At 42.1% G+C, this 71,044-nt stretch overlaps 3 protein-coding genes and 2 non-coding genes across 7 annotated transcripts in view; 3 read left to right on the forward strand and 2 right to left on the reverse strand.

Moving 5' to 3' along the window:
- The window catches only part of CREG1 (cellular repressor of E1A stimulated genes 1), a 9,185-nt gene extending 1,299 nt beyond the window's left edge, over positions 1-7,886 (reverse strand). The window contains exons 1-4 of the mRNA XM_035116253.2: positions 7,476-7,886; positions 2,726-2,845; positions 1,430-1,617; positions 1-773 (exon numbers count right to left, since the gene is read on the reverse strand). The exon at positions 1-773 is cut by the window's left edge and continues 1,299 nt beyond it. Of these exons, the coding sequence (XP_034972144.1) occupies position 773; positions 1,430-1,617; positions 2,726-2,845; positions 7,476-7,748 (582 nt within the window). The 5' untranslated portion in view covers positions 7,749-7,886 and the 3' untranslated portion in view covers positions 1-772. The remainder of the gene's footprint in view (positions 774-1,429; positions 1,618-2,725; positions 2,846-7,475) is intronic.
- A 12,597-nt stretch (positions 7,887-20,483) lies between these two features.
- On the forward strand, positions 20,484-50,233 carry RCSD1 (RCSD domain containing 1). Of its 3 annotated transcripts, none has more exons than XM_035115441.2 (6): positions 20,484-20,706; positions 40,895-40,999; positions 43,830-43,919; positions 45,361-45,423; positions 47,164-47,361; positions 49,237-50,233. In XM_035115441.2, exons 1-6 carry the CDS (start codon positions 20,656-20,658, stop codon positions 49,849-49,851), a joined length of 1,122 nt encoding a protein of 373 aa, XP_034971332.2. In that variant the 5' UTR covers positions 20,484-20,655; the 3' UTR covers positions 49,852-50,233. The 3 variants fall into 3 exon arrangements, with proteins under 3 accessions (XP_034971332.2, XP_034971333.2, XP_060129638.1); XM_035115442.2 differs by lacking the exon at positions 20,484-20,706 and adding an exon at positions 20,732-24,218; XM_060273655.1 differs by lacking the exons at positions 20,484-20,706; positions 40,895-40,999 and having other exon boundaries at positions 43,827-43,919; positions 45,305-45,423.
- Positions 50,234-58,662: 8,429 nt separating this feature from the next.
- TRNAP-CGG (transfer RNA proline (anticodon CGG)) lies at positions 58,663-58,734 on the forward strand. Its single transcript has one exon. It is a non-coding gene; the product is annotated as a tRNA-Pro (tRNA).
- A 754-nt stretch (positions 58,735-59,488) lies between these two features.
- Positions 59,489-59,560, reverse strand: TRNAP-AGG (transfer RNA proline (anticodon AGG)). Its single transcript has one exon. It is a non-coding gene; the product is annotated as a tRNA-Pro (tRNA).
- Positions 59,561-62,313: 2,753 nt separating this feature from the next.
- Positions 62,314-66,544, forward strand: LOC132592002 (myelin protein zero-like protein 1). The gene is made up of 3 exons (XM_060273664.1): positions 62,314-62,568; positions 64,268-64,464; positions 66,160-66,544. The coding sequence occupies exons 1-3, from the start codon at positions 62,460-62,462 to the stop codon at positions 66,535-66,537; spliced, it is 684 nt and encodes a 227-aa protein (XP_060129647.1). The 5' UTR covers positions 62,314-62,459; the 3' UTR covers positions 66,538-66,544.
- The last annotated feature ends 4,500 nt before the right edge of the window (positions 66,545-71,044 follow it).

Below are 71,044 nucleotides of genomic sequence, written 5' to 3' on the forward strand. Positions count from 1 at the left end.
TGTACCCTAGTTGCTTTTCCTCTCAGTTAACCCCGAATACTACAAGCAAACTCTGCTAAGCTACAAACACTCAGAGAGAGATGCTGCAGGGAGTTAAGCTGTGGACAGAAAGATGCTTTAGTGCCCACATTCATGTGCTCTGCTCTACTGCTAAAATCACTGACACCCCCATTCTACATAACTGGTGCAGTTTCACTGCACTACTACAGACACATCAAGTTTGGCACTTCACTTGCCAATATATATTGCCTTGTAGGCACACATATGCATAAACTGACCCTAGCTGAATTAGGGCTGCAGGCATACCCCTTATCAATATGGTCAGCTGACAGCATAAATCACCCAGCAAACAATGCTACGCATGAATCTGTGGATCAAGTCCAGAATATAGCTGAACATTTCAGGATGTTTCTTCAACAACAAATTTTCTCCACTGCACTTTTCTCTTTTCTCTATTTCAGAGATGTACCCCCAATTGTATTTTTCTCTAAATAAGCTTGTTGAAAAATAGCTTCTTTAAAAATCAAAGTCCCAAAAGCAGAATCAATGATGCACAGTATGCAGATTTGCATACTCTAAATATTTTTGTGCACAGAATTTAAGATTTCCTTTGCAAGGAATCCATACTTTAAAAGCCTTTTTGTACTCATATGGCGTAAGCAATCCCTTAGAATTCCAAAGGAATGTGCAGTTTTGAGATTATGGATGGTTTGCTGTTACAAAAGTGACCAGTGAAAAAGGGAGACAATGTTTCATTCAAGCATCTTCCTTGCCTACAGAGAAGAAAAAATAGAAATAAATTAAAATGGTATGTAGTCAGTCTTAATGTCTTGGTACTTTCTTTTTTGCAAGGCCCTGCTGTCCAGAGGATATTCCATAGTTCAGTGGTAGAACACACGCTTTATATGGACAGTCTTAAGTTTCACTTCTTGCATCTCAAATTAAAAGGGACCACTCTCTGAAAGACTAGAAGAGATGTTTGCCTGAGACCCTACAGAGCTGCTGCCCATCAGAAGAGACACTACCGGACTAGATGAAAACCAACATAACTTTTGGATAGCATTTTAAAATGACCAAGGTTCAGCTTTTGAAGTCCCATTTATTTCCGTGAGAGATATATAGCTGTGCTCTTCTTTGATGCCCTTGATACCCTAGTTCTCTCTGGTTCTGTCCTTTGATGTCTCTTTTACAACCTAAGAGTTACTTCAGCATTTCCATAGGAGCTCTTCTGCTGCTTTCCTTCAAATTGTTGGGGTTCTTAAAGATCTGCTCTTAGCCCTCTGCTTCCTTGGTCTCTCTCAAATATATATAAAAATAAGTGACCACTTCAAATCCTATGGCTTTCAGGATCACTTAAGGAGTATTGTGGAATAAAGAAATCAGATGCTGAAAAACAAGATTCCCCAAGCAATGTAACTTGAATACTTACTATGGTGTAGCTTTAAAATATTCTTGAGGAGTCACAGTTTTGATTCCACCAAAGTAGTCCAGGACCCAGATGTTGGTGATGTTGAGTTTAGCAAAAAACCAGTTATGACCAGATGGCCACGTAGCCATTTCAGGATGTCTACTGAAGAGAGCCTTCTTTGCAAAGTCTGCTTCTGTATCATTCTGAACCTAACAAACAGGTTACCAAATATGTAATTTCACAGACATATTAGTTAACCACAGTATCTTGTACTTTCTTTCAAACTATCTCAAAATGCAAGAAAAAGAGAGAAGAGTGCACATATAAACATTATTCAAGTAATACTCAGGGATGGAGTCAGAGGAAGTTGGTCATATTTCAGTTCCTCTTAAATCAATGAGATAAAAGTATGACTAACTTCCTCTGGATCCAAACCAAGATGTTTTCAAGACTACTTGACCCATTTGTGTGAAGTTAGTCAGGTATTATAAAGCTCATACAATACTTCCTATTTTTTCAACACACCCAAAGTATATGGAACAAGAAAACACATGGGTTTAATTTCACTGCACACAGGTGGTGTAGTGACAATAAAGGTTTATTTGAAATTGAAATACTTTATTGTCACTTGTACAACTTGTATACAGTGAGATTACACGGGCACCCCCACTCAACTCTCTTAGTCTTAATTCCCCTCATTATTTATTTTTTTATTATTATTGTTTGTTTGTTTGTTTCTTCAAGAAAGTTACAGCTCTTTGATTTTGCCTGACAATGCAATCCTATGCATGTCTACTCAACCTAAGTCCCACTGAGTTCAACAAGATTAATGACATGTAAGTACACATAGGGCAGTATCCAACAAAGTATTTTTGTTAGCTCAAAGACTTCAGGCTGTGAAATGGAACTTGCATTCTGTCTCATCTCCTTGTCCACCCCAAATCTTTTGTGAAGGGATATGGAAACCACCCAGAACAGTTTTAGATGAATGTGTGCTGACCACTTCATGTGATTTGGAGCCCTACACAATTGGTGTTCCTGGCTGCATGGAGAAACATACATAAGCATTTGGTTCCCGCTTCACACCTGGGAATGTGCTACAATTTAGGGATAGAACATGCTAAAACAGGGATTTTTGCCACACGTCCAGCACACACAGCTCTGCTCCCCCTTTCATAAATTATTTGAATGCATGGAAGGTAACTTTTAAATAAGTATATTTAAGAGGCATATATCATCAGTGTTATGAAACTTGCTTTCTAGTTCTCAGCCAGTGAGCATTATATTCTTCTGGTATGCCCAAATATCATAGGGTACCTTTTCAACTATTCCAGAGAAGATCACATGGGCACACAGTGGATTCTGAGGATCATAACCTTCCTTTTTGCAGTAAGGTGTCTGTGCCAAGGACATTGTTAGGGAGGCATTGGCATTTACCTGCAATGCAAGTGGCAAAAAAATACATAAATGTTACAGATTTACTGAATAGGTTAGCACATTTTAAACAAGCTGATCTGGATACTTGATCAGCATTTCTATGCTGGAAAGATGAGTTTCATTTTCTTTGCAATTCAAGGGTCATGGTCATATAACAAAATTATAAAAGTCACACAATGTTGAAATCTGCTTCTCTTCTTTTTACAGGCACAAAGCTGTCAGTGACCTCTTGGGAAATTCCACCAGTTTCATTTTTCAGCCCAAAAAAGTGAAGTTTCAGCAGCACATGATTTTAAGCATAAAAACCACACATTTGGCACTTATTTGCACAATATAAACCAATGGCAGTGACAGGAGAAAAACAGTCAAGAAACAGCTGAATCATGGTTACATTTGGAGCGTTATCTGTAAGCAGATGTCTCCATATGACTGAAGGCAGTCCAAACAGCTGTACTGTATGTTACAAGAGATAAGAGATGGCAGCACTTGTTGAGATATTCCTTCCACTTTCTGAAGAGAAATAAGCTATTGAGTAAGCTTAACAGAATTGTCCTTTAAACCATATAAAGATTTTGGGAAGCAATGCTAAGTCGGAGAGCTTTGTGACATTGCAGTTGACTATTTTCACAGCATACAAGTGAAATCCACTCTGAAATATCAGAATCAACATGCAATATTCATGAATTATAGGTAGGCCAGTTACTTTTATTGGGACCAAGCAAAATCAAGTTCTCCAAACTCTTCGTCATACTGGATGTTAGGCAAAATGGGAAATTGGGGTGGGTGGGAGAAAAGAGACAAAATTGGCATGTTATAGCCAACCACTACCACAACAGATAGTTCAACAGAGAAGTCTAACAAGATAAATAATAATCAAAGCTTAGAAGACCTGATGACGTTCACTTGGGGTTTCTAAAGGAGGTAGTGAAAACTCATTGAACCATATAAGCTAGATCATTATGTGTTTCAAGGGATCTGCAAGGCCACAATAAAATGTGTAGGAACAGCAAACACTCTGCTTATTTCCAAAAAAAACAGAAGAGAAGCCGCCCAAGAATTGAGTATTCAGGTATCTGTGAAAACATATGTTAAGGCAAATAATTTGCAGCCTCCTTCAGAAGGAATGGACTTCCCTACTCAGCTTTCCATGGCAGTTTGTATTCATCTTATTTGGCTACATATCCATTACAGTGGTACCTCTACTTACGAATAACTCTACTTACGAATGTTTCTACTTACGAATGGAGCTCCGTCCGCCATCTTGGATGCGGTTTAGATAGGATTTTTTCTACTTACAAATTTTTAGATAGGGTTGCTTCAACTTACAATTTTTTTCTCCCAATGCATTCCTATGGGATTTGACTTACAATTTTTTTTCGACTTACAAATGTGCATTCGGAACACATTAAATTCGTAAGTAGAGGTACCACTGTAGTTGGTTTGATCAATTGAATGCAAGTTTCGCAACTTACAGATTAAGGCTGTGCTAAACTTCCTGCATTCTTTAGAAGGGCAGGCAAAGAGGTTAATAATCCTTCCATCCAAAACAATGCTCACCAAGCTTCAATTAGATCAGTAATTGCCTATGTCATCAATTGCATACATGTATTAGGAAACTATACAAATAACCTTACTGCAAAATTGAAACAACTGTGAAGATTAAGCATATGCAGACCTAGTTCTTCACCACATCTAATTAAAACAAAGCATGATTAAGTGTAACATTTTATTAACTAAAGCTGGGGGACTGGGGGTCCAATATTGGGACTGGATGTCAGGAGTATGGGCAGGAGTCAGGCTCTGGGGCCTGTAGTGCTTTGCAGGACTGGGGCATGCCTCAACTTGTGCTGGAGAAGCAAGGCGTGGCCACACAGGTGAAGTCCTCAGCTTGTGCTGGAGAGGCAAGGAGTAATCACCCAGGTGAGGCCACTTGAGATCTCACTGCACCTGGTGGCAGGAGCTGGGAGGGATAAAAGCCCAGCATTTCCCTTCAGCTCTTTGCCACAGCAACGCTATCCCTGCCTGGTTGCATCTGGCCTCCTGTTCCTTGGACCCTTGCCTTGTTGCTGCCGTGCTTCTTGGACCCCTGCCTCGCCTTCACCTTGCTCCTGCCCCGTGGACCTTTGCCTTGCTTCTCGTTCCTGGATCCTTCGCCTTGCTCCTTGCTCCTTGGACCCTTGCTTCGCCTTCGCCTTGCTCTTGCCCCGTGGACCTTCGCCTTGCTTCTTGTTCCTGGACCCTCGCTTTGCCTTCGCCCTGCTTCGTTCCCCGTGGACCTTCGCCTCTGCCTTCGACCCTGCTTCTTCACCACCATCTTGCCTCTGGTCCTGACGCCCGCCGACCGGACCGTGACACTGGGGGTCCAATGCAGCCCTCCAGCCCCACAGGATTCTCCCCAAGCCACACGCCTTCACACCTTCATTGAGTGTTTCCCCCTGGCTAGAATATGCCCTTGAACTCTGATAATACCTCCTTGTCTGGATGGAGGATGAGAGAGGAATGTGTGGGTGTACCGTGGATGTGTCCATAAGACGCACCTGACCATAGGACACACCTAGTTTTTAGAGGAGGAAAACAAGGAAAAAATTTTTTGCTTTCTTGAATTATCCTAGGCATAGCAGCCAACTCCTAGAGGCCTAGGTGCCTTTGCCCCCCCCCCACTAAATATTTGAGGAAGCTTCTTTTGCAAAGGGGGAAAGCTCCATTTTTGAGGATCAGCTCAAAGTTGTTGAGCTTACCTTGCAAAGGGGAAAAAATCCTGTTTTTATGGGGTTCAACTCAGTTCTGCAGCTTCTTTAGGAAAGGAAAGAGAGCCATTTCTACAGTTTCCAGACAGATAATCTAATCAGCCAGTCACATGTCGCTGAGGAAACAAACAGCCTCCATCTGCAGACAACAATGGAGGCCTGGGCAAGGGGGCTGGGCAGGGTGGGAAGGGAGCTAGCGTCCCTTATCTCCCTCCCCGATCTCTTGCAATCAGCTGCTGAGCGGGTTCCTTTCAACACTCTCCTTCCCTCTTGTTAGCATTTGGCTCTTTCTTAGAAGAAGAAGAAGAAGAAGAAGAAGAAGAAGAAGAAGAAGAAGAAGAAGAAGAAGAAGCACGGTCTGCCTTTCGCCCCTGGGCAATTCGGCTCCCGGGACTACACATTCAGTCCATAAGACGCACAGACATTTCCTCTTACTGTTTTATCAATCTTTCAAATAAAATTTTTAAAAAAATTTAAAAAAAAAAAAAGACGCACAGACATTTCCTCTTACTTTTTAGGAGGAAAAAAGTGCATCTAATGGAGCGAAAAATATGGTATGTGTAGAAACTAAACTACTGTACAAACGTAACATTTATATTCATTGCTTCCACCCAGTTGTCTCTTGCCCTACCACTGACATGTATGCCCCGGAATGATACCCAGAACTAAATGTGGCCCTCAGAATGTAAAAGGTTTCCTGCTCCTGACCTACAGGTTTAGATCTTTTAAGCCAGGCATCCCCAAGCTTCGGCCCTCCAAATGTTTTGGGCTACAATTCCCATCTTCCCCAACCACTGGTCCTGTTAGCTAGGGATCATGGGAGCTGTAGGCCAAAACACCTGGAGGGCCACAGTTTGGGGATGCCTGTTTTATAGCTCAGGACTGGCCACAAGTTGGGATGTTGAAACCAAGGTGAGTTTGTTAAACCATGCTTGCCCCACCCATCTGTCAAATTTGGCCCACAAAGCAGATCCTGACAAGGTTGTTTAGAAAGATATAGAACATGTTAACTATAAATGAAAACAAATTTGTATGTTGACATTTTCACAGAATTAACTGGACAGGGTGGGTAGTGTTTTAGATTGGGTAAGCACCATTTTTTATTTTTTGCCTAAAATTGTCTCCAAGAGCTGTTGTTATTACGCAGGTCAAACATACTGGCACCCATATGATAAGCAATAACTGTATGTTTTGTCCTGAAAGACAAAAGGCAGCTGTGGAAGAAGGTATTCATGTGGTTTTATTAGGAAGATAGTTCAGGAGAAAGAACTAAAAACCTCCCCCAACACCAAGATTTTCATTTATCCCACCCTTTTGAACTTTTATTAATGTAAGAGACACTTTTCATGTTACACTTTATTTGGCCCTGAAGACTCACATTCAGATCCCTGCGCAGTCATATGGCTTGCTGGGAGATACCGCGACAGTCATAAAACTTGGCCTAACTTACCTCACAAGGTTGTTGCAATAACTGAGATGAGAAAACGAGGAATGCTCATCAGAATGAATGGGATAAAACACAGCAATAATTTATGTTGTTATATACTGAAATAATTTAAATTTTATGGATTTTTTAAAAAAATCAAATGCCCTCTTAAGGCACTTTATATATGCATAACACAATTGTACATGCATATTGTAATTAATAATGATGATGTACACACAAGACTTAACTTGATTTGGAACTCACCAGGCCTCAGCTTCGGAACCTTGTTTCAGTAACGAAGCTCAGCCCTGCGACAGTGCCTCTGAACACGTGCAGAGTACATTCCACTGCACTGAATAACTACAGCCGACCTCAGACAGTTGCTGCTGCTGTGTCGCGAGGTCTTCCCTCATCTCAGAATAACTGAAATGCCGGTCGCCGGTCCCCGCCCCCTCACCTGCAAATCTTGCACGGAGACCTCAAGCGGCGTCAAGTACATGTAAGGCACCCCGCTGCCTTGCTGCGACCCCAGTGGCCCGTCGCTGACGGAGAAGACGTTGGAGAAAGGCTGGCCCCGCATCGGCGGGTCTTGCGCGGAAAGTGTGGCGAGCGCGCCCCAATCGCACGAGTGCGCCACGAAGCGCGCGACCCGAGCCACGTCCTCGTGCGGAGGGATCTGACCCACCCCGGAGACCCCCACCAACGGCAGCAGCAGCAGCAACGACCACATTGCTCGCTCTCTCGCGCGCGCGAATCTCACACCTCCTGCCTCAGACACCTGAGCGAAGCTTTGCCTACCTAGGTAGTGTTTGCGGGCGAGGGCGGCGGGGCTCAGGCATCTACCAAGTCGTGCGAGCCCGCTCCGCCCCCGCGCGCCGCAGCCAATAGAAATCCTTCGCTTTGCCCGCTTCTGTAGAGCGGAAGTAAACAGAGTGTAAGAAGCCATCGAGGGGGGGGCAGGCCTTGTTATTTTTAGCCAATAGCTGCACTCCATTCTCTCGTTTTTGCCAATGAGAACTGCGCTAAGGGCGGAAGAGATGAGGAGACGGCTTACATATTTGGGGTGGGGATTGTGCAGCTCTCTGCCCATGATGCACAGCGCCTTGAAATTTGCCAATGAGATTTGCCGGAGGATGGTGCCGCGGGACAAAAACACTCACCTTATACGGGTGAAGGGAGGGGAGGAGAGAGACGCGAGTCTTTAGCTGGGTTTGCAAGGTCGAAGGTTTAGAACAGTGAAATAAGTAAATATCATTATGTAGTTGGCGACCGTGAAGCGTGGTGGGAAGTCCTCTAGCCTTAGTCAAGTGCCGGCTTTAAGTAATGAAAAAGCAACCCTGTGCACGCTCACCTCATTTACTGGAGGTTTTAAAGCAGAGGTTGTATGACCATCTTTCTTGGATGCTTTAGTTGATATTCCTGTATTGCAGTAGGTTGTACTACTAGATGACCCTCAGCATCCCTTCCAATTCTATGAAGTCCCATTGAACACAGTGGGGTTTAGCCTGTATTTCAACACTAAATTTATCTGGCAGCCAGTTTTAACACCTATTAGACCCAGGAATTTAGGGGAACCTGGCACCCACAAACTCTGGCACCCACAATATGGTATTCCTGGAAATGCCACCATATAGAGATTCCTGCAGTCAAGGACACATATAGCCAATGAACTCGCCATGACTAGGGCTTACCCCCAACACACACACATGTAAAACACATAAAATGATGCCCTAATGCCCCAGTTCCCATCAACCCCAGTGGTACAGCTAGCATTTGACCCCATAATTGGCAGCCCCCCCACACCCCTAAGTTTCATTTCCTTTATATTCCTCAGAAACATTTTTGAAGCACCAATACATATTCAAAAAGAGAACAGAGGAAGAAACATACAATAAAGCGTCAACAGAGGTCCCTGGTTAGGATACTTGGAGGCACACAGCCCTCCTTGGACAAGAGTTCAAAACTCACACAGAGATAAAAATACTTATTTGACAAGCAGCCAAGTGGATGGACCAGGACGTACAGCAATGGCAACTGCATACATGCACTGTCAGCAACAGTCTTCCTTGGCTCACTGTATAAGATGTGAGGTTGGGAAGCAGGAGGTGGGCATTTGAGACCCATGGGGGAAAGGGTGAATTTGACCCCTAGCTGCTGTTTGGATTCCAGGAGGGAAATGCCACTGGCAAAAGAGCAATTTCACAACCACTCAACAGAATGGCCAAGCAGATTATTATTATTATTATTATTATTATTATTATTATTATTATTATTATTTTATATCTCACCCTTCCTCCCAAAGGAACCCAGGGTGGCAAACACAACAGAAATAAAATATTTAAAACAAACATAAAAACAGTTAAAACCATAAAAACAGTGGTCTCAGGGTTTCCAGGAACAGTGTCATCAAATGCCTGGGTAAAGAGGAATGTTTTTAGATTTCTCTTTAAAATGAATAAGAAAGAAAACATTAGGAAGGGCATTCTACAGAAAAGGCCTTGTCAACACCAACTAGGCACACCCCAGTGGCTGCACCACCAACAAAGCCTCACCTGCTGATCATGAGTCTGAGGTGTTATAGAAGACATAATTTTAGGTACTTGGGTCCCAAGCCAGTTAGGGCCCTTGAAGTGAGTCCAGTAGCTCACTGTCAGCCAGTGCAATACTTTCTGAACCAGTGGCTTGTATTCCTATCCATATGTCCAACTTGCCATCCTAGCAGCCACGTTTTGTGCTGCAGCCTCCAGACAGCCCCACATACAGTGCATTACAGTAGTCCAGATGGGAGGTCACCAGAGCATGAACAACTAAAGCCAAGCTATGCCAGTCCAGGAACAGCTGTAGCTGATGAATCAGCTTAAGCTGGTCCTGGGCACAAGCACTCCTAGCCACAGAAGCCACCTGAGACCTGAGTAATAAGTTGAAATCCAACAATACTCCCAGACTACAAACATCTTCGTTCCAAGGGAGCACAACTCCTCCCAAATCAGGTAATACACATTCCCAGGCACAGAAGCCACCCCCACAGCACTTCCTTCTTAACAGGATTAGCCTCAGTTTAATGGTGCATCTGGTGGAACAGGTTATGTTTTACATGCTGCAGGTCCCGGGTTCAAATCTAAGGTACAACTCCACACTACAAAGAGGAGAGCCTCCACACACATTCAGCATGCACCTGAGCCCATCAGGAAGAATACTGCATGGACTAATAATCAGCCATCCCTCCTCCACACACACACACACACACACACCCCTTTCATCCCCTCTCCTCTGCTGACTGCATCATATACCCAGCAGTAACACCCAAATCACCTGTGCACCCCGAGAGGCCTATCAGCTCACAGTCCAAGGTTCCACTCTTTGGGCTCATCCACACTGCCATTTGTCCCGTGATTTCTAGGCCCAGGTTTGAGAAGTATTGTTGGACCTATGCCTGGAAATCAAGGTACAAACAGAAGAAATCACAGGATAAAGGGAAGTGTGGATGAGTTCTGTGTCTCCTACCCAATGGCTTCTCTCAAGTCCTGCCGGCATAGCAGGGCTTCTGCCAGATCCTAGAGCCTCTCATCTCATGGATTTTGTGTGTTGGGCAGCCTTTAATAAATCAGATTTTTCAATTACAATAATTTAATTGGCTTAAAAGGTGCTACCATTTATTAGTCAGCAGATTTGTAAATATAAAATAAAATACTATATTGGCAACCTGGTTTTCAGATAATTAATGTTTCCTAAAGTGGCTCATATCAGTAAGAGAGAGCAAGAGTCCCTGCCATCAGACTTAGAAATCAATAGATCAGAACTTGTTTGTTTTTATTTACAACTTCTGCAAATGAGAAGCACCATTTAAAAAAATGTAATTATTGTACGTATTCAAAATATTTCTTTAAAACATTAAAACTGCTTACTGATTAATCAGGAGCACCATTTTAAGTGTTTTAATCAAATAATTTACCCAATTAAATTAGATCTTACACCTAGCTTTAATGCTTAGTGAAAATATAACTTAATTTGCTAAATATTTTGTGATTATGACTGTGTCTTCCTGGAGCTATAATCCTTACATAGTTGAGAATTTTGGGTCCGTCCATCAGGCTTCTGTTAAACAAAATACCAGTACTGTATTGTATTGTATTGTACTGTACTGTACTGTACTCTGTGTCAGTGCGTGTCAAAAGATTGCAGCCACAAGACGGTGCTGTTCTCACAATTTGGTTTGCAAGAAAGGATTCTTCCATCAAGACAGAAGAGTGGATTCAAAAGTTGCTGGAGTGATGGAAATAGCTGCACCTGGCAAGTTTCACAGAGTTTTCACATCAAGAAATACATTCTGGATGTGCTGGAGTAGCTGGAGTAGCAGGCAGAGCTTGTGCAGTACTCTGTGGATTCAAGGGAGGGCAGGGAGGGCAGAGACAAGAGCAGACTGAAATGCTAACAGATCCAGGACTGGAAAGGTCCCAGTTACACTGCTTTGCATGAGAGAGATGAGTAATGAATAGGCACCCAGAAACCAGTTCCTATGTTCCCTGCACTTTTCTCCATGCAGATGTGGGACCCACAGAGAAACTGAAGGAAGTGTTCATGTTTCAGAGACATATCACAGAATCGTAAAATTGGAAGGGACCATGGGGGTCATCTAGTCCAACCCCCTGCAATGCAGGAATCTTTTCCCCAATGTGGGGCTCGAACTCATGGCCCTGAGATTAAGAGCCTCATGCTCTACCAACTGAGCTAGGAAATAGGGGCTGGATATATTTGTAGTATTATAGTTTATTTATCATCCTGCTGCTATGTTTGTGTACTGTATTATAATTTTTCTGGTTTTGTGTTGCATTGAATTGCTTTCATCCTGCTTTTCCATTTTTATGTTTTATCAGTCATTGTAGCCATTCTAAGCACTTTTTTAAAGCAGAAGGGCAAAGTAAAAAATGTTTTAAATAAAGTAACAATCCTCCTTTCTTATCATATGGAAGTACGGTATGTTTCTACTGTTTCACAAGAGAGATGCTGTTTCAAAGCCTTTGCACAATGTGCTGCAGCATTGCCTAATGCAGTTTTTGCTTGCTCTTTTCAGCTATTAGAACAAATATCCTCTGAGCTGGGCCAGCCCAGCATCCTGAAATCGTTCTTGCTCTGGACAAAGCCATCTGTATCCGGATAACCTCCTCCTTCTCTCCAGATAACAGTCCCTTAATGGGAAGGACCAGCCCACTCTCTGGACAGCCTGTTTCCTTTGTGAGTTGAGCCAGTCCAGCCCTGTGTCCAGATAACTGTATTCCATCATAGGCAGGCTCTGCCTTCTTTCAGGATAACATTGTTATTGCCCTGGCCTTAATTCTGCATTACACAATGCCACTGCATCTGTCTGATAGCCATCAAAGCAAGTTATTTGCCCGCCACCCCCATCTTTTGGGGGGGCTTGGCCAGCCTCCTCTGCTAACACAACCCATCTCTCCCTCAGTTCTAATAAAATGTGTCTAGTTTTTCTCTGGAATAAGTTTGAGCTTTTTTAAAAGAGAGAGAGAAAGAGAGAGAGAGAGAGAGAGAGAGAGAGAGAGAGAGAGAGAGAGAGAGAGAGAGAGAGAGAGAGAGAGCACTGCTTCATATGCTGGGCCAACTTCCTGTCTGGATAGCATTAATCAGTTCATGAATATGAGCCTCTCTTTGCCTATATAATCCCCATGCAGTCTTTGATAGTGTTCAGTCTATGAGCAGGGCCAACTCTGTCTATACAAATGACATCCATTAAGATTAAACCCTTTTTCTTTTTTATTTGTTGCAGTACATGACAGATGAATCTGACTGGTAATATAGCAGTGTCTGAAAGTTAGGTTCTTTAAGTGCTGTATTTTCCTGTACCACTTGAGAGCCCATATGCTGATACACTCAATATCTGTAACAACAGGCATTTCCTGTTCTGTCACAATTAGATAGTTGCATAAACATTACTCTAAATACTGTGGTACTGAAATTCTTTGCAAACGTTGCAGCTGGCTTTTTGTCTGAAACTCCAGTCAAAGTACAAAGAATATAAACTCATTTTCACTGTTTTTCAAAGGATTTTTAACCATAAATCTGGCAAAATGAGCCATAGTGATAATCCTGAAATCTAAAGTTATCTTTAGTCTAAAAACTGCCAGTTGGCATACAGATTACATTAGAAATGCAAACAGGGGACCCTTCTCTGTCACACCTGAGTGCATAGGTGCCAGGTCCTTGGGGCCTTGGGTGTCCAAGCACCCACAAAATTCCCCATGAAGGGGCTGGACACCCACAAATTTTGGTGCCAGGGCCATGCACCCTGTGTGGCACCCCAGCCCCAGGCACCCAAGGAGGCCAAGTTGGCACTCCTGAGTCCTAACTGAGTGATCCTGGGAGTAAGAATTGTTTAGAAGGCATCCTGAGTCCAGGGTTTTTCTGCAAGATGGTGTTTTCAACATAGTATGTCCTTGGTTTTTGTGGGGTCGGTTAGAAACTAAATTGGGTAAAAACATTTAGCCTAATGGTGCATCCCAATTGTCACTATTTGTGGGTGGGATTCACCTAGTTACCACCAAATCCAAGTTGTACAATTAAAGTAGATTTGGTTTTCTTGTACAAAGCTGCTTTTTAAGGGGGGTTTGGACTTCTTGCAGTTAGGAAAGTGACAGGAGGGAAATGCACTGAAAAGTGTAGGATAACAGTTTTTTGACACAGCTGTCATATGACCTTCCCCCAAGCTTTACGCAAACAAATGATGATAAATTATCAACAAACAGATTATCTAGAAGTGACCGGAATCTACTCTAAATATTTTAATTTGGTCTGAGTACTACATTTCGGTTCAAAGTAACCTGCTGTCCTTTGAAAAGTGGCGGGTATCTGCAATGCTACGTTCTCTGTAGTGCTATATATGCTTAAGTGCAGCTGCAGAATGTCATTTAAAAATAGCAATAGTACAAACATTTCCAACTAATACAATTTCTTGCAACTACATCCCCAGAGATTTGCAGTGCTAATTTGGCTAGTAAATGGGAAAGATATTTAAAGATAGCGGTTGGCCAGTCTTTGAGTTAAAAAACAAAACTCCCATATTAAAAACTTGCTCATATTGATTTCCTGTGGGTGTTATCAGAGAAGGGTTAAAGACTTGTACTCTCTGGAACAAAAACAGGATGTTAGCTTGTGAGTTCATTAAGCTACAAAATACAAATCCCCTTCTGTTGCTCCACTCTCCTTTCTTTAGTAACAGAAGATTTAGGTAGGAACAGTGAGTGGTCAAATGCCAGCTTCTTGCCCTGTTCGACATCTAGATGGAAACCTGATCACTGCTGCTTAGTAATGTTGCTGCTGGCAAGTGCTGTGCAAACTAGCGGCCAAATAATACACCAACGCACGCGCACACAGCCTTCACTAATTCAGAGCAAATTCCAGCTCCAATGACAATTCAAGCCCCAAACAAATAACTTTAGATATAGACCAGACATTTTATCAAGTTCTTGCATGCTTTGATATCCAAATTAAATAACAGTTGGGAATGGTTTTGCTTGCTTTTGTTGCAGTAAATACTATAATAGCGTTAGGAAGAATTATTTTGGTCTGTCATATAAAAGCATAATGGAAGGGCAGATTCCGTCTACCCATTTAAGGAATGGTTTATGCTGCCCTTCCTATTGGGTGTTACTCCAAGCGTCAGTGCCCAGCTTAGGGTAAAAGCTGCTGACTGACGTGTTAAAACAGGCTCACATTGTTGTGACTTTCATATTTTCTTCTGGAGGGGTTGTTGTGAGGAGAAAAGGTTTCCTTATCCTCTTTTTCTCACTGTTGTATGGGAGCAGAGGAAGTCATAATCTGACGTTGAGTTTTGGGGCTGACCTCAGAACAGAAGATTTCTCCATTCTCTCAATGGAAAACTGCAAAGTTTAGACTGTAAGGAGAGATTAAAATGTGTTTTCAGTATTTTAGTGACATTAGTCCCTATAATAGTGACCTCAGGTGGTGAGTACAGCAGAACTAAGCCAAAATGGGGATTACTGAAAAATAGGTGCCAGAACTGACCGTGAAGTTGTTACAGTAAGTTGCTGGGTGACTCGGGGCAGCCATTAACAGATGCCAGTTTGATAACAACCATTTTTCACTGCCTGCAGAGGTACTAAAATGACAGCAAGCTGTCTCCCTAGCCGGTTTGGGGGTCACACCTGGTTCTGTGTCAGGTCAAATAAGTGTGCCCACACCACCCTTGTTCCCTTTGATTCAGGAAGATGCCTAGGGCAGCTGGAAAGGGCACTTTACACAAATGCACATACATGCAATGGTAGAGGCCTGGCTAGAAAGCTTAAAGCCTACCACCATTACACAGGAGATGGAATGAAGAAAAGGAAATATGAATTGGCCCCACCTGTAGCCTGACCAATCGCAGCTAGTAGTGGCTAGGAGCTAGGTGGAGTCATAGATCAGAAAAAAGGTGTAGGTTCGCATATACTGGCCAGCTTCTGTTTTGACTTGAAATGATTGCCTGAGACTTCTCAGAAGTACGTAAAGGCAAGAAGGGGGTGTGTCAGCCTGCAACGGCACCCATATCAGAGGTGCCGAAAATGTGCTCCAGCGCACTCTGGCTGAAAAAAGCACTTGGTATAATTATGTTATGGGAAATGTCAGGGTTAATAGGAGTACGCCCCTCAAAAAATCTTTTAAAAACTTTAAATGAGCAAAACAAAAACAAAAAACCACCAAAATTGCAATAAGGAATGAGCATGCACAGTAGCCACAAAATGTAGAATATTTGAAAATGGAAGTGGGAAAAAGTGCAGTGCCCTGCTTGTAGGGCATGTCTGCAACCCGTTAGCTGGAATATTTTGCACTGCAACATTTTGTTTGAGGTCCAGACTTGTTCTTAAGTACTGTAGATCTGCTCCTACACTATCTCTGGAGTCCAGATTTAGAAGGCTGACATGAAGTCTCTCTAAAAATACTCAGCTTTGATTCTCTGTAGTTTCTTAGAAACACTGCAAGGCATTTTGTTCTGAATGCAAAGTATGTGTTGGTTTGGGATAAAAACTGGTAGGCAATGCCATCTATGTTTCTTTTTCATGGCTCAGCCAGAAAATTCATGCAGCACTGCAAGATCAATTTTAACCTGCAATTAAAGATGCAGTTGGAGGAAGAGTAGTAGAGGACAGAGGGTGAAAAAAAGAGCTGTGAGTAGGGGGAGGGGCTTTTCCCATCCTCTGGACCCCCTGGGAAACTCAGCAAACCTGTTGCATCTGGAACTACAGTAGGTGTAGAGCATGGGTAGGCAAACTAAGGCCCGGGGGCCGGATCTGGCCCAATCTCCTTCTAAATCCTGCCCGTGGACGGTCAGGGAATTAGCGTGTTTTTACATGAGTAGAATGTTTGCTTTTATTTAAAATGCATCTCTGGGTTATTTGTGTGGCATAGGAATTCGTTCATTTATTTTAAAAAAATATAGTCCGGCCCCCACAAGATCTGAGGGACAGTGGACCGGCCCCCTGCTGAAAAAGTTTGCTGGCCCCTGGTATAGAGTACAGTTGAATGGGACACAGCTGCAGGCAGCCTGAGGAAGTACTGCCCATAAAAAGCAAGTCTAGAGTAAGAGACTAGGGCGATGTCCGCTGTTTCCAGGAACTCTTCTCATTCCGATAATTTTGTGGGTGAGCTGGGATTTTGTTCAGACTCTGGACAATAACCTGAAGACTGAGAGGGACGGTGCGCCAGAAGGAAAATGAATTGAGATAGATAGATATGTAACTTTGTATTAATCTAACATTTTTATATGTAACTGTATTTTTGTGATATTTTGTTGTCACTTCAGCTGTTTGTACACTGCTTACAGATCTTGGTTGGCATCCCTCTGTCTCGGGATACAATGGAGGAGTGCAGCTTTGAGGCTGAAGTCAAGCTTTCGGAAGTTTACAGCACCTGCTGTGGCTGTAGTGACCGATATGGGAGAGACATGTTTTGTTGCAGCAGAGGCAGAGGCAGATTAAGGCGTCTGGTTGTGTGCACCGCTTACAGATATTTTTTTACTATATTAGACTAAGGTTACCAGACGTCCCCGTTCCCCAGGGGCAGTCCCCGGATTTACAAATCAGTCCCCATACAAAATCCATTGAAGTTGAAAAGTGTCCTCGGATTCATTGAAAAAATTCTGGTAACTTTATATTAAACAGTTAGATAATCAAAATCAAATTAGTTGATCAAATCAATTAAAGACTGCAGTCCTAGTGTTTCGACCTCCCAAAACTGGTAATGGTTGGTCACAAGCTCAGACAATGAGGTTATGTATCTCAGTACAGCAAAGATGAACTACTAAGAGTTTCATTCCACTGCTGCTCTGCTTCAGCTTCTTTGTCGTATGCTTCTTACGTCAAGAAGAGGAAGCTGCCTGCTGAGATCTAACAAAAGGAACTGCTAGAAAAAGATAACATACCCTTAACCCAGAGTCCTATATTCAGCCCTGTTGCAGTTGCCATGCAACTTGCCTTGTTTTGAAAGGGTAAAAAAGTTGTTCTTATCCCCTTGCAAGGATTAGTGTCTGTGGAATGAGGACATACCATCTGAGGAAAGCACCTAAGGCCCAAGCAAAACATACAGTAGCTTGTGTCTTTCCCCCCAATACTTTTGCATTTAAAAAAGCTAGCATTCAGAGGCTATGCTTGGAAGTGAAAAAGCAGCTGAGGAAGGGGATGATTAACCCTTGCCCCTTTGGCCATTATTTATGCAATTTATTACCCACTCTTCACCATAAGCACCAAGCAAAAACATCCCTCTTCACCTAGGGTCTTTGGCTAGTTAAACAATTTATGGCCTTTTAAACTGGGGGGAGTATTGTTTTCTTTGTTGCTGTGTTGTGTATTTTTGTGTTTTTATAGTGTAAACCCAGGTAAAGGATGATATGGAAATTTAATAAATAATAATGTCTCAGGAGGTTACAACCATTTAAAACACAAAATTAAAATCAGTTCTAAACAAACTGCAGACACAAGAATATGGTGAATCTATCTATCTATCTATCTATCTATCTATCTATCTATCTATCTATCTATCTATCTATCTAACGTCAGGTGTCAAATGTCAGGGTAAAGAAGTCCTTGTTGGCTTGTGATGTGCTTGGTGATAGTTTGTGTGAACCTATCTCTTCCCTTTATCTGCATGCTCCTCCTACTATCACCTGCTCTAAAATGTCATTATTTTGCTATGGAGTTCCTGGAACTGAAACTGTAGTCTCAGAGTGTTTTGAGTTAAAGAGCAGAAAGTATTGGGAGAAAACTTAGATACAACAGTGCTGATGGAGGCTTCCTCCTGAGCTAAATAGCAATGGAATGTGTGTATGTGTTGTGGGATCACAGTAAGTGGTTAAACTCTCCCCCCCCTTCCCCTTGCAGTCCCGCTGTTGCTTACCTCCCCTACTTCTGCTATTTGCACTTTTTCAAGCATGCACATTCATTGCATTCCTGCAATTAATAGCATGCCAAATTTGACCCTGGGAAACAAAGGATCGAATCTGTTGCTTCAGGTGAAAATTATCATCAAAATCCCTTATTATGAATATACTTTCCCTGCTTGGGGCTTGACCTACTTTCTCATATTCCCCACCTTGTGGACTATCTCCTCTTCCACCATGCCCATCAGTGTAGACAGTGTGGGGTTGAATGAACCAGTGATTGCTAGGGTTGCCAGACTCAACAGAGGACAGGACTTCTGTGCCTTTAATTGCTCTGCTCTCTTTTGAGTCTGGAAACCTTAAAGAGAAACAAGCAGACCCTTTGCTTGGAAATTAAACAAAGGGTCTGCTGGTTTCTCTTTAAGGTTTCCAGACTCAAAAGAGAGCAGGGCAACTAAAGGCACAGAAGTCCTGTCCTCTATTGAGTCTGGCAACCCTAGTGGTTGGACTGGGTGCAAGGCAACTCCTCACTAAGACACAAAGGGCTACTTCACTCCAAATTATTTTATGCAATTTGGCACACCTGTGTGGTGAAAGGCTAATCTGAATTAGGCCATTTTTGTGATTACTGCTATACTGTTTCCAAAATGTGTGATCACAGAGGTGGTTGCTGTTTTCATGAGCATACCTCATTAACCTGCTCCAGGTAGCTGTATATTTGATCACGTTCTTTATAATACATTTAAAGCATTCTTATACCATCTTAAGAGTCATGACTCCCCACAACAAATGCTGAGAACTGTAGTGTCTTAAGGCTGCTGAGAATTGTGACTGTGAGGGGTCTGCCAGCAACAACACTCACATAATAGTTCCCAGGATTCCATTGGGGGAAGCCATGACATATAAGGGTGCTTTAAATGTATGGTGTAAATTTGCACAAAGAATTTGATAGTGTGTGAGAAACTGCTGCAAAACAGTTCCTACAATAGGGTGGTGTTATATCATCCTGAAAATTGAGGAGGGAAGAAATAGCAAGACTGGCTCAAAAAATCCAGTGACTTTGACGGCCATCCAGAATTTATGGTGGTAGAAAGAAATTCTGTTCCAGTTATTGTTGCAGTCATGCCAAATGTGTGAGAAAAAAAATTACATTATTTTAGGCCCCTAGCATTTGCAACAAGAAAAACCATGCTGCAATTTAACAAAATAATCAGAATACAATTATAGCTGTAATGCCTTCTAGTTAACCCTAATCTACTTGTCTTTAGGAAGCTTTCCTTGCCACAGCTAAATAGGGTCTCAACAATGCAGTGGAAAGGGAAGTAATGCCTTTCAGAAAATACTTTTAAAACTACTTTTTCTCTCTCTTCTAGCCCAGAACTAGAATATGGGAGAATTCAAGTGGGGCATTATTGCTACAAAAGTTGCTTTCTAACTTGTTCTTGAGTTCTCCTCACTGTCACCTCAGTGAGTGACATTTGGCAGAGGAGCTGTCGGAATGAACAAAAGTTTGGCACATGTGCATGTGTGTATTTCTCTGTGTATATGTTTTAACTCTACCGTGACCTACATAAGAAATCTGCACCTTACCTAATCTCTTGCAGGGTGAGGGATAAGTGTATGTAGCATACGTGGAATATTTTCACTCCCGGACTGGTGAGGCCTTGTTTTTCCTGGTGCCTAAACCCTTTGTACAATGCAACGGATAACAAGGAAAAAGGTGCATGTGATAAGTCTTGTTTCTCACCTATCCATTTATGACACGGTATATGCATTTGACCTTGTTGCACCCACTCCCACGAAAACAAAAACCTACACTTTTGCTGGCCCATATAGGGGCAGAATAAAATGGTGAGATGCCAGGACAAAAACCCTTCACCGGAAAAAGAAGCTGCAAGAAGAGGAAGGAGAAAATTGAGAAATAAGAGCGAGGATAAAGGAAATAAGCAGGGTGCATAGGCTGTCTTTTTCTCTCTTGCATTCTCTGAGAAAGCCAGTATCTGTTTAGATTCATGTCTAAATTTAAACCCTGATCGCTTTGCCTCCCCCCTCCCCCACCCCTCCCTTCCTCTCCCCCACCCAACCTCCCCTCCTTCCTGGTTCTCTAGTGCAGGCCACTTAGGACTCTGACAGTTTTTAAGCTGAGCTGGGGCTTGGATATTAAGCACTCCCAAGAAGTGTGTGTTTTTTTCGGCCTGTGGCAAGGCTTTGTACAGGCAGACAAGACAGACAGAGGGAAGCTCCAAAGAGGAAGGGGATGGGGGAACCAATACTTCCCAAGAACATCCCACACCTGCACAACAGAGAGGTAAAAATATTCAACCTTTCTCCCTGTCTCGGTCTTTGGTTATCTCTGTGTTGTTTTGGAACTTGACTCAAGTAAATGTGGTTCAAGTTAAACAGCTCAAAGAGCTGCTGCTCTTGTTGTTTTTGTAGCTTTTAGATGAAATGCAATTTTCATGTCCCTTTCCTCACAGAATGTGGGTTAATTTGATTTGGCTTCAGGAATCTGTTTGTGTCCAAGTATGTGTGGAAGTTCATTCACTTCTGAGCCTGTCACAAAGGAATTAAAACTCTTGTCTACCTTCCTTTAAACTGAAACTGGCACGACGTTCTTTGGGACAGAATGCACAAATCCAGTTTTAAACTTTACAATATATACATAATCTGCTGCTAAGACATAAGCTTATTTCTCTGCTTGGAATGTCATAGCTGTATGTTCTCAGAACTTGCATTGTTGCTTAGAGCTCAGTTTCTTATCACTCACTCATGGACCATATGTAGGGTTCCATTTTTTATTTGTAGCAGAATTTATTATGCCATGTATCACTCACCACACACAAGTTGCAGAAATCCAACTGCTGAAGTTTTTCTTCCCATGGAAAATCTGTGGTGATTTAGTGCTTCACCTGTTGAAATTCTGTCTGATATACAAATATTAAAGGCTCAGGTGCCTTGCCAGAAAAAAGCTGGCAAGTGAATTTCTTTCAATAAGATTTTAGGTGAGCTGGATGACATTTCTTTATTTCGACTAAACAACAACAACAACAACAACAACAACAACAAGTTGTTGTTGTTTAGTCGTTTAGTCGTGTCCAACTCTTCGTGACCCCATGGACCATAGCACGCCAGGCACTCCTGTCTTCCACTGCCTCCCACAGTTTGGTCAAACTCATGTTCGTAGCTTTGAGAACACTGTCCAACCATCTCATCCTCTGTCGTCCCCTTCTCCTCGTGCCCTCAATCTTTCCCAACATCAAGGTCTTTTCCAAGGATTCTTCTCTTCTCATGAGGTGGCCAAAGTATTGGAGCCTCAGCTTCACGAACTGTCCTTCCAGTGAGCACTCGGGGCTGATTTCCTTCAGAACGGATAGGTTTGATCTTCTTGCAGTTCATGGGACTCTCAAGAGTCTCCTCCAGCACCATAATTCAAAAGCATCAATTCTTCGGCGATCAGCCTTTTTTATGGTCCAGCTCTCACTTCCATACATCACTACTGGAAAAACCATAGCTTTAACTATACAGACCTTTGTCGGCAAGGTGATGTCTCTGCTTTTTAAGATGCTGTCTAGGTTGATATCTGAGAGGGGCAAAGTTGGCCAAATAATGTGTAATCAGGTCTAATAATGTGCAGGAAAATAGGTTAAAAAAATATGGCTGGGGCTTAGATTGCTGCCAGAAAATGCAGTGGTTTTGCTCATATATTTTTATAAATACAGTATTCAAGATATAAAGAAGAACATGTTTGCTCTTCAAGTCTTAATAGTCTTCAATGTATATGATAGATCCTGTGTTCTCCATTGCTTCCTGCTTTCCACCATGCTAACTTAGCTTCGTCATTCAAATCTCAGGCTGCCCTGTTGATCTATTGCATAATAAATACACCTATGCTGGACAATGTCTGCATATCTAGCCTCAATGTTGCACTTTCCTTGCAAGGCTAACTCATTTTCCCTGCAGTCAAATTGCAGCATTTTGTATTTGACCATCACCAGAGCATTGATTGCTTTTATGACTGCTGCAGAATAAGCTTCTGTGTTTGTGATGCAATTAGCGATGAACAACCCATCCGTCTCCACAGCTACACCGTTTTTTGATTTTATTTTATTAGTATTGAAAACTAATTTAAATCTCTACAAGCTGTGTGCTCCCCCCCCATCTCCATTGCAACCCCAGTATGAAAGCATTCATCCTACTAGGCTTGTTTTATTTTATTTTTTGTTTGGTAAAGTGGCTGACAGCAAGCCTTCTCCAGTGTGCTGCCATTTTGTGAGCCTTTTATTTAGTTTGTTTATTGGGCCTCTACAAATATCCTTTTTATTGTGTATTCATGATTATTTGTGCTCATGATAGCATCGGGGTGGTTATTTGCAATCCTGTTTTCAGTGCTGTTTGGACCTGCAAAAGTTTTGGGGTGGAACATATTGCTTCATTTCCAATCTGTGCATATCCCGTAACGCCCTGCTGAAATCCTGTAACTTTTTATGCTACAAATGTTCTAGTGCTTGAAGGGTTTGTCCTGCTTTTGTTGCACTAAACTGCAGGAGAGCTCCTTCAGACAGCAGTAATGTAACATTGGGGAAGAATTGCAGAACAACTAAGAAAAGTAAAAGGATGTGTGGTCGTTGTTTAGTCGTTTAGTCGTGTCCGACTCTTCGTGACCCCATGGACCATAGCACGCCAGGCACGCCATAGCACGCGTGGTCAGTCCTGTATAAATCCACCACTAATGTCTTATTATTGCATCAGTCACATGTTTCAGAATACACCTGCAAAAAAACCCATTCTAGTGGAACCTTTAATTTTCTGGAAGCATTCAACCCTCTGCTGGGCTAGAGTGCAAATTGTTTTTAAAAGAGGAAAGGATGAAAGCAACATGGCTATCCTGTCCTCTGCCATCTAGTGTGTACAGACTGGATGTTGTGTACTGTCTTTGAAAAAGGACTTGCTAAGGTAAAGGTGGTGGCACATTTTGATGTTATCACGTGACACTGGTTTTCCCCTTCCCCCCGACCTACTCCAGCTCCTGACATCATGTAAAAATACATCTAATTCTTAAACTAAGATTCTCCATCAATATGATACAATGTTCTAAGGCAGTCTTATGGTTATCCAGATGTTGTTGGACTCCAATTCCAATGATTCCTTGCTATTTGTCATGCTTGTTGGGGCTGATGGGAGTTGGAGTCCAACATCATCAGGCAGGCCACCTGCTTCCCAGCCCTGCCCTAAAGGGAAAAGTTGGGAGTTCCCAACTCAGCCAGCCTGCCAAACAAATCATGATTACTCACTCACTCTTCCATTGTCTCTCGAGACAGATGGATGCCAACAACAACAAAATTAAGACTGAGTGTAACCTATCAGGATGAGCTGTTGTTTGAGAGAGGACGGTTGCACATCAAATTGGTTAAAAGCTTCAGGTTTGGCCCTTTTCAACACATCTTTGCCAATGCTTTCCTTCATCATATGGAAGTCTGCAAAGCCTCTCAAAAAAATAGTTCTCATAGATTTGCTTCCCAGGAAGCAAACAGTTAATCAGTGTCGTAAGCAATGAAATATTTTATAATGTCAAGTTTCTGAAGCCCAAACGTTTTTTTTATAATTTAGAGGCTAGCAGTGGCAAATCGGATCACAAGATATTAATTGCTGTATAGAGAGAATCACATGCAAAAAGTAGCTACCAGCTTATATCCGGAACAAACAGTGGTCACATCTAGGCCATCAGAATAGGAGAAGCATTCAAAAATGCCTTTCGCTGAACTGGAGGCAGGCAGGAGTGGGGTGTTCCTCTGGGGGGGAAAGAAGTGTAAAGAACTGAAGGTAAGTAATCAATTAGTTTGAGGAAATTGACATATGACCTAGTTTTAGAACTTTAGATTAAAAACTGCCGCCTCGTGGTTTAAAGTAATTATATTTTTCTTATTTTGCTTCTATTGTTTTTGGGTTTTCCCCTGGGAGAAATTAGTTCCATTCCTTTCAAATGTTTCCTGTAATTATATAAAGTGCTTCTGGCACCCTCTACCTTTGATCATCTTAGTTTGCCAGCTCCAGTAATATGAATACTTTGCTTCCAGAGCTGTGTCTTAATAATAAATTAAATTATAGCCATTTGCAGAATTGAACATATATAAGAAATGTTACATAAAAATATCAGCCCAATAAATCAAGTATTTCTATACTTGTGTGGCTGAGAAAACAGAGAATTTGGCTTCTCACACTTGCCCTTTGGGGGTTACTTTTGAGTAGACATGTGTCTGACCCCAAAAAATGAGAAGTCTCAAAGAAGTCATTTTTCAGAGGAGTGTTAAGATTTACAAGCTCCTTTATCAAGATTCCATTCCTCAATCTCACTGTTATAAGTCCAATAGTCTAAAGCAGGCACCCCCAAACTTCGGCCCTCCAGATGTTTTGGACTACAATTCCCATCATCCCTGACCACTGGGTCCTGTTAGCTAGGCATCATGGGAGTTGTAGGCCAAAACATCTGGAGGGCCGCAGTTTGGGGGTGCCTGGTCTAAAGTAAGGGACACAGATCTGTAGTATTGGGCTGTGTACTCATTGCCACCTTAACGCACAGCTAGCTCAGCCTTTATCTCAAATTACAATTCCCAGCAACACCTAACAAAGTACAGGGCCCATTATTCTTGTGGGAGAGGGGCTTCCAATGTGTTTTAAAGGTATATTGTGCACACAACCTTACAGAGTTTTGTGGAGTGACCTTGAATGAATGAATGAATGAATTTATTAATACGGTCGCAGACCAGCATCTACACGCACAATATTACAGATCATAAAACATATCAAAAATACAAAGGACCTTATGAATATAACAAGGATTTAAATATAAAAATAAAAATTAATTATTAGCGTACCCCCCTGTAGTTAACATTTAGGGGTTTGATCATTATGGGATGCCACTTGCTTCCTACGATTGATTGCAGACACACAGAATTTGGCTACATTTAATGTAGTCTCAGGATTCTTGTCCTCTACCAGGAGTTTTAAACTATAGTGTTCGGATTCTTTCATGGACTTTTGCAAAACAGGTGTAATAAAAGTCAAACGTATATCCTCATAAAAACAACAACGTAGTAGTACATGTGAAGCAGTTTCTACTTCCATCGAGCCACAAGAGTTTTGTGGAGTGACCTTGAAATAAACTAAGTTGTGTAAGCAACATCTGACAAAACTGGTCAGAAAAGCTGCTGGCCTATATAACCTTGCCAGGTGCAATGGTAAAAATAGTTCATCTTTGCAGAGCAGGCATAATGCATAGAAGCAACAGGAAACAGACACTTTCGCTTCTCCTTGTGCCAGCCACTTTAATTTAGCTTTCATTCAACTCCCAACCATTTTGAAGCTGGCTTGATTAGAGATGCTTACACACTCTACATTAACTGTGTTTCCCAGAATCAACATTTTCAGCAAGCCAGAAAATATAAATGTGCAGATGGAGTTGAAATGTTTTCCACTGATCAGCTTATGGAAGCAAGATAGTTGGTGTCCTTTTGCCTTAAATATATGATTTTAAAAAAATAAAAATAAAAATAGAATTTGCATATTAGGTCAGGCTGATGGTCTATCTGGTCCATTACCCATTCTTTGCATCTGGGCCTGCTTGAATTATATATTACCCCACTTAACTTTATATGTGATGAGATCAGGAACAGATTTGGGGCCTGTATTCAGTTATCAATCCATGAGGCCCATCACTTGCATGAGGAGTTATCACAAAAGTAGGATGGAGCAGCATATACAAAGTCATCATCCCTATTTATTCCTCCTGGTATCTGCCGCTTTGAACCTATCCTATAACCCTTCTGTATTTCTGCACTTCATTTTCTTGGTATCAGTTTTTCCATTTCAATGTGTGCCTCACTTCTCTTATCTTTAGTGGAAGAAGAAAACAGAACAGGCCTAACACAGATCTATGGGAGCATACAATTGTTTACCTTTATCTGTTATGAAAAGCAGCCATTAATGGTCAAAGGCCTGGAAACGATGCCTTATGAGGAACGACTTAGGGAGCTGGGTATGTTTAGCCTGGAGAAGAGAAGGTTAAGGGGTGATATGATATCCATGTTCAAATATATGAAAGGATGTCATATGGAGAAGGGAGAAAGATTGTTTTCTGCTGCTCCAGAGAAGCGGACACGGAGCAATGGATTCAAACTTCAAGAAAGAAGATTCCACCTAAACATTAGGAAGAACTTCCTGACAGTAAGAGCTGTTCGGCAGTGGAATTTACTGCCAAGGAGTGTGGTGGAGTCTTCTTCTTTGGAGGTCTTTAAGCAGAGGCTTGACAAGCATATGTCAAGAATGCTTTGATGGTGTTTCCTGCTTGGCAGGGGGTTGGACTGGATGGCCCTTGTGGTCTCTTCCAACTCTATGATTCTATGCTTACATCTTAATTTGCTAACTCTTAACAAACTGCTGGTCAATGAAAGATCATTCCCTTCTTCTTTTGCCTGGCTATTTTCAAGAACACTTTGCCATGGGATTTGTAATTGTAATGCACCATACAAGATTTCTGAAGGACTAGAAATACAATATCTATCTGATCAGTATTATCTACATATTAGATTAGTGCCTTCAAAGAATTCTGGTGGATTAGCCTGGCATATTTTGTTTTTTTACAAAAGCGTTATATATTCTTCCTAAATGTGGTGTGGCCATTTATTCTATTCTTCACTACAGTCCTTTTGCTCATATAGAGAGGGAAAGTTCATGGATTGTTATTTTTGGGATAATATCTGAAATTTAAAAAGGACTGCTATCACCCCAGTATACTGGTATAGGCACATTTCAGTGATATTCCATAATTAAGGATCACTTTCCATAGTGACTCAATTCAGACAACCCTCAAAACCATGGTTTGGAGGGTGGTGGGTGAGCTGCTTCTTTGTGGCAAATTAGAACCATAGGAGTTTAGCTAATCTATTCCCTTTACACACAAATGAATGGGAAATAGAAGAAAAGGCATGTGAGCGCAAGGTTCACTGTACTTTGATCACATGATGACAAACTGCAGTTTGTTTTTACATCTGAATGCAAATATTATACTTGCAAGGATATACCAAAAAACTATATAGTGTAAAAGTGGCAAATTGTTTTTTGAAAATACATGCATCATAATCTACTGTTCAGAGATCTAAGACTGCCTGCTAAGTGTGCCACACATGCACTGGCAGCCCTGGGTTTGTTGATGTATTGTGTGTGAAAACAGCCTGAATGTATCTTCCTCAGATTTATTACTTTAAAAGAATAGCTCAAGTGTTAATACTTTCTGTAAAGAAAAGTCATTCGCACTACACCACCACCTGTCTCACCTACTTTTGTTATACCACGGCTAATCTCAATGCAAAAATGCATTTCCCAGCTGCTAAGGCCTTTTCAATTTGTGATCAACAGGGATCCAATAGTATTGATCATTTGAAGGGTTTTTATCCTGCTCTTTGGTTGAAAACGGCTCCCACATCAGCTTACAATGATCCGTAGTAAGATAGTGCTTGTCCTCACAACACAAAAGGAAAATAGATTGGGGGAAGAAGGAGGAAATAAACAGATTCAGGTACTAGTTTTTTGTTTCCAAGATCCAGCTAGGATGGAAACGTTTCAAGGAGAGGAAGAGCCAGCTGTTGCTGGTCTCTCAACTGAGGTGATGGATTAGTCCTGCTTCCTCTTAACAGGCTGATGAAATGGGGAGGGGCCATAGCTGAGCAGAGCACAGATTGAGGTTGAATCCTGACAAGATAGAAGTACTGTTCTTGGGGGACAGAGGGCGGGCTGGTGTGGAGTACTCCCTGGTCCTGAATGGGGTAACTGTGCCCTTGAAGGACCAGGTGTGAAGCCTAGGAGTCATTTTGGACTCACAGCTGTCCATGGAGATGCAGGTTAATTCTCTGTCCAGGGCAGCTGTCTACCAGCTCCATCTGGTACGCAGGCTGAGACCCTATCTGGCCACGGACTGTGTCACCAGTGTGGTGCATGCTCTAGTTATCTCCCGCTTGGACTACTGCATTGCGCTCTACGTGGGGCTACCTTTGAAGGTGACTCAGAAACTGCAATTAATCCAGAATGCAGCAGACTGGTGACTGGGAGTGGCCGCCGAGACCATATAACACTGGTCCTGAAAGATCTTTATTGGCTCCCAGTACGTTTCCGAGCACAATTCAAAGTGTTGGTGCTGACCTTTGAAGCCCTAAACAGCCTCGGGCCTTCTGGCAGTTCCCTCGCTGCAAGAAGCAAGGTTACAGGGAAGCAGGCAGAGGGCCTTCTCAGTAGTGGCGCCTGCCCTGTGGAATGCCCTCCCAGCAGATGTCAAGGCAATAAGCAACTATTTTACTTTTAAAAGACAACTGAAGGCGGCCCTGTTTAGGGAAGTTTTTAATGTTTGAGGCTGTATTGTTTTTAATATTCGGCTGGAAGCCGCCCAGAGTGGCTGGGGAAGCCCAGCCAGATGGGCGGAGTATAAATAATAATTTTTTATTGTTGTTGTTATTATTATTGTTGTTGTTCTTTACAGAATCATAGAATTGTAGAGGTGGAAGGGACCCCAAGGGTCATCCAGTCCAGGCCCCAGCAATGTAGGAGCCCCAAATTCATTCCCAGGCATCTCCACTTAAAATGGATAAGTTCTGAAGTGCAGGAGATCATCATAATAGTTCTTATATCAATGCCCTCAAGGAGAATTGAAAAATTAAAGCACAAGTGTTGATCCATTATTATAAACATACAAATTGCTTGTTTGGAATTGGCATTAAATAGGAATGTGGAAGTAAGAGTCTGAGAATACAGTACTGTTTGCACTAAAGCTGTTACTTGAAAATCATTTCTATTGTATGGGCGATTCTGCTTTCCCTTCCCTCATTAACTAGTCTCATGGGCTGAGGAAAGGGTGGAGGTAGTGGTGAGCAGCCAAAGGCTTGCATATTGAGATCATGGGAGAGAAGCTGCTTCAGAAGAAGGAAAGTAATGGCTTTTAACATATAACCGTGAACAAATCTACCTTGTTGTTTGGGTTCTTCCCAGAATGAGAGACACATGACTTCACAGCTGAAGTACCAGAGATCAACAAAGAGTGGCATGGGGGAGGGGGGTTGGTCTACACGTCAAAGGAGTCCACTGGAAAATCATATGTTCATGTTATGTGAGTTTTACACTCTTATGACCATAATGTGTAGCCTTGTTTTCCATTTCCTTGTTCCTCGTCATGTGGAGCACTGCCAGCCAGTGTGTAGGCGAGGTCTTATTTATCCATATGATAGCTGAGAGACTATATAATTTTCTGGTTTAAAAGATAAAAGTTTTAAAACCTTCGTTCACCAAACAAATGTGCAATGTTTACCAAAATGAACTTTGCAATTTTTGGAGACACAGGAAAAGAAATGATTAAACTTTTGGAGATGGGGTTGTTGTGCTTCTTACTGGATTAGCCCACTCTTCTTTTTTGGGTTGTTTATTAGTACTCTCTTCACTTTGGCACAACCACCTCTGAGTTTTAAACATTCTGTAATAAGGACAGGCTTGTGAATACTTCAGAGAATGAAAGATACCCCGGTCCAGACGAGCTGAGGCCCAGTGTTTACAACAGCTGTTGCCAGCTGTGAAAGGAAGGAAGGAAGCCAGTGATGCTATTTCTCCTGTGGAGTAAAAACTGAGACAGTTCCAAGACTTGGCTATTTCTAACTTTGTATACAGTATTTGCACACACCGTCTTAGGAGGACCACTGCTTGGTATTGTTTTCTCTTCAGGGAGGGTCGCTACTTATTCTAGAACAAAATGGTCACTTTGCAGTACAGCTACTGAGTTCAATGGGTATGCATAGAATTGGAGTCTGAGACTGGTTTCCTGTGTGATCTTAGATCTTTGCATATTTCACCTTATGACACAATTTTAATAACAAATCCTTACATTCAGTTTTTCATATGCTACTATAAACCAAATGAAGAGTCTTTTGCAACCTGAGGGCTACATTCCCTCATGGGCAACTTTCTGGGGGGGGGGTATATATCTTTGGCCAGAGGCAAAAATCGGTAGAGCAGCAGATGCCTTTACACACACACACACACACACACACACACACCCCTGATACTCCCAATGGTGTGTTTGCAGTACACCAACTTCACTCCCACTACACCCCTATCACAGTACAAAGCAGGAACTCGGGCAACCAGAGGTCCTGTGAAACCGTAGGTCAGGTGAATGCCGTGCCCCACTGTCCACTACTGCTCACTTCACTGTGGTGAACTGAAGTCTTTTAAATTGACAAAACCAGAGAGCATACTCAGGATATCTCAATAGTTAATGCATAGCTGGTACTGAGCATGCACTTTTGCTTTAAAGCGGCTAAATCAACCCAAGGATAATTTAATCCAGCATACTTTACTTTGAATCCTAGCAACCAGTAGGCACTAGGTGGTCCACCAGGAATTGGCCAGAGGTCCTCTGGTGAACCACAGCCTACCTTCAGTTTGCCTTGTTATATGATACAAGATTAAAGGGATTCCTATGGGAAGAACAGTGATACAAGTAGGGAAGCATTTTGTTCTGGCAGAAGACATACATGTTTGAGAATATGCTGGGAACAGGTGCAGTGAAATCCTATACATGTCTACTCGGAGCTAAGCTCCATTAAATGCATTGGGACTTACTGCCCAGTAAGTGTGCATGGAATTGCAACCTTAATTTTAGTATCCAGAAAGATCCTAAACCAAGCTAATCAGGAATTGAGCCTTAGTGATTTCAACTGGATTTACTTCCAAGTATGTTTCTTTAAAATTTCAGTCTTAACGCTAATTTGGACTTCATTGATTATTGTAAACGTGGCCATTTCTTTCTACTTCCCCTCAGGCATGCAATATCTCCTCTTTGTAAAATGGAGCAAGCCATGCACATTTACCTTGGAAAGTTGCTGTGTACACATAAAATATTATTATTAAAAACATTTCTAGTCCATCTTTCTGTCTCAAAATGAGGCACCCAAGTTACTCACAAAAATACAAAATAAAAGTAGTGCACATGTGCTGAGTCATATTTCTGATTAAAGGGATTTATGGTTCCATGTTGGGTTACTCATAAGAATTTTGCCAACTTCACTAATCTGCACAGACAATGTTTAAGGAGAAGGGGCCGCTTGCTCTTTGCATACCACAGAAAGAAGAAAAGCATAACAACTTACTGTAAAGCCAGACTCAAAAAACTAAACATCAGCTAAAAAATCCTACTGGGTAACTGTGCATAACTGTGCTATATAAGGCTCTTCCTGGCTCTTGTGTGTTTCAGTGGTATTAGTCTGCACGGCATAACTCTTTCCCTCAGACAACAGTTTTAGCAATTCTGAATTCAGTATTGCATTTTCTTCACAGCTGAGTGTTTCTAGAGGCCCCAAAGCAAATTACCCCTTCTAAGCTAACCCAAGTTTAGCCTTCTCTCAAATTTACCCTCATGAGAAAAACTGCAAACAGAGAGTGGGCATTTCTCTGGCCAGGTTCTATTTCTGAACTTGTAGCTGTCACAGGAATTCTTGACACAGTGTAATGCTATTCTACATTGCTCAGTCAAAGAAGTTATAGAACCATTGAGAAAAGGAAGGAAATCTATGAAAACATTATCTATATATATAAAAATGTAAAAATGGTGAAAGTGTGGGCGCCACTTTTCTCCATAACCACTTGACCAATCGTCCTGAAATTTGGACACAACGATCCATGCCACTCCCCGAGTGTTTGCAGAAAAAAAATCCCTCAAATCTCACACCTGCGCAGGTAGAAACCTGCTTTTCCACCAAGTAAAACAGCACCCTCAAGTGCATTTCCTCCCACAGTACACCCCCTCCCTTCCTGTGAAATCTACACCACACCCACAAACCAAATAATGACATCATCAACCAAGCAACTGAAACCACCAAGGCGGCCATTACCAGACCCCTAGGCCCCTGCCAGGCTGCTAGGCCCCCACTAGGCCCGGGGGGGAAGGGCAAGCGCCCGGGTCGCAGGCCGCAGCACGGCCTTTGTTTTATGTAGGCCCCTGCCAGGCCCCCACTAGGCCCAGAGGGGGGGGATAACCCACAGCAACGCACTTGGGGGCATGGCAAGGGGTTTTTACTTTAAAATTTAGCGGGCGTTGTGTCACATGCGAGGCTCCGGCGGCCATTTTAAGTAAGGGCAGTCATGCCCCTTTTAACCTACGCTTTATACTATGACTGATTGCAAGCCTCTGCGTCTTTTAAAAAAACAACCATGCACTTTCTCTCCCCAGTTTAAGTCCTCGGATATTTGCAGTGGCCAACACCCCCCCTTACAATCTCCTACCTTCCCTTTGCCACTTCCTGGGTTTTGTATGGAACCGAACAGCTTGGGTGCTTCAGAACTCGCCTTCTGTTGCTATGGGGCTGTGGGTCTTCGCTATTTGATTCCCCCCCCCCCCCGGGTTGGGATTATTAAAGTAGTTCTCTAGGTTCTCTGGGTCACCTACTGCAAAATTAGAATAGCCAAATAACAAAACACACACACACAAACTAAAACACACAACAACACCCAAATCATACAATACCCACCAAAATAAATGACAACCCCAAAAATAAAATTAAACAATAATAACTTCTGCTTCTCATGTTCTTATTTCAAAAATTTTTAATCTAAATATATAAAAATGTTCACGATGCGTGCGCAGGGGCCAATGTATGGCGATACAGGGGGGAGGGGACAACACTCCCCGGGTAAAACAGAGGGAAGGGTGTCCTACCAAAACACAGGGATGAGCCAGGGGGTTGGAGGGAGGAGGGGTGGGATACCTCATGGATCGGGACAGGGTGGGGGGAATCAGAGGGATGATCTACAGCAGGCATCCCCAAACTTCGGCCCTCCAGATGTTTTGGACTACAATTCCCATCATCCCCGACCACTGGTCTTGTTAGCTAGGGACCATGGGAGTTGTAGGCCAAAACATCTGGAGGGCCGCAGTTTGGGGATGCCTGATCTACAGCAACACGTGGCTTGGCCAGCTAGTTCTAAATAGAAATACTGTTCATTATTCAAACTGTAGAGACAGTTGCTTTTAAATAGGAAATATGGCAAGTATTTTTACCTTTATACTCTCCTGCTGTTCCTGAATGTTTCCTTTAACTCAGGTCAGCTATAGTCTCTGCTTTTCCTGCAACTTTATTAAAGTTTGCCTTTGACAACCTCAGGTATTAATTTCATGCACAAACATCTCCATTAACATTGATATATCTACATTTGAATATTTTCATGCACTTGTTTAATTCTATGATTATTGATTATCATTAACTATTGGCATTATTCAAGGTGTTCCTTGAAAGAACTTTCAAGAGTTGTAGGAAAATATTGAGAACCCGCATCTTAATTAGGGCAATAATATTTACGTCTTTCCCAGAAGAACTGCCATCATCTTGAATTCTGTCCACCACTGACAAATAATTAGCTACTCACTTTTACAATTATTAAATATGACACGAGTTAGAGAATTGTCAAGTAGGAAACTGTCATTACAATTAATACTAATATTTGCTAGGGGGTGGACTGCTTTAAAAGATTCCACCCTCCCCTCCTCCCCAGTGGTAAATTCTGAAGTACAAGAGCATGACAGACCCTACACAGTCCAACAAAAATCCAAAAATTTAGGCAACTGTGTTTGTCCATTATTATACACACCACCATGGAACAGCAGTACATAACATACTACTGTAAGTTTATCAGGATCAGTGTGACTGCAATCCTGTGCAGTTTCCTGGGAGCAAGAACCAATGAACTCAGTGGTGCTTACTTTTAACAGCAAAGGTTCAACTTGTAATACACATGGGAGTTTTAACAAAATAACTTCAGCCATCTGAAAAGCAACATTTAGTTTTGTAGAAAGGGTGCATCTGGAGCCTGAGTATATATTAGATTTGATTATTTGCAGCTACTTTTTTTATTAAACACCAGCAGAGGCTTAACTGCAGAGGATGCAAGGAAAATTGCACAATTTCCTCTTTACAAAGGAGTGTGTCAGATTGCCAAATGTCATGACATACGGAGAGGGGGAAATAAAACTAAGGCTGGCTGTAGAAAAAGGATGCTCACTCAGAGATCAGTGTAGTTGGTAAGAATGGAGCGATTTGTTTACTCAACTCTTAATATGTGCTATTTCTTGTGCAGGGCCCCCTGTGTGCTCCTGTGTGCTCCCAATCAGAATAGGCATTGTGGAATTTCCTTCTAGGGAAATAATCTACATACCAACATGAGTCTACCCACTTCCTGAGAAACTTCTGCCTTGGCTGAGCCCATGAAGAGAGTTAACAATCTCAATAGTAGCTCTCTTGATTCACTCTCTTGTTGAGCAAGTATTCTTTCTGTCCAGTGCTTTTTTTCAGGGGGGGCGCATACCCCTAAACATTTTGTGAATCTTTGTACTTTTGTCCATTTACTGTAGTTATTTTTCCTGATTTGAACTATAAAATGGGGGGGGGGTTTGAGTCAAAATGAGAGTACCCCTAAACAGTTTTTTTTGGGGGGGGGATCACTGTTTCTGCCTGTTTTCTGTTTTTTAACCAACTTTCTTTACTAGCTTCTTTAAGTTACTAGAACACTTGCCTCCTCTTAACAATTGAAGCAATATATTTGTGGTAAAAGAACACAAATTAAATGCTTGCCCTTTGAGACCATTTTCACATGTGACGTGCAATTTAACCATTGCTGATGAGTCTCTCACTACATATATTACAAATGACAGACCATAGTTAATATGGAAAGAGGCATTTGAAATATGAATGAGCTTTCTGACCGGTGTAAGTTTTTCTGTTTAAATTGCAATCCAGCACGTAGCTAACTGCAGGTCCCAGGATTCCTTGTGGAAAGTCATCTGCTTGAAATGCATGGTGTGTAAATGGCCTCAGTTGAAGCAAGCACTATATATATATATATATCATAGGGTCCCAGGAATCTTTTGAGCATTGCTGCTTCCTTTTTGCATCCATGATTGTTACTGGTATTTGCTTTTCTGTGCCCTCCCTGGTCTTTGTATGTACTTGAACTGGCAGTGACAGAATCTTACTGTGTTGGTTGTCTTTTTTGTTCTTTGTTACCATGGATGATTATTATGTATACCTTCTCTTTAGAATAATCAAGCAACGCTCAAAAGATTCCTGGAACCCTAGTTGGCTATTGCTGTCCACAGACAATTAAAGGACATGAAAGGGAACCAAGTTGCTTCAAAAATATCAGGTTTGGCCTGGCCCTTAGCTAACCGGATATCTGTTAACTTTTCAGGAAGTGCAATATACCATATCAGAAAGATATGGAGGTCTCGTACACCTCAGGTAGTGTGGTTGCTGACCTTGAGCCAGACATGTTGGAGAGTGAAGTCAAATGGGCCTTAGAAAGCATTGCTAATAACAAGGCCAGTGGAAGTGATGATATTCCAGCTGAACTGTTTAAAATTTTAAAAGATGATGCTGTTAAGGTGCTACACCCAATATGCCAGCAAGTTTGGAAAACTCAGCAATGGCCAGAGGATTGGAGAAGATCAGTCTACATCCCAATTCCAAAGAAGGGCAGTGCCAAAGAATGCTGCAACTACCGCACAATTGCGCTCATTTCACACGCTAGCAAGGTTATGCTTAAAATTCTACAAGGCAGGCTTAGGCAGTATGTGGACCGAGAACTCCCAGAAGTGCAAGCTGGATTTCGAAAGGGCAGAGGAACCAGAGACCAAATAGCAAACATGCGCTGGATTATGGAGAAAGCTAGAGAGTTCCAGAAAAACGTCTACTTCTGCTTCATTGACTATGCAAAAGCCTTTGACTGTGTCGACCACAGCAAACTATGGCAAGTTCTTAAAGAAATGGGAGTGCCTGATCACCTCATATGTCTCCTGAGAAATCTCTATGTGGGACAAGAAGCTACAGTTAGAACTGGATATGGAACAACTGATTGGTTCAAAATTGGGAAAGGAGTACGACAAGGTTGTATATTGTCTCCCTGCTTATTTAACTTATATGCAGAATTCATCATGCGAAAGGCTGGACTAGATGAATCCCAAGCAGGAATTAAGATTGCCGGAAGAAATATCAACAACCTCAGATATGCAGATGACACAACCTTGATGGCAGAAAGTGAGGAGGAATTAAAGAACTTTTTAATGAGGGTGAAAGAGGAGAGCGCAAAATATGGTCTGAAGCTCAACATAAAAAAAACCAAGATCATGGCCACTGGTCCCATCACCTCCTGGCAAATAGAAGGGGAAGAAATGGAGGCAGTGAGAGATTTTACTTTCTTGGGCTCCTTGATCACTGCAGATGGTGACAGCAGTCACGAAATTAAAAGACGCCTGCTTCTTGGGAGAAAAGCAATGACAAACCTAGACAGCATCTTAAAAAGCAGAGACATCACCTTGCCGACAAAGGTCCGTATAGTTAAAGCTATGGTTTTCCCAGTAGTGATGTATGGAAGTGAGAGCTGGACCATAAAGAAGGCTGATCGCCGAAGAATTGATGCTTTTGAATTATGGTGCTGGAGGAGACTCTTGAGAGTCCCATGGACTGCAAGAAGATCAAACCTATCCATTCTTAAGGAAATCAGCCCTGAGTGCTCCCTGGAAGGACAGATCGTGAAGCTGAGGCTCCAATACTTTGGCCACCTCATGAGAAGAGAACAATCCTTGGAAAAGACCCTGATGTTGGGAAAGATTGAGGGCACTAGGAGAAGGGGACGACAGAGGACAAGATGGTTGGACAGTGTTCTCGAAGCTACGAACATGAGTTTGACCAAACTGCGGGAGGCAGTGCAAGACAGGAGTGCCTGGCGTGCTCTGGTCCATGGGGTCACGAAGAGTCGGACACGACTAAACGACTAAACAACAACAACATACCATATATGACCATAAACTGTGGTCCTTCAAACTATCTGTAGTGTTGGCCCTTGTTCTTCCAGTGTTGAAATACCTCTCAACTATTTTAAGAATTGTAAAGCATAAACAGCAGTATCAATCTTCTTGTTCCTTCACTGTTTGTAAATGAGACTGCTTATTCTAGAAGGAAGAAAAAGTTAAAGAGAAGAGAAAAACTTACGTTTTGATAAAGCTAGCCTCGGGGTCATTCCATTATCTTGTGGGAACAAGGCCCACTTCCTCTGAGTGTCTTTCCCTGACACTCACAGATGCAGCTGGATGAATTTTTTTCCATTGCAACTTTCTCTTTTTTACTAAGCGGGATTATGAGAAGCAGTTATCCTTTGCAAATATTCTGTTATTGTGTTTAAGATACTGGCTGTTGAGAGCTGTGTGACCCTGTTCTTCCAGCTCTTAATATCAGGCATATTTTTGTAAATATAGTAGTTTCAGTGTGTTTGATACCTACATGATACATATCAGATGTACAAAAGCACATATTATTATTAAAGACACACTAGACTAAAATTAAAGAAACACAAATCTTAGGTAGGAACCATATATAAATTAGACTATTTTCTGTTTCTTACAATGTCCACAAGAGTCTCAAGTCTGTGAAAACAAAGTTGTGTTGTAGGTGTATTATATGTGCTTAAACTGTATGCAGATGTGATCTGATAGTCTACCTTGGTATGAGGCTGCTGTAACTGTCCACAATATTAATAACTCCAGTTTTTAAGCCATTCATTGTGGAGAAAATGTTCCACTTCTTGATCATTCTAGATACCCCTTCCTGTACCTCACCAATTCATTGGTATTTTTTTTAGAGCTGGGGAAACCAGAGCTGCATACAGCTTTGCACAGGTGTAGATTTATATAATGGTATTATTTTTAATTCTGAATATTCATTTTAGCATTGGTGCAACACATGGAATCACATTTTCAGTGATTCAGAATCATTTTTCCTGAGTGGTTATAGTCAATTTAGATGGTTCTTTCTTCTCTCTTTTTTTGTACCAGGATATATCGGTTTGCACTCACTTATGCTTAATCTCATTTGCCATTCTGTTGGCAGTCATCCAATATGTAGAGATCTGTTGAGTTCTTCTCAGTCTGCTTGGGATGCAATCTTCCTGTGAATAATTTGGTGTCATTTGGAAACTTGACTACTTTGCTATTCATCCCAACTCCAGGTCAAGCTTGCTATTTACTTATCCTGGTAGTGAAAACTGTCAGTTTATTCCTCCTCTCTGCTTCTTGTTTTCTTGCAAATTACTAGTTGATATAATATAAAGATCTGCACAGTTGTGGATATCCTCCAACAATTCTAGGTGGTTAGTGATGCAATACAGTACTTCCATTGGCAAAAATCATATTGATTCTTCCTTTGTGACGTGATGTGATGGGCTGCAGAGTTAGGTAGAATCCGATCTTCCACTGCAGCTCTGAGGAAAAGTGGGGGGACAGTTTCTTGGGGACATCCAGTGACTTGACTGGGAATGTTTATGCCACCTCTTTTGCATGTGTAGTGTTCTGCTGCCAATGTTGCAGGGCAGATTTGTGGGTTGGCGCAATATTCCAATGAAGTCCCACTCCTTCCCTGCCGCATCTTGGCTCCATCTGATTGTGCTGTCAACTTTGCACTAGTCTAATTCCACCCACCTCAACCCTTTGGTGTAATGCTCTGCTGTTGTTGGGGACTTTAAATACGGTAGTTATCCAGTCCTCATCAGACAGAGAACTCATAGGTATGGTTGTGATTCTCAGAAAGAGGGCAGATGTGAGGTCAAATATTAATACTGTACTACAGAGATATAGAGACCCAACCTGGAACAATCTCAAGATTGTTAAAATGAAGTAGCGGCTGGGATTGACAAATCTGTCTGTTTCAGTTTCTAATTTTTCCAGTTTTAAGTTCCAGATCAGTTGGTGATTTATTTATTTTTAGTCTTCATAAAAATTCATAAGCATTTTAGTCCTAATTTACCCAAACCTACATATGTTTATAAATAATTTTGCCTATTGTACACATTTTTGCAAAATTATTTTCCCTAATATGATACATTTTAATGCTATTTTCAGTAATGTGTGCATATGTACACTTTACCCTAGTATATGCATTTCTGTTTTAAAGGTTTTCCTTCAATTGTGATATTTGGGAGCATCTGCAGCTGCCAATCCAGCAGGCCACGGTCCATAGCTAGTTTGCTCTTGTCTAATCTTAGAATGGTATGCTAGCTACCTCCTGTGAATTGAAGGACAAACCTCTTTCTCACACATATGGAACAATATGGGCGGAAATAGAAGTCATGAGGGAAACAGAGTTCCCAGCTCTTGCAGGAAAGAATTGGAGGGTAAAGGGGTGGGAGTTGTTTAACCTTTCTTACTGCCTGCCAATTCTCTCCTGCCAATATCTCTCCCCCTCAAGCAGTTTTAAACGGTGCTTGAATTACAGGAGGTCCAGAGTGAGCTTGGTGATCCCTTTCCTTTTTGTACTGGGCCACTTAGCTATTGTTCTTAGAATACCTCAAGGGGCTCTTAATATGGGTCAAAAAATTTTTTTGGGGGGGGTCTCTCCCTTCCCCCAGTTTGAGCAGTTTCTCCCTAGATGGACTCCAGAACTATAAATGAGTTCTGCCAGTAAAAATGGCCTGGGTTAGGTAGCATTTAAAGGAGGGAAACACCAAACAGGGCAGGGGTTTAAGTTTCCCATCCTCTCCCACAAACCAATTTCTTGCAACTATGCCTTGCCCCTCCCCCCCCCCCCGTTGCCTGCCCTGAACATTACCTTTATTTATTGAGATACTTCAAACTCCCTCACCCTGTATAAAAACAGAAGAGGGAGGAAGCCACTTTGAAAATGAATATGGCATAGAACACCCACACACCCACACACACACAAAAGAAGATTTCCAACATTTCAACAGATAATGCCAAATCATCATCCTGAATAATAGACAAAGGTTGACATGCCCTGTTAAGTTATATTCAGAGTATATGGATGTAAGTCAGGGGTCCTGTAAAGTGGCCCATGGGGGTCGTTTAACTGGCCCATGAGCCGCCCCCGAACCGAGCCACCCGCTCGGCGAGTCCCCATGCGCTGCGCTAAACCAGCACAGGGACTCACTTCCACGGCGCCGGAAATCGCGTCTGTGCAGATGCCAGAAATCACACACCTGCAATCGGCAATCCGCCCCACGGAGGGATCTCCGCTGGAGTGAACCAGCCCAGGTGAGGTAAACCTTGCCGACCCCTGATGTGAGTCTATTGGTTTCAATACATGGGCGTACCCAGGATTTATTTTTCAGGGGCAGGTTTTATTGGGGGGGGGGGCAGAACTGAGTTATCTGTGACACAAGTTAGTTAAGTATTTTTATTTATTGACTTGATCGGGGGGGGGGCAGCTGCCCCTGCACTCCCCTGGCTACACCCATGTTTCAATAGGTTTAGTTTGAGTATAGCTTAGTTGGCTATCACTCAAAGACTTCCTGACAGAGCCGGAAGTGACTACTCCTGTTGCTTTATAATAATTGTTTTTAGCTTCAGAATGTCCACTGATTGCCATATTTCTCATACAATGACACGTTTTTTTCTGGTATTTTTTCAGGACAAGCCATCAGGAACCAACATGGTGGAAGAGAAGTCCACAACTCCCTCGGTGGCAAAGCTGGCAGGAAAATTCCAAGATCAGTCATCTCTTTCTGGAAAGGAGGTTAGGTACAATTATCATTGTTATGTGAATTTCTATAGCTGCCCATCAACAAACGTTCTCTGGGGGCTTACTACAAAAAATATTAAAACACAATAATAATGAAACCTAACAATAAACAATAACACTTCCTGTTATAGAGGCAGCATTAAAATAGTTTGAAAGTCAACCACAAAGGAAAGGGAAATCGAGTAACAGGCTATCTAGAGAGCTGATGTTTCACTCTCAAAGGCAGCAAGAACCAGAGACCATCAGCGAAGGGAGTTGTTCATCTGGTCCTCCTCCACAGCTGCTGGAATTCCTCTTCCTCTTGAGGAAGCGGGCCTTTTCACATCTTTGCCTGTCCCAGGGAAGCCTGACCAACCCCAACCCCTGCTGAATGACTGACAGAGTCTGCCTAGGCTCAATCTACCTGGGGAGTGGGGACTATATAATACCTGGGCTGGCGAACTCTCCCCTTTGGGGGGAGTGACTTTGGGGGAGAGGCAAGTACTGCCCACATAACATCATTTTCCCTGGGAAAGGCCTTGCCCTAGTTGTTTAAAATGTTTTAAAATGTTTTAAACTACTTTAAAACTTGTGTGTTTTAAAATTGAGGGGGTTTGGCTGTTGTTGTTTTAATTAAGGGGTGTAAGATGTGCCTGGGAAGAGAGGAGCTGGGGAGAGCAGGGGGCACCCCAATCACAGTGGTTATGGGAATGGGGAGGTATAGTGTTAGTAACTGTGCCATGTGCCCGGCCTCCCTCCAACCAGGGGAATTATGGTAGCCCTATCAGCCACCCCTCGGTTCTGTGGCTGCTGATATAAAGCTTTTAATGGCTCAAGACTGCAATGCCTCAAGGGCCACCTCTACTCATATGAACTGACCCAGATCCTGCAATCATCATCTGAAGCCCTTCTTCATCTGCCCCCTCCATGAGATGCCCAGAGGGTGGCACCCCATTTGTGGAATGCTCTCCCCAGAGAGGCTTGCCTGGCACCTTCATATTTTTAGGCACCTGGGGAAATGTTTTTTCTATAACCAAGCCTTTGGCTGATAAAATATTGTATGGACTTCGCAATGTGTTTGTGGGAGGGGGACTATTGATTTGTTTTTATTGTATTAAGTATTTTGTGTCCCTTTTGTACTTTGATATTGTGAACCACCCTGTGATCTTTGGATGAAGGGCAGTATACAAATTTAATAATAATGTAAATCATGTGTGCTTATGCTTTATTAATCATAGAAATGCATTTATTTATTTTGCATTACTATTCATTTTGCTGTTGAATGAAATGGTGTGCAACTAGATTTTCATTCATGCCAATTGCTGCTGGCACTAAACTGTACAAAATTAATGAAATCTTCAGTTTTAGAAAACAACAGTGCAAGAAGAGAGGACATGTGTTTGCATGCAAAAAATGCCTTAACTTGAGCTGGGATTTTTAGAACTTTCCTAATACTTTTCCACAATAAATTTGCATTTTTATTTATTTTTACTAATTTATCTTAATTCTTTCTTCAATGTAGCAAGTCCATTGCTATGGTGCCTGTTTTGTATTATCGTTAGTAGCAGCATTATTTAATATAGGTATATAGCACTGAATGCCAAAATAGGCTTCTAAGCTGTTTACAAGTATAAAACCAATAATACAAGTGTTAAAATATAAACAACCATAATTAAAATGCACCAGGAAGCAATCCTATTAAATCATTTTAAAAATTCATAAGTAAAATATGCAACAAAACAATCCCATTAAAACAACACAGCAATTAAGGAAACGTTTGTGTTAAATAGGTATGTCTTCAAAAGCCAATGGAGTGCCAGTACAGATAGGACCTCTAAAACTTCAGCAGGAAGTGCATTCCATAACACCAGTGACACCAGTAGAAAAAGCCTTATCAACACAGACACACATCTCTAATTGTTTGTAAATCTTCCATTTCCATCATTTTATAAACTGAGCACCCCCTCTCCTACATCGGAGCGCACACAAGCTATGGCTTATTTTTAAGGATGCATATGCAAGCAGTAACAGTTACCCACTTCGTATCAATGATGTATTAATAGGATACTGTACAATTTTTACCAGATCAGGGCTTATAGCAGTATTGTGCAGAGGTTAAAATGCAATTAGAGCATGCATCATAAAGGGCTCCAAGGTGCTGATAATCAGGAACCACTGTAGTATATTTCCTTAATGTTTTCATTCTGTTTACAGCTGCAAGAACTGCAAATACCATTTTCATAGGCACTTGCAAAATTGCCCGAGTCTCACCCCCTTGTTCCTTCTTACTGTTACAAATTCTTGCAACTAGTCTGATAGTACTTGTTAATATAACTTTGCACCTTAAGTCTTGCTTGGTGACAGTCAGTTATGAAAAAGCTTTCAAATGTAACAAGCTCTGCTTCTTCACAGGAGCTAATGAACTCAGAAAACAATTTATTCTCCTTACTTTGCCTTGAGACACAGCACAGGAATGTGGAGAGTGTTGTGTCACTTGTTATCAGTGATGTTATAGACACTATGCAATAGGTGACTGTGACACCTTCTGCCCAGCATAGTGTAGTAATTTTGTTGAGTGGAGAAAGCATTGCATATTTCTAACAAGAAACAAATCCATAACAGAAAAGACAGGTGAGTCTAGCAAATTAATGATTGTTGTTGTTGTTGTTGGCCTCCATCTGTCTTGAGAGACATTAGTGGAGTTCTGCTAAATGGGCAGTAACATCTCAAGAGCTTTTCCCAACCATCTGCTCTTAGGCCCTTTCCCGATATAAAGATTGCATTTTTCCATTTGATTTCCTTCCTTCCTCCTCTGTCAACTGATAAGCCCCTCCTCTATTTTTAGATACCAGTCACTAAACCAACCCGTAGAAAACCACCATGCTCCCTTCCTCTCCACACAAACAAGGCAGAGCTTGGTCAGAATGGTGAGCTAGTAAGTATCAGTGTTTTGAAGAAGTTCTTGTTTCCTTTCCTTTTGTAAGCAGTGTCAGTCTCTCTAAAGATGTAATGGTCCAGATGTAATGGTCTGATGGGTGAGCTGGCTAACTAAATGAGTATCAGGTTGATGTTGTTATGCTACACATTTCCTATGTCACTTTAGATCCCAATGACATCCTTCAATGCTGACAGAGTAGGGAAAGTCAGTCTTATTACAGGTCAAACAACGGTGCACAGACACAATTGGTGCTCTCCTACCACTGGGACATGATTCCATCCACACGAACCAGTGATACTGCTGAGCCATGGCACAGCTGTATAAATGCACTACTACTTGAAGAAAGATACCTTCCAGGCTAGCCTATGGGTGCCCTACCTCATTAAGGTTAAGGCGAGTGTTCCTGTGTAGCATATGGGACAAGAAAGGGCAGCTCTGTCTACTTAGACAGTATGAGATGTCAGCTTTGCTTGGATCATATACAACTAGAATAAGTATCAGTCTGTTTGGAGAATCTGAATTGATTTTCTAGCTGAGGATCTAGAACAGGCTTCTCTAAACCGGTGCCCTCCATATGTTTCTTCATCTGCACCAGCCAGCACAGCCATGCTTGTTGGGGCTGGTGTAGGTTGTCACCCAAAATATCTGGAGGGCACAAAGATGGGGAAGGCTTATCTAAAAGGATAAAGGAACACAGAAGCCACATCTCTCTATGAACAAGCCAGCTGTTCCAGAAGAAAATGGGTATACATGTACACATGGTTCAATATTATATTATTTATTATATTTAATTGTCACTACAAAAATTGCCTTACCTTTTTTTAAAAAAAAACATACAATACAAAATTTAAAATACATCAGAATGTTTTTGTTGGGTTTTTTAATGCAAAATTAGTAGGATATCCAGTCTTCAAGTGCATGCCATGAGGCCTGGCCTGCACCCTCTAAGTTAGCCTGCTGCCCTCAAGTGCAGTCAAGAATGCTGTCCTGTCACCAGTATGGAAGTAAAAAAAAAAATCCAGACTGCTTGTCTTCTGGATATGAAATGGAGGGGTGGAAGCATCCTGCCTTCACCTCAGGCATCAAAATATCTTGGGCTACCCTAAGGTGGAAACGGCAGCAATGGACCCTAAGTGGCGCCAAGGCCTCGTGTGTTTGCCCAGCATGCTAAGGCCAAGCTGTCTTTTCTCCTAAAACTGTTGGAGAACCCACTTTTTGCCCACCTTGAGGTTCCCACATGCATGCTGACGCTTCCCTCTTATTTCTCAGGAGCCCAGTTGTGGCCACTGTTGACTTATTAGGTAAATTCATTATCAGAAGGATTGTAACGACAGCTCATTTTGTTCCTTTTCCACCTTTCTCCATCCCTTATGTGCACACAGCCTTAATGTGTAGCAAACTGCCTATTTGCAGCAATCTCCTGTTTCTCTTTCTACAGAAGCCATCTTCACATCCTCTAAAGGTTAAGGTAAAAAGCTCTCCCCTAATTGAAAAGCTACAGGTAAGATCTGATTACATACGTATTTTTCACTGTATCTGAAGAAGTGTGCATGCACACGAAAGCTCATACCAAAATAAAAACTTAGTTGGTCTTTAAGGTGCTACTGAAGGAATTTTTTTTATTTTAATACGTATTACAAGTTAGGCTGCAGTCCTATACTCCAAGGGAAGCTATCCCCTCAGCTCCTCCAAGTAAATATTTCTGGGCCCCCAAAACACCTCACTGATTTTGTTAGTCACAGCAGAAGGAAAAAATGTTCAAAAAATTACCACCCAGCCCAGCACCTTAATAGGATGTAAATCATCCCCTAACTTGTCATTGGATCAATAATTTGATGAATTGGATGGGGCCCTCACCTCGGTTGATCAGCATACATCAGCTGCAGAGGGGGGCTGTGTGTGTTATATACACATGTGAGAGTGTGGGGTAGCCATATCCACCATTAGCATGTGACCCTCAGAGGACTGGCTAAGGGTGAATGTGGCTTTTGGGACAAAAAGGGTTAGCCATCTTTGCTATACATGTATTCCCCTTTTTATCACTTTCCATGTGCTTTTAAAATTGCAATGGTATTTGCTTCTCTCAGTAATGCCTGCTTGATGCTAGTGTGGCTAATTGTTAAAGATGAGAGAGTCTGTTTTTGTCCCAGCTCATGCTACTGGTATTATGAACTTGGCCCTAGTAATCCACTACAAAAGCATTCCAGGATCCCAGCAATATGAGCTTCCTCATATCACTGCCCTGCTAATGACACCCAGGTTCAGACATGAACAACATCACAACCACATGCTTTTCTCCTGTGGTATTTTTGGTAGTCATCTGGACTGGAAGTGAGAAAGATTTCACAACACTGGAAGCTTAGGAGCATTCTCCTGATGAAGATGGATAGAGAGATTTAAATCTAATATTATGGCTTTGTTCACAAGCTCTCCCATGCCAAGTCACTGAAGATATATTCTCTTGGCTGAGGGGCTGGAAAATCCTTCAAGCTTTCACTGACACAAGAATAGTCTTTGGATCCAGCTATTTGGGAAGGGCAACTATCCTGTCATATCTTCTCTTCTCCAGATAATTTGTTAACATTGTCACTGCTAGATACATCTGCTGTCTAAATAAATGTTTTAAGAGCAAGGGCTCCCCCTACAGTCATGTTAAACAATAGTAATTTCCAAATGGTGGGCAGTAAGTCATTCTGGAAGCTTGGGGGCAGGTGGAGAACCTCTGATCCTGCAGATGTTGTTGGACTACAACTCCCATCATCCCTAACTATTGGCTATGCTGGTGGGGGTTGATGAAGGCCATAGGCTCCGTGCCTCACATCAAAAAGCAAACAGGATTCCGAGAGGTACTTCTGTATACAGCACAAGGACAAATGGAGCACTGTCTGTCAGCTTCTTTCTCCTGAGTTTCAGTGTAGCCTTTGTAGAACTCAGCAGAGAGGGGAAGGGGGGCAAAACTAGAATTATTTGGCCTTGCCTGTTGGTTGCTCTGGCTCCACCTACCATTGATCTCTCTGCCTTCCAACCCACCAGTGCCAATGGGAACCTGCCACCACCAAATGCATGTGTCCAGTGACAGTGATTGGTGTGGCATTGAAACCTGGGTTTTGAGTTAAAACAAACAGTTGAGAACATGTGTGTTAATATATTAATCTGTTAAGTGTACTTCACATCGATAACAAACTTTTGGTAATAGGTGGGAAGATAATATTGAGGCACAACTGTTTTCTTTTCTTTGCAGGCCAATCTGGCATTTGCTCCAGCTGCCCTGCTGCCAGGAGCTTCTCCGAAAAGCCCTGGCCTAAAAGTAATGGTTTCTCCATTTAACAGCCCTCCATCCACTCCTGTCAGCCCAAAGTCTCAATCAAGTGAAGCTGATGAGACACCAGTTAGTTTTGATAAGCCACCAGAGGGCACTCATCTTCAATTTTATAACAAGGTATGGTATATGTGTGCTAGTCTTTCACAACTTGTTAGGAGAGAGAGAGAGAGAGAGAGAGAGAGAGAGAGAGAGAGAGAGAGAGAGAGAGAGAGAGAGAGAGAGAGAGAGAGAGAGAATATGGCTTTCTGTATTGGGGAAAGGTTCTGGAGATCAGAGGCACCCATGCTTCCTCCTGCCCTGCCCTGCCCTGCCCTGCCTCTCTGTTGCTGCTCAGCTGGACAAGATATACAGATATATATTTTTATTTTTGAATCTGCTGTTTTGCACACACACAAAACCAGTAAATTGTAAAACATGTTTTGGGTTTATTTGTTTGTTTTTTAATGTCCATTTTGCCTACTGTGAAAGATGCTTGAAATGTTTGCTTTGTTGGAAGTTTAATTCTTGCACAATGCCATGGACAAAACAATTTTTTAAAAGGCCTGTGCACACTGGTAAATAAATATATGCCCACGTGCAGTAAAGTACATATTTATGGAACATTTGGAGGGTGGGGAAGTAGTAATTGAGTGGAAGTGATAAAACACACAGCACAAGCACCACTATTTATTTATTTATTTATTTATTTATTTAATATACCACTGAAATTAATCTTGTGTAGAAAAAAGCACATAAAAGTGCACATAGAAAAATCAACCCACATATGCATTACTGTGAGCACCATCTTAATCTAGACCTCCTTACTTCTGTCTGGTTTCCCTGATATTCCTTTCTTGTGCTTCCTCTCTTCCCTGATCTCCAAACAACCACTTTGGATTTGATCTGCTTGAAAGTTGGCCTTGCCTGTCCCTCTTGTGCAGGGGTCAACAACCTTTTTCAGCTGTGGGCCGGTCCACCGTCCCTCAGACCATGTGGTTGGCCAGACTATATTTTTGGGGGGGAAATGAACGAATTCCTATGACCCATAAATAACCCAGAGATGCATTTTTAATAAAAGCACACATTCTACTCATGTAAAAACACCAGGCTGGCCCTACAAATAACCCAGAGATGCATTTTAAATAAAAGGACATATTCTACTCATGTAAAAACACGCTGATTCCTGGACCATCCGTGGGCCGGATTGAGAAGGCGATTGGGCTGCATTCGGCCCACGGGCCTTCGGTTGCCTACCCCTGCTCTTGTGCTTTTGAGGACCTGATCCCAAAGTCAAAAGTTTAGCCATGACTACCGGTATCCCAGATATTGCAGTGCAGCATCAAGTACTCCTGGACCATTCACTGGTGCCACTGAACATGTGAAACATTTCTTTCACTTAGTCTGGGATCAAAAAATGAATTAATAAAAAGCTTTCCATAGAAATTGATTTCTTACTCATAAGTAGGAAGAGAATGAGCCACGACTCTTCAGCCTAAATTCTTGGTTTTCAGATTTGAACACAATCTCATGTTAATAATAATAATAATAATAATAATAATAATAATAATAATAATAATATTTATACCCCGCCCAGCCACTCTGGGCGGCTTCCAACCAAATATTAAAAACAGTACAGCATCAAACATTAAAAACTTCCCTAAACAAGGCTGCCTGTTAAGGTAGAATCCCTAAAGTTGGCATGGACCAGAGAAACATATTTGTCATCCATGCATGCTATGTTGCCCATCTGTGTAACAACACAACAGTCATATACACACAAAGGTGGGCACAGAAAATAATATATTAACCTCTTCTCCCCTTTTGTGATAAGGGGCAACCATCTGTTCTCTCTCATGAAAATGAAGGTGATGCCAAATGCTATTGATGTAAAGGAGATATAGTACGGTATATGTCTAAAAGTCTAAACATGTAAGCATCCATGTTGGGTGTTTTGTTCACTTTGCAGCACTGATCTCCTTTATGGTTTTAAATCACAGCTCTATCCATTTTCAGGTACGTACACGGGGGTCAATAAAACGCAGACCACCCTCTAGAAGATTTCGAAAGTCGCAATCAGAATATGGAGATGACCTAGATATAGGGGTGACAGTTTCATCTCAGGAGAATGGTGCCCAGGAGGAGAATGGTGTATTTATGGACAAGAAAAAGGCAACAAAGTCACTCTCTCCTCCTGTGGATGGTCTAGATCACCATGAGAAACAAAAAGAGATAGCATCTGATGGAAAAACCCCACCAGGACTAGTGTCCAGAAGAACAGAAAGCAATGAGATAGAAGCAGGAGCAGAGGAAATGGTGTTATGCAAAGACAGCAAAGAAGAGAAGCCATATCAGAATGTTTCAGGGGAAAATCCATATGAGAGCATCAAAGATGACAAAGAGAAGAATCCAGATCATGACAATGCAGAGGATACAACAATAAAATCACAGAAGAGCATTTTGAGTGATAGGGAAGATGATATTGCTTCTGACCAGGAAATAAAAGATAAAGGAGAGAGGATGGCTCAGTTAAGAGACAGTGAGGACACACAGCTGATATCAGACAAACAAGACACTGCAACTCCACAGCCTGCAGGAGACACAGAAACCTGTACAAGCTCCAGAGTGTGATAGATGTAAAATCATTGGGCACACAGTAAATGGGAAACCAAGGTTATGGAGGGGTTCCCACTACAGTACTTTCTTATGAATGAGCAAAAGCTCTTCCTTAAATGAAAACCCCAAGGATATCAGTGTTTTCCTTTGGTGGTTTTTAGGCTATTTACTGCAGCAGATCTGGTCATCTAGCACACCCTGATACAGACAATTAACATTCTAGGCTTTTCAAGCTGGTGGCACACCAAGAAGAATGACTGCGCAGAGAATTATTGTATGTTGACTTAAGGAATGCAACAATTACTGGGGCTTTTAAAGCATTTTTCATATAGAAAGAACTATTATGCATATTAGTTACGTTTTCTGATTAAAGTGGACATTTCCAAACCTCTTGTGGGTTGTCAGCTGTAAACTATGCTGCATGCATATCGATTACATGGTCACCCACACAACCACACAACCACACAAAACAATCCCTTCTGGTTTAGTTAGTGACTATGGAATAATTTGATATATGTGGTAAAGGAAAAAATTCCTTTTGCAGGAATAACATCTAGCAAACTCTTTTCCTCCCCTTTTCTGAAGTATACAAAGTCAGATCATTGTCCATCTTGCTCAGTAATGTCTATAATGACTGGTAACAGTGCTTTCCCCCAGCCCTATTTGGAGAGATCAAGAACTGAACCCAGGACATTCAGATGCAAACTATATGCACCATCACTAAGTTGCAAGCTCTCCCTATCACGTCCAGTTCTGCATATATTGGCCCCACATTACAAATATCACTGGGAAGATGGAAGGCAAGAGTAGACCATAACAGACCTGTGTGTGCACAATGTGCTGCTTAAATGTGTATATGTGCTGGAAGAGACCTTATTCTTTCATCTCCATTGGTGTTTGAGTGACTGTCACAAGTATATGATAGATTAGTGCCCTTTACATTACTAATGACTATATAATTATCTGCCATCCTGCCCTTTGTAAGACAAACGTTTATTCATATATATACAGTATGTAGCCCTTGGAGTAAAGTATCTTCCCCACCCTAGAAAAGCTAGTCTCCCTGTAGAAGATCTCCATCCCTGCCCTAATATGTTTGACTAGTTCCCATGCCATGGCTACAGAAATGGAACTGGTGTAATAGCAGAAATAAACCTTTACTACTGTTCTTGAATGGTGGTGGGAATTATCTGTATAGAGCCAATATGTGATCAATAGTCATGCATGAACTAAAGTTGGACCTAAAGTTGTATACCTACAATATGGTATTTTGAAACAATAATCATTTATTTTATGATTATTCAAATTTGCTAAGAATTTTAAAATTAGTAATGTTTCTGCCTCAAGAAGCTGACCTATGAAAAGCAAAGCAGCATTGGCTGTGGAAACCCAGCCAGATGAGTGGGGTATAAATAATAAAATTATTATTATTATTATTATTATTATTATTATTATTATTATTATTTCCTAACTTGCCAGGAAATCACTGTACTGCTACCAGCTGTAACTAAGTAGGAATATGCGAGCAATAAGGTTCCCAAACAATTAATTTCAGATGGTCTTCAGGCAGAAAGCATCCTTACTAAATGAACTGGATCATCTTGTGGTTTTGGCTTTTTGTATAGGTCCTGGAAGGCACTTGCCATAAATACTAAGCCAGTTATTGAGTGGATTCCCTATGAAAACAATGTTTATGCTGCTAAAGCCCCAATGTTCTGATGGTGAGTGGTGCCAAAAGTCTCTAAGGATAACACACCTTTTAGGTCAGGACTGGGGAACATGTGGCCTTCCAGATATTGCTTGACTACAACTCCTATCCCTGACCACTAGCCATGCTTGACAGAGCTGATGCAAATTGGAATCTGACATCAGGAGAACTACAGGTTCTCAAAGTCCTGGCAATTGTCCACCTTGTCTAATGGATTGGCTGGCAGTGAACATGAGATTGCTTTTCATCCCTTTCAAAAGGCCTGTCCTGGTAGAAGCTTCACACCTTACAGGTTCTGAACTTTAGCACTAAGATAGAAGTGCAAGAAACAGTATGCATTTCAAAAAGGTATCAAACTGCATTGGATTTCTATGTGACATAAGTACAGCTTTGCGGATCAGAACACAGGTGCGTCTCCACCATTGTTTTCCATAATGGCTAACTAGATGCTCTGTGACTCTCAAGCAAGGCATATTGAAGATAATCATTTCTTCTTTGTCCAAAGAATCTGGAAATCAAAACTTTACTGATTCATGACATAGAAGTTCTTTGTATGGATAATGTAATTGATAAGCCTATATTACATTAGTTTGCCTAATCCTTTTAAAGCAATCTATTCTAATGGCCAACACAGCATTCAGCAGCTGTGAATTCTGTATATTCACTATGAATTGTGCAAAAGGTGTTTTATTTCAGACAGATGATTTATTTATGTACATTCTTTCCTTTATTTTTAAAAATCATAGAACGCAACCCATATGGGCAACTCATTGTTTTGTTCATGCACTTCTTAGTGTGTAGCAAGGGATAGAACGACTGAACTGAAAATAATTTTTTCTTGCTACAGTGCTCAAAATAGATACACTGCTGACTATGCTCACGGCAAAGTCAAAGACCTGACACACACAGAAATTTTGTGGCAACCATCTGTCTTAATAAGACTTTGGATTTGTCATGTTTCTCTGGGTGAAAGCAAGGTCAACATGCCCTCTCTCTCATCTGCTGCAAAAGCCAAGGCAGTGATATGACTATTCAGGCTTGCCAACATTTCAATCCCACTCTTAATCTCACATGCTGAATCCAGAGGAAAGACAGCTGTCAAAACCCTTAGTTGCTGGGATGTGCTGGAAGGTATGCCTATTTACTGCCTAATGAGGCCCAACTCTGGTTTTGCACTCAGGTGAACCTAGGCATCCTCACTCAAGAATAGCTCAAAAGACCATAAGAGCATTGTTTCTTTATGGCAGCTTGCATTCATCATGTAACAGTGCCACTTCAGTGGACACTTCATGAAGACAGCAGGGCCACTGAGGAAATCTCTGATATTGCTACTGTTGGTTCGTGTTCAGTTATTTGCTAGGTTTCTCTTCAGCACAAGGTTTGGCCCAATTTTAATACGAGGTGGAGAAAATGCATTACACACACACCCAATCCAGAAGTAGCGTGGAATGGCTGTTTACTTAAAACACTGATGCTGAGACAGTATCTTCTACCATACCTAAAGACAGCAAGGGGTGCAGGGTAAGCCACTTAATGCAGATAGCTCTAGCCACTAGCTCAGGCATCCCCAAACTGTGACCCTCCAGATGTTTTGGCCTACAACTCCCATGATCCCTAGCTAACAGGACTAGTGGTCAGGGATGATGGGGGTTGTAGTCCAAAACATCTGGAGGGCCGAAGTTTGGGGATGCCTGCACTAGCTCCTCACTGCTACAACCTCACAAAATCTGCCACCCATGGCTGCCTCATTTTGCCTAATGGTAATGCTTCACTGTAAAGCAGTGATGGCCAAACTTGCCGCTCCAGCTGTTTTGGGACTACAACTCCTATCATCCCTAGCTAACAGGACCAGTGGTCAGGGATGATGGGAATTGTAGTCCCAAAGCAGCTGGAGGGCCGAGTTTGGCCATCACTGCTGTAAAGTGTTCTGTTATCTACCCTACCCCCACCCCCAGTCCTGTTTACTCTTGATGGCAATGTAGCTCTCCTCCAGATAGGGATTTGGCTTATTAAACAATGGTTTGTAGCATAATTGTTCACAAATACAGCTGGTATGTAGTAATTGTTTCCCCCTCTCAGACAAAATGTTGCCCATATACAAATTCTACCCTTTGTCTTCCTGTAGTCATATTCCTGACTAAGGTTCTGTGTGCTTGCAGCTAAATTGGTCACTAAATTCCAGCACTTCTTTTTTCTAGTAAAACAGCACTGGTCAGGCGGTTGCGATGAGAACTACAATGCTGCATTTTCTTTCCTTTATTACTTTGCTTGCTTCAGTGCAAGAATGTAGCCATTTTATGAGTGTTCCACAATGATAGCCATAACAACAGATATAACTAAAAGGTTCCTGAAAGTCCCTGGCTTATGTGTTTGGCAAAATAAAAATGTAAGCAATTATATAGTTATTTAACTTTAATGAAAATATAGCACAAATGACCACAAGCCAAACATCAGTACAACAAACTTTTGCCTACTCCCTCACAACTGTTTTTGCCTCCCCCCCCAACTGCATATAAACTGCAAACCACAGAAATTCATCTTTGTCTAGTATTAACTTTAAAAGCTCATAAGGATAAATCTAATGCAATAAATACTACTTCCTCCCTGGAAATCAAAAGAGAGAAATGTGGCATGTTCTCACTTGATGTTAATGAATACAATCTTCCTATTTAAAGATAAATAGTGGGCAAGATATTGGGCAATTTTTCTAAGTGCACAAATGGTGCAGGTGCTATTCAAGTTGTTTCGAGATACAGCTTCAGATGCCATAGATCTGAAAAGATAGCCTGCCAGGGCATCCCACAACCTAGAACATTCTGCCATTAACTGTAAGTCATTCAAATATTTCCTCTGTTTTTCAAGGAATTGTGTTTAAACATGTAAGTCTTTTCTTACACATCAATTTAGTCTAATTTTTTTTAAAAAAGTTTTCAGAGGGGGGGGGGGAAATGTGCCTAAAGCAAAGTTAAAACATGATAAGCATTAGTTGGCTTAATTCCTTGTGCCTTTAACGAGCTCTTTTTTCTAATTAGGTTAGGAAATAGACACTTGCTGAAAAATTGTGTTGAGCCTAGTGGAGAGACAAGGAATTTATTAGTTTCCTGCATGTAATGCAGTAAGACTTTTTTAACTTCTGTATTTCATTAGCAAAACAACATTAGCACTGTTGGCAATGAAGTGTCCAGTGAAATATAGCAGGGTGGGTAAGCAACTGAATTAACAACTGAGTAAACAATGTTAGCCATGTAAAATGAAGACAAAACATTGGAATGGGATGAGTTTAAAAATGGGAAAACTCTCTTTCAGAAGCTACCAAACCATATTTACTCAAGTTGGGGTTCTGTGTAACTAGTAACACAGTGAAAGGGAGCAGAAAGCATGCACTGGTTTCTAAAGTGTAAAGTGTCTGCACGGCAGCAATATAAGGCTGTCCTGATGCCCCATGAACCTGGATTTGGCATAGTGCTTTTCATCCCTACCTTCATGCTTAAATATATTTCTGTGGCTTCCAATATTTAAAGGCAGCAAAAATCCCAAAGGAGGCAAAAATTGTTGTTAGAGGAGGGAGCTAATGGTACTTGTTGCTCCTATCATTTTCTCTCTTTGTCTGTGGGTCTCAGTGGCAGAGTACTCACTCAGGCTTCCATGCCTAATAGGTTCTGCTGTCAGGTGAGCACTCAGCAAAGACAGGTTTATAAACAGCTTCCTTTTTCTTGGGAACACTGCCTTCACTCATTCACATACATGGACAGAGGTGAAACTAAACAACATCAGGTCAGTGGTAGAAGGGAAAACTCACTGTTCCATTACAGGCATCTTAATTTTCTTAAGAGATATTCAATATACCACAGTCCCAAGCCATATACGGACCAATGCACTAAATTAGTCCTTATCTATTTAATCTTTTGATGACACCAAGTTACAGAATCATCACCTAAGGGTTGGGGAACCTGTGACCCTCCAAATGTTGTTGGACTTAAACTCCCATCAGCCCCAGCTAGCACGGCCAAGAGCCATTATATTATATTGTTGCGTATCACTCCAAACTCTGAGTGGTGTGAGATTCCAGGGGTTCTAGGCAAGGGTTTTTTCCTTGGGATGAGGGACAGTGGAGACTGTGGTATCTTTATGATATATGGTTTATTTACACATATATACAACCTGATCCTACAATGGAGGGACTTACAGCATTAACACCCCATAGCCTTGGATTCCAGCAGAAATCAGGCATGATTCTGTCTCCCAGCTGCCCAGCGTGAAGCTTTGCTTCTACCTTCTACCTCTCACACACCTATATTCTCAACTCTGGCCTTTTGCCTCTTTAACTACCAATGAGTTAAGGGAGGGAAACCCACCCATTTTCTGCCTGGCCCCTGAGCCACTTCCTTCGTTACCGCAATGGCCCATACTTAGAGGGCCAGTACCTCACCAGGAAGCTATTCAAGGAATTGAATCTGTGCTGGATCAGGAATTAGAAAGGGACTCAGGCATACAGCCTATCCCCCACACTCTTAAATCACTCACTCTCACACACACAAATGTAGTACTGGTGAGTATTGGTGAGCATTTAAATATGTTTTTATGCTTGCTTTACTGTCCATTTTTGTAAGTCCCCTTGAGTTCACGGTGTGTGTGTGTGTGTGTGTGTGTGACTAATAGGTATAATTAATAATAATGAACAGCGGTGATGGGAGTTGGAGTCCAAAAACAACTGGGGGACCACAGGTTCCCCATCTAATAAAACTACTAGATTGTTGTTGTTGTTGTTCAGTCATTTAGTCGTGTCCGACTCTTCGTGACCCCATGGACCATAGCATGCCAGGCACTCCTGTCTTGTACTGCCTCCCGCAGTTTGGTCAAACTCATGTTCGTAGCTTCGAGAACACTATCCAACCATCTCGTCTTTGTCGTCCCCTTCTCCTAGTGCCCTCAATCTTTCCCAACATCATGGTCTTTTCCAATGATTCTTCTCTTCTCATTAGGTGGCCAAAGTATTGGAGCCTCAGCTTCACGATCTGTCCTTCCAGTGAGCACTAAGGGCTGATTTCCTTAAGAATGGATAGGTTTGATCTTCTTGCAGTCTATGGGACTCTCAAGAGTCTCCTCCAGCACCACAATTCAAAAGCATCAATTCTTCGGCGATCAGCCTTCTTTATGGTCCAGCTCTCACTTCCATACATCACTAAAAATAAAACTACTAGATTACCCCTCTTTATTTAGTGTCAAAGTTAGAGCTCCTTGGGCTGATGCTGTCTTCACACATCACTTATATTGACTGCTAAAGGGCCTGTGGTTTAATCATGCTAAAATTTCTTTGTTTTCTAACCATTCATGTTTTAGAAATACAATTAATTAACAGATTCTGCAAGCCTGTAGGACAAATGTTAAACATATACCTGACAGGGTTATAAATTATGTGCTCCGTAGCAGCAACTGAAACCTTGAGCTCCACAGAAGTAGGAGAATCGTCAGAAAAAGCCATGTTGTTTTGCTTTGGTTATGTTTCAGGTGACTCTTTAGGGCCTAGGCCAGTGATGGCCAAACTTGAACCTCCAGCTGTTTTTGGACTATAACTCCCATCATCCCTAGCTAACAGGACCAGTGGCCAGGGATGATGGGAATTGTAGTCCGGAAACAGCTGGAAGGCAAAGTTTGGCCATCACTACTTTAGGCAGTTAAAGATAGAAATATATTCCAGTGAGGGAGCCGTGTTAGTCTGTTGCAGCAAAAATAAGCCAAACACAATTATTAAAGCAAAATGTTTTGTGGACTTCATCAGATGCATGAAGTATTGTTCTCAGTTGACAGGAATATTTTTTAAAAAAACGTTAGTGGGAGGTCCTCAAATGAAATACTGGGCTCAAATGATCATGGGATGGTTAAAATATAGTCTGTATTAAATGAAATATGTGCAAAATAAACACAGTGACCATTCTCAACTGCTATTGCTTGTAACACAATCTTCCTATATTTGCTATATTAATTAACACCTCTGGTGGGTCAGGAAACTATTTTCTCTAATTAAGCGCAAGGAAGATATGCATTTTCCAATCCCAACATGTGACTATGGATGAAATGAGCCTTCTGATATGTAGAAAGGCTAAGGCAGATTAAAATAAAATATATAAAGCCCCTTTCTACATGTGTACACTGTATTGAACAACCAATTTTTAAAAAATCAATCAATCCATGTTGGAGATTGTATTGACACCTGGCATTTTGCCTTTATTAAGGCAGAGGGAAAACAGTGCCCTTTTGTGCGTGTGAAGGCCATCTCGCTTTTATGTAAAATATCTGAATACTACTCATTACACACACTTTTACACACACACACACACACACACTTGCCTATATCCAGAACTCCACGAGGGCGTGTGCCTTTTAAGAACCCCATAACAGGCATGAATATATTGACAAATGGCGTTTCCCCAAAATCAATTCTTCCAGGAAAGTTTTATTTACACTGACCTCTGTCTGCTATATGCTGCTGTTAAAGAGCCCAGGAGCCCAGACAGGGAGGGGGTGTGTGTGGAAGTTGGCTATCTCATTCACCACAAGAGCTTCCTCATCCGGGAACTCGCTCTTCGTCGTCGAATTTGAGCTTGGACCGTTGGAAGGGAGAATGCGCGCGGGACAAGGGGGGAGTTGTGAGTGAACGGGACCCCTCAGCAATAGAAACCGGCGCGCCAAGGAATTCTGTGAAGAGAGAGAAACGACCATGCTCGCTTCCTGATTCTGACGACAGAAATGAATGGATTTACCCTGAAATCCCTCTGCCCAGCCGGAACGCAGCATACTAAATTTCTTCACACGGGGTATATAAAGGAAAAGGAACAGAGAGATTTTTCGTGAGGCGGCCAGAATTTTCGTCCTCTCCCGAGCCCCCCTTCTGTGGAGAAAGGGGTCTCCCTTGAGGCGGGCGAATAATGCCGTGAAGCTATTTTACTGGATAGTGTTGTCCCCCGGGACGGTGGGCCAAACCATTCTTCAAAATGGAAGGGGTGCACGTGTTTATGTGAGAAACACAGTCGGCTATTAAATGGAATACAGTACTTGCGCAGTGCAACAGGGGCGGGATAAAAGTGAAGAAGTGAGCTGAGGAAGAGTGTGTCGAGAGCGGCTCGTTGGTCTAGGGGTATGATTCTCGCTTCGGGTGCGAGAGGTCCCGGGTTCAAATCCCGGACGAGCCCGTTGTTGGAGGGGGTGGTATAATTCCTTCCTATTTTGGGGGACGACCGCACTTTATTAATTTTGCAACTCTATCATCAGGGCCTTGTGGGTGGGAGGAGGAGGAGCGGGAGACAAGGTGCTTGGTACATAACCAGGAAAGCGATCGAGCCTTCAGAAGAGGAAAATGGTAAATACTGTAGATAAAGATTAACAGGAGGTGGCACTGTTGAAAAACGGGACGAAAATATTGCTTTGACACGAAGGTTGCCATGGTTTTTTTTAAAAAAAAACATGATATTCCCAAATCGAGGACTCCCGAGAAGGAAATTAAGACTCCTCCACGGAGCACGCAAGGGAAGAGAAAAGCATCAAATAACCTTTTATTCTGATGCTCTTTTCCATTAAGAGTCACGTGGAACGATTGCATTTATTTTATTATGTTCTGGGCTTCCTAATAAAACCGCCTCTACTATCACCATTGACATGAATTATCAGTACGTAGTATTATTACACATGCAGGAAAGGAGCTGGGTGAATAGGAAGAAGGAATTTTTTAAAAAAATCTTACTCCGCTTCTTAAAGTTACACAACAGACAACGAAAAAGGAAAAGGGTGGTATTTTCACATCATGTGCCCCAGTAAATGGCACAACGACCATACGAAGAAGTCCTATGACAATGTAAATTACGTTCTGGGGCGACGGGAGCCATGGTGGGGGGAATACATTTTTATTGTGCTTTTAACACTGGGGCGAGGGACTACAAAATAAAAAACGGGCTCGTCCGGGATTTGAACCCGGGACCTCTCGCACCCTAAGCGAGAATCATACCCCTAGACCAACGAGCCAGCCTTCCGCAGCTTCTCTCGCTGCTGTACAAGGAGTCTATGGCTGTGTGGCTGTATCTGGGAGAGAACTTAATTTCTTTAAAATGCTAAGCAACATTAAAACATTTAAATACCTATGCGCCTTTCAAAGGTGGTTTACTTTAGAACAGTGTTATTTGCATGGTGAGGGGGCGTGAATCCACACCAGCCGCACGCGCAAAATTTGTTTCTCTGCTTATATTCAGTAAGCAGTTTGCGGCTGCTATAGATCCTTTGCCTCACAAAACGTACCGGTAATAACGTAAAGAAATACAGTAAAGAGATCAGCAAGGAGTTTGCTGGCTGCCATGCAATCCTTCACCCTCAGCTAGCATTTGGGAGCTGAAAAACACAGCAGCAGCCCGGCTGTTACAGAGATTTCCCGAAACCCGCGGGAAGGGAGTCAATTGCAGGTGCCCCCTCTCTAAGATATATGGGGAAAGAAAGAGTGCGCCGAGCCGAGAGTTTCCATAAAGTTATTTCCTTGTTTTGATCCATCATACGTCATAGGAACAGGATGGCAGAGAGGAGCATTTGCAAAGCAGCGGAGAGATTTGAACGATTGGTATTACAATTTGACATTGTTATAATGAGGCTATTATTGGATTGCAATTGAAAAATAATAAAATTGTTATCAAAGCACCAGAGACGGCCTGAGACGTCTCATTCCAGTGTATGCAAAGTATTTAGAAGGCGCCCTTCACTGCGACGATCTGAGGACGCGGGCATAGCTGCCAGGTTTTCCCTTTTCTCGCGAGGAAGCCTATTCAGCATAATGGAAAATCCCTTAAAAAAAGGGATAACTTGGCAGCTATGCGGGTGCAATAAAGTGCGCTTTAAAATAACCGTATTATTATAGCGATAAAGAGAAGAGAGCAACTAAAATCAATACGTGATAGTTATCTTGAAACGGCAGAACGGCATCTGTTTATTGCTAGACCTGCTGAGACTTGCGGTATCCCCAAAAGCCTTGCGTAAGCAGCCATATTTTGAACTGGCGCCAAAACTGAAGTGTCAGCAGCGTCCCACCTACCTCGGAGGGAAGAGTCTTCCACGTACCGGGCGCCGCTACGGGAAAGGCCCTCCTCGCCTGAGGACAATGCCGGGTGGCTGGACTCTGAGAAGGGCTTAGCGGGGAGAGCCTTCCGGGAGAAACGCCACTCCTGCCTGAGACAGACCATTTGAAAATGAGCTGCAATATCCAGCCTAATACTTGGGAGTGAAGGGGGGGGGGGGACGAGCACAAGTTTTCACTCCCACCATTCCCCCCACCTCAAAAAGTGCAACTCAAAAGCTTGCCGTAATTTTGTGACATTTTCATTTGGTAGAATCCAGCTGTAAATTTTGGACTTTATTATTATTATTATTATTACTAATAATAATAATAATAATCATATTTATACCCTCACACTTTACTCCAAAGGAGGCCAGATCAGCAAACACATCCTAAACAACTAAAAGTTCTTTTAAAAAAACACATACACACTTTAAAACAACCATTTAAAAAAGTTCTAAAACCCTAAAAGCAATCATCTACTGCAGTGCTTTCCCCCCCTAAAATAATGTTTAGGGGTACTCTCATTTTGACTCAAGAAAATCAACATTTTATAGTTCAAATCGGGGGAAATAAATACAGTAAATGGACAAAAGTACAAAGATTCACAAAATGTTTAGTGATATGTGTCCCCCTGCGCCCCCCCCTTAGAAAAAAAGCACTGATCTACTGTCACACTAATGATGTCAGGGTTACAGAGACAGAAATTTCAGTCATCAAAAAACACAGCAAACGGGAATTATTTAATTTTTAAATTTCTCCTAAAAGTTGTTGGTGAGTGAGACTAGCATAGCTCACTAGGGAAGGCATTCAGCAGACAGGGGACTGCCACCAAGAAGGCCCTGCCATGGGCTACTGCAGACAGAGCAACCTCTAGTGATGACACCTCCAACAGCAGGAGAGGCTTGAGATGGTTGATATTTAGGTACAGTACTTGGGTGGGTCCCAAGCAGTGCCAGATTTACGTATAAGCTAAACAAGCTATAGCTTAGGGCCCCACTCTCTTAGGGCCCCCCAATATATAAAGTAAAAAAAAAACTGGATGTACATTTAGAAAAAATAAGATAAAAAACAAATAAAATAAAACCTACATACAGCAACAGAGTTTGTGTTGTGTAGGCTCCTATGATGTAAGTAATAAGGTCTGCTAGCCTGTTCCCTAAAATATTTGCTCATTTCTGTATATAGGGTGCCAGATGCCTACATTTTGCATGGACTGGTTGCATGGCGACATGTGCAAATGGCTTTAGAAAACTATTAGGTCCATAAATTAACATATAGCATATATTCAACACAAAAAACAGCGACAACTTGTTGTTGACAGAGGACAGCTGGACATATATAGGTCCCCATTACCTTCAGTAGCTTAGGGCCTCATCAAACCTAAATCCGGCCCTGGTCCCAAGCCATAGTGTGTGTTAACACCTTGAATTTGGCTTAATGGACATTTGTTGTTTTTACCCATATGTTTTTATTTATTGCATTTACAATCCACCTTTCCTCCGAGATGCTCAAGGCTGCCTAAATAGTTCTCCTCTTCCTCCCTAAATAGTTCTTCGCAACAACCCTAGTCTGAGGCAGGTAAGTGTGTATAATGGGGTTGCAGCTGCGGCAAGGCGCTTTTCCAAAGTGCTCCCTGTTTACGCTCCTGCTGGAGCCTGGGAGTATTTCGAGGCCCTTCACTTGAGACTGCTTCGCCCTGACAGCAGCTCCCCTGGACTCGGCCGCGTTCCTTCCCAGCCTCCTGCCCCTCACGGCCCGCAACAATGGCTGTGAGGTGGGAGTGGGCGTCACAATGGGCGAGAAAATGTGGGCAGAGGCAGAAAGATGGGCGCCGTGTCCACGACGGCAGCAGGCGGCGCTCCGGGGAAGCGCAAGAGCTTTGCCGCCCGCGATCCTGGACTATGGTTGGCGGTGGCTTTCGTTCTGGGCCCGTGTGAGTTCTCCTGGTATTTTCCGCCTATGCGGGAGGGGGGGGAGGGAAAGAGGGCGGGGAAAGCGCCTAGCCGCGCCCCCTTTGCTGGGGTTCGTGCTCGCTCCGGCCTTGAAAGAAAGGGGAAGCGGTTGGCCGGTCCAGATGCAAGATCGCTGGAAGAAGAAGGCTATTTATGAGCGGCAGCTCAGGGTAGAGGAGGATGGCACGTTGTGACCCCTCTTTGGTTGCGCGTGTCTCAGTACCATACATACACCCTCGACAATCCCCTCCTTGCACACGTGCTGAACACATACAAAGGAAACCTGCAATCCTTAAATAGGTTTACAGAATCCACTGTATTCAATGGGATTAAATGTGCTTCGGACCAAGGGGAGAAGTATAGAAATCTATACAAATCTGAGGTTCTGCCCCCCCCCCAACAAAAATCCTGGCCACGCCCATGCTTCAGATTAAAGCATTCTTGGACCATTCTCTAGTCTACGCCTTTCCCCCCTAAAAAGTAAAATCTTGGAAACTGGGAGGTGTCACTTCAACCTCCTGGTTTTCTGTATTTACTTTTGTTGCTTTATTTTCAGTAACTCATGGAACACAGTAAAATGAATAGTCACAGAATTTTTATTATTTTTTATTTTGGAAGCAGTTTGCAGTTTTGCACCAGAGTTCCTCGCTAAGATTGTATATGCACTTGTAACTCAAATCAGGACCTAGAAACTGCAAAAATGGTACTGAGAACCCATTTCCTTAAGTGTCCCTTCAGTTAGAGCACTGAAACCCTGAATAGCACAGTTTAGCAGTTCTAACAAGCCGGGTACAGAATAGGCCAGTATCTAAGCAAGAGGACATGTACATAGGGTTGCCATATTTCAAAAAGTAAAAACCAGGACACCCTGAAACTTGTTGAGCTTTTTAAACTCCAGGAAAATCTGGGCGTATGGCAACCCTACATGTACTGTACCAGCAACCCTACATGTACTGTACCCTACATGTACAGGTACCAGTACATGCAATTTCACAGCATGTTTAGGATTTTTGTTTTCATATTTATTTATAATGGATTGAACTAACATTAATTACTTAAAGATAAACTTGTTGCAGGCTTATAAAGGCCCAAAGTTTGATGCATCTGAGAAACCAAAGCACTGGTACAATCTGGGGAAAAAAGAGTTTAACTTTTGCTGCATGATATGGTAGAAATGTGGTTTTAGTATCTCTGGTCTGTTACCGTAATAAGTCGATTCACTCAAATGTGGTTCTAGATTTTCCCCTTAGTTTTGTTATTGCAGATTAGTTTGATTCTTGGAAAATTAACTTTTGAGCTCAGTCCCGTGCAAATCTAGAAGGACTTTTACCTCATTATTTTTCATATAATGAAATCTATTTTGGTGAAAGAGCCCTGTGCAGAAATATCTTCTCCAGCGTTCAGTTTTATTCCACATTTCAGGAAGTGTGCCAAACTTCAATATAAAATGACAACAGAGTACCAAATAAAATCAAAGTTAGAAACCAAAAATATAATGAGAACAGTAATGCAGATATTTTGTGTCTGTGGAACCAAAAGAGTTGTGATGTCTGTTACCTGTAGTAATCAGCTTGAGATGCTTTCATAATGGACAGCATATCCATATATAAAAACAAATCTTTATGCACAGGTTTGTCTTGCTCTGCATGTTTAAAAACTGTAATTTTGTTGCTTACAAAGGGACGCGGATGGCATCTTGTTCTTTAACAATCGATATCACAGCTAATGAAGAAGTGTCCTCACCAACACAACTCATTGTGGGGATTGGGGCAGATGTAATGCTTCCATGCACATTCAGGTCATCAGAGGAAATCACCAGTGCAACATCTGTTACGTGGAGCTTTCAACCAGAGGGATCAAAGGCTCGTCCCATACCAGTAAGAGTTAATGTCTGAGCTAATGTCGTTTTGCATAAGAATTTGTGGTGAATTTGGATTACATGTTTTGACAGCGCTACCTTAATTTTATCTTATGGAAACAATTTATTGTGTACTCTGGAATGACAGCACTTCAGCACTTTTCCTGCAGTGTCATAAAAAAAAATGTAGCCTTTGTGCCATTTTATTCACATCATTATTCACTTGGTCCTGCCTCTTTATTTCCTCAATATCACATGGTGTGTCTCTTTGTAGCCTCTTAATAGATGTGTTCTTGCTCCTAAAACTCAAGTATTTGATGAACAATCCCAATTCCATGCATGTTCACTTTGGAAGTAAGTTCAGAAGGACTTATTCCGAAGTATCTGTACTGTACGATTGCAATCTGAATCTTCAAAATTCCCCACCCAACTCCCCAGTTTTGTTTCTGCTTTGTCTCCTTTGTCCTTTAACAAATCTGTCTGTAGGAGCTTGCAGCTTGGGGTATGCAGGGTTGATCACTGACTCTCTCCCTCTCTCCTTCAGATTTATTTGAAGTTCTCTATCTCACTTTCTGCTATAGTGCCCAAGGTGGCACTTTTCCTTTCCACTTCACTGCATGGCCATCTATTGATATCTTAGGTCTTAGAAATGGTAACTCTTGTATGTATGTGGGGTAGTGTGTCTGAGTGGAGGGATTTTTCAGGTAAAACCATATAGCCTCGGCTCTGGAATTTGCTGACTGACAGCTGCAATCCTGGGCATATATAATTTTTGTATTATTATTTTTAAACAAATACAAATACAATAACCATTAAACACTTATCCAGCAGCACAACTAATGGTGTTCGTTTATATATACATACAGTGGTACATCGGGTTAAGAACTTAATTAATTCTGGAGGTCCATTCTTAACCTGAAACTATTCTTAACCCGAGGTACCACTTTAGCTAATGGGGCCTCCCACTGCTGCTACGCCACCACTGCACGATTTCTGTTCTCATCCTGAGGTAAAGTTCTTAACCCAAAGTACTATTTCTGGGTTAGCGGAGTCTGTAACCTGAAGTGTCTGTAACCCGAGGTACCACTGTACTTGAGAGTAGGGCTATGTGCACATTAGCAGCTTGAAATGAAGTAAGGTCATCACCCACCCCACCCCACCCTGCTGCATTTCAAATCACTTTTAAATATTGCTGTTCACAACAGAGAAGGGGCAGAGATGCAAGCTCCAATTCACTAAATCTGTCATCCGCACATGTGCAACAGCTGCCTGAAATATACATACCTTAGATAACCATGGTTTCCATATTCTTAGAGAATGAAAGCTGGGTTGAAGGAAGGCACAGTGTACACAGCCTGAGCTCCACTGAATTTAGTGAGACTTACTTCAGACTGAACATGCCTAGGATTGGGCAAAAAGTAAGAGAGGCTTTCTAAATGTAACAAGAATAAAGTTTGGTGGTTTGGCTGGCTGCATCTGGGTGTTACCCTTTGTGAATCCACTGAAGATCAAGCTTAGCATCCAAGTTTTGTGTAATCAATCCCCGAGGCGTTGGAAACATCCACTCAATGTTACTAAAGCAGGAAGAAAAGTTAAACGTTCATGCAAAGTTAATCATGGTTTGATTTGAAATTTGAATCCCACTTCTCCAACAACTATGTTCAGCTCAAAGCAGCTATTAACAAAGTTATTGTGTTTGTTTTTATGCTTACAGTTTTTCTATTACTCAAACGGGAGGGAATATAATGGAAAGAATACACAATTCAACGGCCGAAGTACCTGGGCTGGAGATTTTTATGCAAAGGATGCTTCTATCAAGGTAGCAAACATGCAACCTATAGACAATGGGACTTACTTCTGTGATGTTAAGAACCCACCAGACATAGTCACTGAGCCAGAGCAAGTTGGAGTTAGAGTTTTGGAGTTAGAGAAAATATTGGGCCCTGGAAGAGCAGCACCAACCCCTGCAAGTACCACAACTGCAATGGCAACCACAGCCTCTGGAAACATTTCACTTAATGGAGTATCATTTTGGCTACTTGTCCTTCAATTCTGCTGCATTCTAGCATCTTTTCAGAGCTATTTGTTCTGAAAATAAAGTATACCTCTTAAGATTATTAAGAGTGTTCTCCAATTTATTATTATTATTATTATTATTATTATTATTATTATTACATACTTTAATTAATTACCTACCCTTTATTCTAAGGTTCTGGGGTGGTTTACTACAATTTAAAATACAACAGTAAAAACAATTTAAATATTTATAATTACAAAAAAATACCATAAGTCTTGAAAATATATATAAGAGGTGTCAAAGGCCTGGGCAAAGAGGTACTGTACATCTTCAGCATTTGCCAAAACGTCTGAAGTTGTCAGAAAAACCTCTATGAGGAGGGAGTTTTAACACACTGTCTTCTCAGATGTAGATATGTTATGACTTTGGGGTGGGGATGGGGAAGTAGGCGGTATGCAGAAACCCTTCTAACCTCTGGATCCAGCAAGTGTTGAAGTGTAAGTAATGGTAGGGAAACAAAAGCAAGTGGATCAGTGTGAGATGGTAAATTTGTGTCGTCGTCCCCCAACTGTATGGTAGTTAGAAAAATACAAAGGTGAGAATTGAAAGTGGGAGAGAGTCAGAGCTACATTTAAGAGAAATGATTGATTTCTGTTTGGATTCAAGGCTGTGGGTATGGGAGAAACAAGAACCTCTTCAGGTGAGAATACTGTGAGCTCCTTCATCGTAGCCTCAGATTGTATATACGTGTAAATAAACCATAAATCAAATCAAATCAAACTTTATTTGCGTGGCCGACAGGCCATAGCATCAAAAGGACAAACACTAACAAAAATACATTACATATATGGTTACCAATAAAACCTATTAAACCTGTTAAAACCCAAGGTAAAAGCTGGGTTATCATTCATCGATGTCCCTCTGTCCCATGGGCGACGACCTTCTCTCTGGTAGATTGTTCTGGGCCAGTTAAGTGTAGGGCCCAGCCAAATTGAAAGATTGTGAATATGGCCTCAGGGGGAAATAAACCATATATTATAAAGACACCACAGTCCCCACTGTGCCTCATTTCCAAAAGGAAACACAAACCCTGGGTAAGCGTCTGGAACCCTTGGAGACTGTGAGTGGTGTGCAACAGTTATGTGGTATCAGCAATACTGTATAAGCATTCAGGACACAATTCTTTGTTTTGTCTAAACTTCTCTTTATGGGTAGGAGTGTTGTGTCTATCACATTGCAGTGCATGTTAATCTCAAATAACACAGTGACCTGTGATGGGAATACTCTCTGTACAGCTATTAACAGGACAGAGGACTAGGAGAAATCTATTCTCCCAGCACAACATCTGAAAGGCATTCTCTGGAACAGGCTGTGAAAGAGGCAAAACAACCTGGAGAAGCTAGTCCATTGCACCTCAAAGCGTCTCTTCATGCTTGGACTGCAGCAGACCCAAAATATACATTTTACTATACTCACCACATTTCTCCTAGTGAGAAGTTATAGGGGCACAGTGCTTACCCAGGTTTGATTTGCTTGGGCAGCAAGTCACTGGCCTGCCGCCTTACTGGTAATTTGTAATGGTTGCATTTATTATATGTATATACAGGGTGAGCATAGGTAGAGACACAACTAAAACTCTCTGACCAACAGGAGAAATCCACTGCTCCCACTCCCACATCGGATCTCATGGGAGGAAAGCAGCCAGCATCTTAAGATACTTCTGCATATTCAGCTCTGTGTGTCCTTGTCTTTCTCATTCTCCGTTGAACTGCCATCTCTTGTGCCTAGGACTATGAATATGAATACCCCAAATCTCCCTAAGTACTTATATGGAAAGGAGAGAACAAATTTGCCAGTACTGAAAATAAAATGTGGGGGTTTCCATAGTAACTTCATGCTTGTGAGTCAAGATCTTAAGCCCGCATTGCATGTGATTGACTATGAAACCCAAATATAAAATTGTAGGTTGAGGTAGAATGATGGAGGAGATAATCTGGAGGAGACTAGAAGCTGGTCTGTAGGCCAGTCTTCAACCATTGTCACTTGATTATGCATGACCAACTTCTGCTCTTTGGCAGTATATACAGTATGTGGTTTTTCCCCAACGTGGCCTCACTGCCTGACACTTGACAAGCTCTATAATACTCTGCACAACCTGGAAATGATGACTTCACAGTATTGACCACATGTATTGGAGTGGTATTGTTTCCTTTAGAATCGTGAGGGATTGAACCCTTGGTCCAATCAATACACCAACCAAGTGTCAGGATCGCAACTACCTATCAGATTCTTGAAGAATATAAACATAAACATTGCATTATTGTTTTCAGTCTCTGGGGTGCAGTGTTCAGACTTTTCAGAGTATTTTTAACGACTGTCTTTTGAACAGGTATGCAGTGGCTCTCATGTACCACGCAGTTCTTCTGTTACGTTGTTAACATATAAAGCATGAAGAATACTCAAGCAAACCAAAGACTGCTTAAGCAAGTCATCTATTTCCTCGACTCTATTCCTATATTATGATTATTTACATCATGGCAGGAAGCAGCTTTGAAGTAACATCAGTGTGTTTTAAAACACACACAAATGCAATGAAATACAGCAAGTCATCAAGATCTTCCCCGAAGGATTTCCCTACCAAGCGAAACACCCTCTTGGTTTCCTAGCTAGTGGCATGATGTACTTCTCTGAGTGGCAATCTTCTCTGAGTGGTCATTTTTATGACCCACCTTTCGGAGTTTCAGCGCCCACAACTGCGCGCACGATTCGAGGGCAGCTGCCCCCTTGGTTGGCAGTGTTCCCCAGACGACTCGCCTCCAGCGAGCGCTCCGCTTACCCCGCCGCCCGAGTTCTGGCGGAGACGGCGTGGCTCAGCGAAGAGGAAAGGCTTTTCTCCCGCCCTGCTTTCTCCCTCCTTGGCTCCCCTCCTTCCCTTTCAGGCGCGCCGACTCGGACACGGGAAACCCACCCACACAAGCCGAGAGCCGCCGCTGCCAGCAGCAACGAGCTGAGCCAGGCGGGGAGCGGAGCAGCGCCTTGCCTCGGACTGTAGCCGCCGCCTCCTCCTGGCGCCGTTAACGCCGCCACCGCCACGGTTGCCACTGCCATTTTCCTGCCGGGAAAGGGTCTGCGGGAACCAAGGCGCGAGTGTCGAGCTCTTTTGCCCAGCCCATCTCTGCCCTTCACTTCTCACGTCGCTGGGCGATTGGCAGCTCAGGTTGTCAGTCACCCAATGGAGGGCCATTGAAAGAGAAATTGCCTGCCCCCTTTTGGGGGTCACACCCCTTTGGGGGCGTTCTGTGAGGGATGGACACATTTGCAGAGCGACCCATTTTTTTTAAATGAAATATCAGTTATTCACTTGGGATCTGTTTCACCAGCTGAGTGTCAGCTTTTTCCAGTGACCACAATAACAAATTTGCCTGTTTCAGAAGTTGATGCATTTTCTGGCTTTACTGGCTGACCCTGTTGACCATGGTATTCTTGAAGCGCTGTTTGTGTTGCAGTCTGCATTAGCCAAAGTCCATATTGGACAGGCCTGTTCTGGAAGACTGTCTTGAACATTCCTCCAGACTGTTGTTTGGAGCCAAACAAGCCATCTTTAAGTGAATGTTTTCAAAGAACCTTTTTCTGATTGGAACCAACTTGGCCTTTTAAAGCTCTGTGATCCTAATTCTTGTAGCCTGTACAGCTGTAATACGTATATTAGTGACAGGTGATAAAAAATAATAATAAAAATCCTTCCAGTATCACCTTAAGAGCCACATTTTCTTCATCTTTGCGCTAATCCGCGGACCAGAATTCCAAGGCTTCCCATTTTAGAAGGCTGCCATGATGGCAAAATGTGTGGATAAGCTAAACAGTACAGCCCCACTTCCCCATAGCTGCCAAGTTTTCCCTTTTCTCGCGAGGAAGCCTATTCAGCATAATGGAAAATCCCTTTAAAAAAGGGATAACTTGGCAGCTATGCACTTCCCATTAGCCTTTTTAGTCTGGATCTCTTGTCAAATAAACAATTTACTATGATTTCCTTTTGTAGAACATTCTTGGGTAAATAAACTTCGAGAAGGACAAATGTGATAACAGAATACAGACAGTACTGGCTGGTGTTCAACCAGTAAGTTCAATGGGGACGTGTAGAGAGGCAAGTCTCCATTGCTCAGCTTAACCACTTCATGTGCTTTTTGTGAAGCTGAGCACACAAAAAGGTTGTTGGGCTTCCCCCAAATTTTTCTAACCCAGTGTTTCCAAAACTTGTGGCTGGAATAAAACTCCCCTACGACGAATGCTTAGAACAGTGTTTCCCAAACTTGGGTCGCCAGCTGGTTTTGGACTACAACTCCCATCACCGCTAGCTTGCAGGACCAGTGGTCAGGGATGATGGGAAATGTAGTACCCCCCCCAAAAAAGAGCTGGCGACCCAAGTTTGGGAAACACTCTTTCTAAGCATTCGTCGTAGGGGAGTTTTATTCCCGCCACAAGGTCAGTTTCCTGAACCGTTTCCCTGCTGTCTCCCTTCGGAGTTTCAGCGCCCACAACTGCGCGCACGATTCGAGGGCAACTGCCCCCTTGGTTGGCAAAG

The sequence above is a fragment of the Zootoca vivipara genome, chromosome 4, assembly GCF_963506605.1.
Source record: "Zootoca vivipara chromosome 4, rZooViv1.1, whole genome shotgun sequence".
Taxonomy (NCBI): Eukaryota; Metazoa; Chordata; class Lepidosauria; order Squamata; family Lacertidae; genus Zootoca; species Zootoca vivipara.

What these genes read in the sequence shown, in the direction of transcription:
- RCSD1 (XM_035115442.2), top strand. Translation starts at nt 24,144, where the DNA reads ATGCCTTTCGCTGAACTGGAGGCAGGCAGGAGTGGGGTGTTCCTCTGG. An exon ending in AGAAGTGTAAAGAACTGAAG is followed by an intron (nt 24,219 to 40,894) that starts GTAAGTAATCAA and finishes GTATTTTTTCAG; the next exon opens with GACAAGCCATCAGGAACCAA. An exon ending in TTGGTCAGAATGGTGAGCTA is followed by an intron (nt 43,920 to 45,360) that starts GTAAGTATCAGT and finishes CTCTTTCTACAG; the next exon opens with AAGCCATCTTCACATCCTCT.
- LOC132592002 (XM_060273664.1), top strand. Translation starts at nt 62,460, where the DNA reads ATGGGCGCCGTGTCCACGACGGCAGCAGGCGGCGCTCCGGGGAAGCGC. An exon ending in GGCTTTCGTTCTGGGCCCGT is followed by an intron (nt 62,569 to 64,267) that starts GTGAGTTCTCCT and finishes TTGCTTACAAAG; the next exon opens with GGACGCGGATGGCATCTTGT. An exon ending in CAAAGGCTCGTCCCATACCA is followed by an intron (nt 64,465 to 66,159) that starts GTAAGAGTTAAT and finishes TTATGCTTACAG; the next exon opens with TTTTTCTATTACTCAAACGG.